We start from the raw sequence: 72,089 nt of genomic DNA, 5'->3' as shown, positions 1-72,089 counted from the left end.
TCCTTGCAAAATGATGCGATTGGTCACCTCAACTTCTTCATTAGATTGTGGATGTCTTACTAAAGTGAGTCTATGATTGATGTGGTGCTTCTTGCAGAAGTCTTTAAACTTTTGATTATCAAAGTGGCACCCATTGTTGGTGATGATGGTCCAAGAAAGTCTGAACCGACAGATGATCGACTGACACACGAAGTCCCAAGCTTTTGTCTTGATAATCTGTGCCAAGGGCTCGACTTTGACCTATTCAGTGAAGTAGTCGATCGCTACGATTAGAAACTTACTTTGTCCAGTCATTTATGGGAACAGTCCGAGGATGTCAATTCCCCACATGATGAACGGATAAGGGGTGACGATCGATGTAAGTTCAATTGCTGGCTTTCTTTGGATATTGGCATATTTTTGGCACTTGTTCACATCGCTTAATGAGCTCGATTGCCTCCTTTTATAAGATCGACCAGTAATATCTTTGTTGGATAAGCTTACAAGCGAGTGATTTGCCTCCAAATGATTGCCACAGATGCCTTCGTGCACTTTCTAAAGAGTATAGCCGGCTTTGGAGGCTCATAGACATCAAACTAGAGGCAGGGAGAAAGACTTCTTATAAAATCTTCTATCGAGAATTATATATCATGGTGCTTGTCATTTGATCGCACAAGCCTGAATGAGATCAAATGGTAGTTCTCTCTTATCCAAATAGTTGATTATCGGATCCATCCAGTTTAGCTCATGTTCAACTGAAAGTACTGTGGATTACTCAATACTCCAGGTCTGTAGGTGCTCAACGAAGACTTGCTTATTGTGGTCAATCAATCCCGAGGTGGCAAGATGGGAGAGGGCATTGGCTCGAGTATTTTTCAATCTAGATATCTGTTGAACCTCCAGAGTTTGGAAGGCTGATGTCATCTTTTTAACCTTTTGCAAATATCTCACCATTGTTGAGCCTTGGGCTTCATATTCATCTCGATCTTGTCCGACGATGAGCTATGAGTTGGTGAAGACTTTGATGTCCTTCACCTCAAGCTACTTTATGAGACGAAGTCCGATGATCAGGGCTTCATACTCAACCTCGTTGTTGGAGGCTTTGAAGTTGAATCGGAGAGCATACTCTATCATGACCCCATATGAGTTGGAGAATGAGCCTTGCTCCACATCCTTGCACGTTTGAGGCACTATTGGCATGCAGGATCCACTATAGAAATTTTTTGATGTCCTTAGATCTTGTCAATGATAGTTCTCCAGCATCCTTGGATCTCGTTGAGGATAGTTTCTTGTCTAGGATGGTGCACTACACGAAGAAGTCAGCTAACACTTGGGACTTTATTATCGATTGGGGATGAAAGCTAATGTCGAATTCTCCAAGCTTTATTGCCCACTTCACGATGCGCCTAGAGGTGTCGGTCTTTTAGAGAATCATCTTTAAAGGCTAATCAGTTAGGACAATCATTGATGGGCTTGGAAGTAGGGTCGGAGACATCGTGCGGAGGTGATGAGCACGTAGATCATCTTCTCAGTCTTAGAGTATTTTGTCTCCACATCTCAAAGAATTTTACTTGTATAGTAGACCGGCTTTTGAGTTCCTGCATCCTCTCGGACTAGAATTGAAGTAATAGCATTAGGTGAAAAAGCTAAGTATAATGATAACTGCTCACCTTCCTCTGGTTTGGAGAGAAGTGGAGGGGATCCGAGGTATGACTTAAGATCCTCAAATATGGTTCAGCACTCATCTACTTCCTTGGACTTCTGACTTGATTGCTTGCCTTCTCGCTATCTTCTGTTGAAAAATGTGTCCCAAAGTCAATCGTTAGACGATTATGCTCATCTTGTAAACTGTATATAAATTTATATTAATAAAAATTATTTGACTTTTTCATTATAAGTTGACTATCTTTGAACTCCTGTGTTGTAATGAAGTCCTTAGGACTATATATATTAATCGATAAAGGAGGATTTGTCGTTAAGTCTTTAAAATTATTCGCGACCAAATGATATGCTATTACTAAGACGATAGCGATATCAAGTGTAGGTCATTGTGTGCCATATAAGTTGGTTGTCCTCTTACTCAAAGAGTGTGGAGACATTGTTATGGTATGCAGATGGAATGTAGAAGTATATTCGTATTGAACGTGACCATGTACCGAGTACTCTGCTGTTAAGAGTAGCTTGTGAAGGATATGGATATAAGTGTCCCTCCGATTTGAGACCACCACGGTGACTTGTAAACAACTCACTGTACTTTAGTATCGGATTATCTGAGTTTCGAACTTAATGACAGAAGGATACTAAATACAGTCAAGTACTTATCAAATCGGTGTGTGAGTCAAGATAGAATTGACCCCTCTGAATTGATAGGAGATATGCATCAGTATATTTCAATTTAGCAAAATTTTGATCAGGATAATCCATGAGATGGATTTGAAAGATTGAAATACAATGTGGTCGACTTAATTAGGGTTGACAGTTAAATCTTAAGTCACCTTGAGCATTTGAGTCAAAGGGATAAATTATACGGTAACCATACGTCAGTAGGTTCTAGAAGGTTGCTTTGCAACACTTCGATCCATCCGATCGTTGGGTCATCATTGCTAGATGGTTACATCGATTGGTATAGGAAGTTATTTCTATACTACCGGCTTAGGTTCGAACCTATGGGGTCACATGTATTAGAAGATTTGATCAGATCTGATGGTTGAAGAGTCTAATTGGATTGTGACTCTGGTGAAGAGTCCTACTTGGACTAGGACTCTGTGGGAGAGTCCCACTGGGACTAGGACTCTACCATTTATAGAGAATTAATTAGTAATTAGACTACTAATTGACTCAATTTGATTGAGTAAAGAGCTTTGGAACAAGTCTAAATGAATTAGATTTAGTTCGACTCAGATTGAGATTGATATGATCAAATCCGATTACAAGAAAAATTTGATCCTGATTCGATCAGGATTTGAACTCGGCTAATTCCTAATTGGGTTAGAAATTTGATGAGATATTTAGATTTCTAATTTGATTAGGTTCATTTCTATCAGTATTTTCAATTCAAATTTGATTTGGATTAGAATTGAATTAGAAATGAAGAGTCTAAGTCAGACTAGGACTCTATTCTTATCTTTTGCACCACATCTACATCCATTCCAATTTCTCCATGCCTAATTGGATTTGGATTGTGATTTTTGGTGTCATGAGAGAGGATCCAATAAGGGTGGTTGGCTATAGCTGATGAGTCATAATATTATCTCTTGCCTAATTCGAATGCAATCTGAATTAGAGATAAGATGTAGATTCGATAAGAGATTTTTCGTATATAGTATATTGTTAGAATCATATTATTTTTTTTCTTTTTTTTTTGAGAAATCCTTTAGCATGTGAGACTTTAGATTTCTTCTCCATGTCCTAATAATTTTTTTAAAATTTTTAGAGATGCCAAAAAGAGGTTTTGGCGTTGATTCATGGCATCCTTTCTTGGAAAGTCCTAATTCCTAGTCTATAAAAAGGGAACCCCTCTCTTGGACGTCCCATGATCAATTTTTTATGGATTTTTTGTTTCCAGAGCCTCTTCTCCTCCTCATCTCTTTCTCTTTCAGATCTTCTATCATTTTGGAGTGTCCAAAGTACTTGTAGAAGAAAAAAGAGATCAGCTGTCGAAGTTGTTCGCAGACTAGCATCTTCGAGTCCCTGATCTGCGCCAGTCTTCGCATGGATTTTTCTATAGAGGCTAGACGACTTCGTGTAGCTGCGAGCAACCTGAGGAACACCCTCTCCAACTATTGGATTAGAGAAGATCAAGATCAAAATTTGTTTGATAACGATTTCTAACTTATTTTGATTCATATGGTAGATCTAATAGTTAGAAATAGAATTTCAGCATCGATGAGATCGATGTGATTTTTATTTTCAGATTTAAAGTATATACTTTTTATATCAAAGATCCTAATATGGTAGTTTAAGATTAGATCTTATACATGTGATTAGAATTAAATTATTTAATCTATTATTTTCACTGCATAAAATTTTTTAATTGCATGTACTGCACTACCGCAAATTTTTTTCAACTAGTATCAGAGCCAGATTATTTTAATATGATTTAATATGACTTTAGATCTGATTTTTTATTATTAGATCTGATTATTTATGATTTAGATTAGATCTGAATTAGTTTATTTTCAGATCTGATTATTATTTATTTAGATTAGATATTCTGAGTAGTAAAGTACTCGGATTGGATAATCACCAAATCGTCCGGTCATAGGAGCATGTAGGGTTTTATGATCCTCTTCTCCCATTCAATAGGTGCTCTTCATAACGTGTAGGGGTGCCACTATGAGGTCCCATGAAGAAGAAAGTAAAAAGAGAAAACTTACTTTCTTGCAAAGTCCTAGATCTTGAAACTCTAGGTGTTGTTGTATGTGATGCAAGTTGTAAAGATAGTTAGTTACATCTAATCTTGTTTAGTCAAAATTATTTTAATCTAAAATCATAAAAATTTAGATTTGATCTAAAAGATTTTATGATTTGATGTAAAAAGTTTACATGAAAAATTATTTTCGAAACCTTAACCATGTTGATGCAAAACTTAATTGAGAATTAAATATCAAGCTGATTGGATCTAGAATTGTGATTTAGATCTAATGACATTACATAAAATATGAGGCATAGGTTAGCTCAAATCAGGTCCTTCTCTTTAATTGGATTAGACCTAAGGTTAGATCAAAGAATTGATTCACCATGTAGAGAAATTGATTAAGTCTAACTAAATGTTGAATTAGATTAATCAGGATTTCTCTAGTACAATAGTTATAGATGGTTAAGTCATGTCTTTGATTAGACCAAATGGATCTTGATTGTGGCTCAGTGGTTGAATCTGAATCATTAGGTTGGTCAAATCAAAACTAATTAACCAATTGGTGTCTAAGGTAAGTTTGGCATTTCGACCGATGGTTTTTAATTGAGAGTAGCTTACCTGGCCATTGCGATGGTGTCTAAGGCAAGCTTAGCTAACCCTCCCACCGGCTTGACCTTCCCACCGATCTCACTTATCTGGCCAATTTGGTGAACTAGATTTTGATTAGATCATTAAGTAATTCGAGTTAGCCTATACCATTAAGGTTGATCAGTGTGACTGATCTAGGTGCCAATTCAATCAGCATGACCTAACCTGATTCAGTGACTTGGTGAAGTCAGTAGGAGGATTATGATCTACTGATTGATCTTTTCTTCTCTTCTCTCTTCTCTAAATTGATTAAATCTTCTAAATTATTAGGTCCTTAAAATGAGCTGGTTATGGTGATAACTAAATCATAGCCTCCTATTCAGGTGAGTGATAATGGATTCATTATTTTTGATTGACATTGCAGGCCCCATCCATCTGATGTTCTCTCTGAATGATGGAATTATCATTCATCATATGATGACTCTGATGAACTATCTGATGATGGTTGGATTGATCGAGCCATCTTTAGGCCTGATCACTCATTAGGTAGAATCACTGAGTAGGTTCATGCTAATGGTTTGACCTAACTAAAACTTTCAGTGGAGGCCCATCGCCTATTGAAATAAAATCTGAGGCTAAATTAAATACTAGAAGTTGTTTGGAGAAATAATTGATTGAGAACCTATCCATAGGTGCATATGGGTTGACCGAGCCATCCTCGAGCCTATACATAGTCTGTGTAGATTCTAGTACCTGCTAAAGAATTAAGATAATTCTTCAAATTGAAGGTAGAGACTATCAATTCGTATAAAATAATGGGAGGACCTTTAGACTAAAATCTAAATCTTTAGGATTAATAAATTCATATACTAATTAGGCTTTGTTCTTTCTTTGTATGTGCAGATATGGCCTTAAACTTGTCATTTTGATCATTGTTGGACAGTGAGAAGCTTATCGAATCGAATTTTGATAATTGATATCGAAAATTAAAGATTGTCTTGGAGCACGAACGGATTCTTTATGTGATAATGGATTCGACACCTGAGGAGCCTGCTCCTAACGTCCGAGGAGCGATCCGAGATACTTATTTGAAGTGGCTCAACGATCGCACCATGATTCGTTGCATCATGCGGCCTCCATGAATGACGAGTTCAGTCAAAAGTTTGAAGAAGCTCAGTCAAAAGAAATGCTTCAAGTGTTGAGGGATTCCTTTGGTACTCCTGACGACGTTGAGTGGCACAAGACTAGTTGCACTATTTTCAATATCCGGATGATGGAGGGTGTATCTGTTACCAATCATGTATTATACATGATCGAGCAGATTGAAAAATTAAGCAAACTCGACTTTTCTTGCATGAACAGTTGGAGAAGGATGCGATCCTAAACTCTCTACCCAAGTCCTACCTGCCGTTCCTTAGTTATTTCAGAATGATGAAGCCTGTAGTCAACTACTACGGTCTGTTGGGATTGCTACAGACTTTTGAGAAAGATCACCAGCTCCACAAGGAGACAGTGAATCTAGTGGGAGGATCTTCTTCGGATAGTCGTCGTCCCTTTAAGAAAGAAAAAAAGAAGAAGAATAAGAAGGTGCCTGGTGCTGGGAGTCAGTCTCAGAAATCCAAGTTCAAGGCTGATCAAAGTCAGGCAGAGTGCTTCTTTTACAAGAAGCAGGATCACTGGAAGAGAAATTGCCCTTAGTATATCGCTTCTCTTGATCCGAACAGGCCAAAGAAGAAGAAGCAATCAGTTGCTGGACAAGATACTTATGTGATAATACCTTGTAACTTCTCTCTTATAGATATAATGATCTGGGTATTAGATACTGAAAGCTCTATTCATATTTATAATTCGTTGTAGGGTCTTCAGGTCACTAGGAAATTTGGAGAAAATGAGAGATTTCTAAATATTGGAGATGAAAAATCAGTTTCAGTTCTAACTTTAGGAATCATCAAGCTTGTATTCGAGTCTCAGTATATTATTCTTAATGAGTGTCATTATTGTCCTAGTTTTTTTTAAAATATTATTTCTGTAGGTCTTTTGGCCAATTCAAATTATGAAATATCAATAAAAAAAAAATTTGTGATATCATTTTGAATGGTGTTACAATTTTATGTGGACAGTTGAACAATGGTATCTATATTATATCTAGGCCTAATGTAATATACATTTCAAATAAATGCCCTAGAATAGATAATGTCACAGATGCCTACCTTTAGCATTATAGGCTAGATCATATCAACAAGAATAGGATGAACAGGTTGGCTTAAGAAGAAATTCTTGATAAACACGATTATGAATCATTACCTACCTGTGAGTCTTGTTTGCTTGAAAAGATGATCAAGTCATCTTTTACTGGAAAAGGTGAATGAGCCAGTAATGTGCTGGATCTGATACATACCGATGTATATGGACCCATGAGCATATATGCCAAAGGAGGGTATAGCTACTTCATCACGTTCACAGATGACCTATCTAGGTATGGGTACGTCTACTTGATGAAACATAAGTCTGAATTGTTTGAAATATTCAAACGGTTTCATAATGAAGTAGAGAAACAAACTAAAAAAAGTATTAAAATTTTTCGGTCTGATCGAAGAGGTGAATACCTTTCCAGTGAATTTCTGATATATCTACGAGAGAATGGGATTCTCTCCCAATAGACCCCTCCAGAGACACCATAGTATAATGGCATCTCAGAAAAGAGGAATCGAACCTTGTTGGACATGGTTTGGTCCATGATGGGGTTTGCAACTTTGTCGATCTCCTTTTGGAGATATGCACTTGAAACAGCCTATCTTGTGCTCAATAATATTTCAAGCAAGTCAGTTAGTAAGACATCATATGAGATATAGTCAGGACGTAGGCCGAACCTCTCTTACTTTAGAGTTTGGGAATGTCCAGCTTATGTTAAACAATTACAAACTGACAAGCTCAGTCCTAAGTCCGATAAGTGTAATCTCGTAGGGTATCTCAAGAAAATGAGGGGATATTACTTTTATCTGTCTGTTGAATAAAAGGTGTTTGCCAGTAGTAAGGCATATTTTTTGAAAAAAAAAAATTTTAGTGAAGAAAAAAATACCTCTAAAATCGAGCTTGATGAAGTTCGATAGGTAGAAGAACCGACACCAATGATTGAATCTGAACTGGATTTGATGAGATCAAACCTAGAGCCCAATGAACAAACATTCTTAAGGTAATCCAATAGAGTACCACGTCAGCCGGACAGATACTTAGATTTCTTGGTTTGGGATGGGGATCCTGTCGAACTCAATGAGAACGATGAAGATCCGATCACCTACATAGATGCAAGGCAGAGATCCGACTTTGATAAATGGCTTGAAGCCATGAGATCTGAAATGGAGTCCATGAAAGTCAATGATGTATGGACATTACTTAACCCACTTGAAGGGGTAAAGTCCATAGGGTGTAAGTGGGTCTTCAAGAGAAAGAGGGACAGACAGAAAAGTGGAGACCTATAAAGTCTATTTGGTTGCCAAGGGTTATCATCAGCATTATGGTATTGACTATGATGAGACATTTTCTCCTGTGGCAATGCTCAAATCCATTCGAATCATGCTTGCGATAGCAGCATATCTGGACTATGAAGTCTGGCAAATGGATGTGAAGATAGCTTTCTTAAATAGAGAGCTAAACAAAGAGGTGTATATGATACAACCTGAAGGGTTCATATCCATAAATGAGTCAAAAGTATGTAAGTTTCAGAGATCCATTTATGGATTGAAGCAAGCATCTCGGAGTTGAAACATATATTTTGATTAGGTGATCAGAACGTATGGCTTCATTAGGAATGGAGAGGAACCTTGCATATATAAGTGGGCAAATGGTTCGATAATTATATTTTTTATGTTGTATGTGGATGATATTCTCTTAATCGAGAATGATATCTCTGCATTATTAATCGAGAATAAAAGTGTGGCTGTCGTCACAATTCTCCATGAAGGATCTGGGAGAAGCAGCCTACATCCTAAGGATGAAGATCTATAAGGATAGATTTAAGAGGCTGCTCGGGCTCTCCCAATCCACGTATATAGATACTATGCTGAAACGGTTCAGCATAGAGAATTTCAAGAAAGACTATCTTCCGATAGACCAAAAAATTTTTCTTTTGGAAGAAGATTGTCCGACAACTCCTCAAAAGAGAGAGCGTATGAGTAGAGTTCCATATGCTTCGATAGTGGGTTCTATTATGTACGTCATGACATGTACGAGACCAGATGTGACATCCTCATTAGGGATAGTGAATAGATACCAGTCTGATCCAGAAAAAAACTACTGAAAAGTTATAAAGATCATTCTTAAGTATTTAAGAAATACTAAGGACTAGTGGTTTGTGTATGGTAAAACTGATTTGAAACTTGTGGGGTTCACCGACTCCAACTTTCAGTCAGACCATAACGATAGTAAGAGTGTATCGGATTATATTTTTATCCTAAATGGTGGAGCAATCTGCTAAAAAAGTTTCAAGCAGAATACTGTGGCAGACTCTGTTTGCGAAGTAGAGTATATCACGGCATCCGATACTACGAAGGAAGCTGTTTGGTTGTGGAAGTTCATCGGCGAGCTCGAAGTGGCACCCTCTGTTGATGGCTCTGTCTTGTTATACTGCGACAATACTGGAGCCATTGCTCAAGCCAAGGAGCTGAGATCCCATTAGCGCACCAAACATATTCTGTACCGTTATCACCTTATCCAGGAGATCATGGATCGAGGTGACATCGATCTTCAGAAGATTGATGGAAGGGAGAACTTGGCCGACCTATTTACTAAAGCTCTCGAAATCAAGAACTTTGATGACCACAAATCGAAGATGGGTATACGATACTGTACCGATTAGCTTTAGTCTAAATGAGAGTTGTTGAAAAATATGTCTCAAAGTCAATCGTTAGACGATTGTGCTCATCTTGTAAACTATATATGAATTTTTATTAATAAAAATTATTTGATATTTTTATTATAAATTGATCATCTTTGAACTCCTGTGTTGTAATGAAGTCCTTAGGACTATATATATTAATCGACAAAGGAGGATTTGTCGTTAAGTCCTTAAAATTGTTCACGATCAAATGATACGCTATTACTAGGACGATAGCGATATCAAGTATAGGTCATTGTGTGCCATGTGAGTTGGTTGTCCTCTTAAGCAAGAAGTGTGGAGATACTATTATGGCATGCGGATGGAATGTAGGAGTATATTTACATCGAACGTGACCATGTACCGAGTATTCTGCTGTCAAGAATAGCTTGTGAAGGATATGGATATAAGTGTCCCTTTGATCTGAGACCACCACGGTGACTTGTAAGCAACTCACTGTACATTAGTATCAGACTATCTGAGTTTCTAACTTAATGATGGAAAGATACTAGATGCAGTCAAGTACTTATCAAGTCGGTGTGTGAGTCAAGATGAAATTGACCCCTCTAAATTGGTAGGAGATATGCATCAGTGTATTTCAATTTAGCAAAACCTTGACCAGGGTAATCCATGAGATGGATTTGAAAGGTTAAAATACAATGTGGTCGACTTAATTAGGGTTGACAGTTAAACCCTAAGTCACCTTGAGCGTTTGGGTCAAAGGGATGAATTATATGGTAACCATACATCAGTAGGTTCTAGAAGGTTGCTTTGCAACACTTCGACCCATCCGATCGTCGGGTCATCATTGCTAGATGGTTACATCGATTGGTATAGAAAGTTATTCCTATGCTACCGGTTTAGGTTCGAACCTATGAGATCACACGCATTAGAAGATTTGGTCAGATCTGATGGCTGAAGAGTCCAATTGGATTGTGACTCTGGTGAAGAGTCCTACTTGGACCAGGACTCTGTGGGAGAGTCCCACTAGGACTAGGACTCTACCATTTATAAAAAATTAATTAGTAATTAGATTATTAATTAACTCAATTTGATTGAGTAAAGAGCTTTGGAACAAGTCTAATTGAATTAGATTCAGTTCAACTCAGATTGGGATTGATATGATCAAATCCGATTACAAGAAAAATTTAATCCTGATTCGATCAGGGTTTGGACTCGGCTAATTCTTAATTGAGTTAAGAATTTGATGAGATATTTAGATTCTTAATTAGATTAGGTTCATTTCTATCGGTGGTTTTAATCTAAATTTGATTTGGATTAGAATTGAATTAGAAATGAAGAGTCCAAGTCAGATTAGGACTCTATCCTTATTTTTTGCGCCACATCTGGATCCATGCTAATTTCTTCATGCCTAATTGGATTTGAGTTGTAATTTTTGGCATCATGAGAGAGGATCTAATAACAGTGGTTGGCTATAGCTGATGAGTCATAATATTATCTCTTACCTAATTCGAATGCGATCCAAATTAGAGATAAGATGCAGACTAGGAAAAATTTTTTTTGTATATGGTATATTATTGGAGCCATATTATTTTTTTTCTTATTTTTCTTGAGGAATCCTTTGGCATGTGAGACTCTAGATTTTTTTCTCCACATCTTAATGATTTTTTTGGAATTTTTAGGAATACCAAAAAGGGGTTTTGGTGTTGATTTATGGCATCCTTTCTTAGAAAGTCCTAATTCCCAGTCTATTAAAAGGGGACCCTTCTCTTGGACATCTCATGATCAATTTTTTAATAGATTTTTTATTTTCAGAGCCTCTTCTCCTCCTCTTCTGTTCCTCCTCCAGATCTCCTATCACTTTGGAGTGTCCAAGATGCTTGTAGAAGAAGGAAGAGGTCAGCTGTCGAAGTTATTTGCAGACTAGTATCTCCGAGCCTCTGATCTGTGCCAGTCTTCACGTGGATTTTTCTATAGAGGCCAGATGACTTCGTGTGGCTGTGAGTGACCTAAGGAACATCCTCTCTAACCGTTGGATCAGAGGAGATCAAGATCAAAATTTATTTGGTAACGATCTCTAACTTATTTTGATTCCTATGGTAGATCTAATAGTTAGATCTAGAGTTTCAGCATTGATGAGATCGATGTGATTTTTATTTTTAGATCTAAAGCACATATTTTTTATATCAAAGATCCTAATGTGGTAGTCTAAGATTAGATCTTATACATGTGATTAGGATTAAATTGTTAATCTATTATTTTTGCTGCACAATTTTTTAATTGTATGTACTGCACTACCGTAAATTTTCTTCATCTTCGAGATCTGGGATCATATTGATGATACCCGTCATTGGTCGATTGTTATTATTGTCTTCATCAGGCTAGTGCCGAGGCATTTCTCAAGTACTCAATTGCACTATTTTCAGATATATTTATCGAGGTAGTCTTTTTGAATGAGAACCTTGATTTTGTCCTTCAATTGGAGGCACTTCTCGATGTCGTGATTATGCTCAGATGGAAGCAGCAGTACTTTTGCTTATTTCATTGAGTTGATAGGGTCTTCATTGGTGAGGTCGACGAAGGTACTCTTCACCCTCGATCTGTTTGAGGATCTGAACTTGAGGGCCAGTTAATAGGGCATAGCTATTGTAGTATTAAGGTTGACTCCTTGATCGCAGAGCTTTTACCAATCAAGAAGATTTTGCTTCAGCTTGGTTCAAGCTTGTATCCTCTCGTGCACGTTTCTTTTCATTAAAGGCCCAACCTTCCTCCTATCGATGCACGATCCGATCCTTTTCGGCTTGTATGTACTTATAGGCCCAAGCTAGAAGATCAGCATAGTCCTTTGAATATGTCTTGTCGAGGGAGTAGTAAGGCGCTCATTGTGGAGGCCTCACTTCAAAGTCGACATGGCGACGGCTTCGTCCAGGTTGCGCACTTCCAATGTGGCTGCGTTAAATTGCGCCACGTAGTCATGCAAAGACTCTCTCTCTTTCTACTGGAGGAAGAAGAGGCTATCCAAAGTCCTCGATTGGACTTGTCTATTCCCAAAGTGAGCAACGAACTTGTATCCAAATTGCTCGAAGAAAGTATGGACCCCGGTTGAAGCTCAGAGTACCAGATTCATGCCACCTTCTTCAAAATTATAAGGAAGGTGAAGTAGAGGATGGCATCCGAAGCATCCTGAAGCATCATGAAGGCTTTGTAGCCCTCCAAGTGATCTAGCAAGTTGGTGGAGCTATTGTAGGACCCCATTATTGGTATCTTGAACCAACTCAGGATCAGTTCTTGAAGGATAGAGCGCACGAAGGATAGTCGAGAACTGAAGCTGAAGACCTCATCGTTCTCTCTACCACCCACCTGGACCTCCGCCAGTCGGTGCTCGATCTCTTAGATCTTCTGCAAGAGGTTCTCCTCTCGATGAGATCATTTGGGCTAGGATGAATAGCCCAACGTCGAGTCTCCACTAGAAAAAGTGGGGGATCATCGATATCGTCTATCGTGAGCGGACTCACAGTAGGATGGTGATCACTGATCGACTGAGGTCGATCGACACATTTCTCAAGGAGAAATTTTGAAGATCGGAGATTGGTCCTGGTAGCTGTGCCAAGATGGCACTGCTTGAGGAGTGAAGTGAGGTGACTGCCACTGCTCACAGCTTGCTGCAGGTGCTGGACAGCGTTCGTCAGTGCCTGGACCTAGCGGACTAGGTCACCAAATTGTTGGGGGTTCACCATCATGGGTGGCTGCATTGGCTCTGTAGGCCCATGAAAGGCAGACACTTGGGTGGCTCCCCTCAGCTTCTCTGAGTAGGCCATCAGTAGGAAGCGATGGAGTGGTTGCAGCAAGGCATTCTCTCTCTCTAATTGGGTTGCTGGATCCTTTCTTTAGCACCAAATTATTACGTCAAGGCTTCGATAAGAGATAATGTGGTGGAAGAGGAAGCATCCGTCTGTGGTAAGACATACAAGAGAAGTCCACTCATGCCAGAGAGGGGGTGCTTCGATAGGGGACTCTTCGATGCTTAAGTCAGCTGGAGTTTGAGCATAATAAGAGAGAGTCTTAGCCTAGTATGACATAACGTAGCGTTATGTGTGCTATCTTTTAGTATCCCCTTATTGCCTTTATATAAAGAGGTGCTGGAGTTTGTTATGCTTGAACCTGTAGGTTGTTAGAATAGAGAGTCCATCTATTAACTAGGTTGTTAGTCATGGGTGCTTGTTATGTGAATATTCTGGGAGTTTGTTGGGAGATTTCAATTAATTTCTCATGTGATCTAATTGATTGGTGGACTGAGGTCGGCTGTGGCCGAAGTGCCATCCTGATCAGATCCACATCAAGATGGATTGTGAGACCTTGTCCTTTGTGGTCGGTGGGATCCCAATCTAGAGTCGACGGGAGTCTGTTTCGGCATTGGTTGCAGAACTTCATTCCTGTCATCGATGAGGGTTCAATTCGAAGGTCGGTGGTACCCCGAGCTAAGTATTGAATGGAAGATGATGAGATTGCTTCATTTCGATACTTCATGATGGATTTGATAGTGCTCATCATCATGATTCATATCAATACTAGGATGTCACCTACGCTTTGCAGCGGATGAGGTGCAGCTGGTGGAGCCACGGGGGTGTGGCGGGTGGAGCCGTATGGTGCAACGGCTGGCAGAGCCATGAGGTGGGGGGGAGGCATGGCCGGCGGAGCCGTGAGGGGGAGGGAGGAGGTGGGGGGCGGGGGGAGCCATGGCTAGTGGAGCCGCAAGAGGAGGGGGTGGGGTTTTGTTCCCCTGTGGACCGCACGATCTCCGCCGGCCGTGCTTGCCCCCGCCTCCCATGCAGTCCACGAAAACAAAAAAAAAAAACCCTGTAGCTCACGCCCCGCCCCTGCTCCGACGTCTCTGCAGGCCGTGCCTCACCCGTTGCACAAAATCTCATCCGCTGCGCGAGGGATCTGGAAGAGTTCCAAAAAAAATGAAAATCTGTGGGAAAGAGAGCACCTACGGGAGATAGGAGGAGGAAGCCCAATATCGGTGAGGATTGGGAGGAGAGCGGCAGCAGAGACCAGTGGGAGAGCAAGGAGGTCATCGGTCTTTCTTTTTCGGAGATATGTGGGAAGAAAAACATCACCTAAAAGAGATCGTGAGAGAGATCGAAAGGAATGGCCGACGTTGATGACGATGGAGAGAAAGATAATGGTGGAGACCGGTGGTAGGCTATGGTGAGGGTTCTGTAGGAAGGAAAGCACCTACGGGAGAGATCTAAAGTGCATCGAAGAAAAAAAAAAAAAGTATTTAGCCCTTCATGTTTAATGTACGTACACAATCAGTTTTGATGTGTTACACGCTACATGATATATAAAGAGAGTGGAAGAATATGTTTTAATATATAGGATAGATTTTTACCGATTCAAAATTTTTGAGGATGAATCCCGAAGATATCCGCTGTGATGGCATGGTCGATGACGGATCCGTTGGTGCATTTCTTAGACGTCAGGGGACACCGGACAGCACGAAACATACGAGGAAACAAGCATCCACAGCAACGCATTTTTCCTTCCCATAAGGTATGGATTCCAGGGCTCGCATACAACCGCACCACCAATTGTACCCATGCCGCGTGGAAACAAGCGAGGAGAACCCATTGTACTCCGGAGCCCACTCCAGTCTCGAGCCCGTACCAAACCCCGACCCTACCACCGAGGAGAGACTTGGGGCGGAAGAAAGCGTTCTCTCCTCTCTTTTTAGTTCCTCCTGTTCTCTCCTTCCATTTTCCTCTCTTGCTCCTTCAAGGCTTCTTCAAGAAGAGAGGTCTCTCCTCCTCCTATGGCTCCTTCGTCCACCGCTTTCTCCCCTCTCTAAAGAAAGACCCCGTTCGTTCCCTTTCCATCCTTATTAGAGCTATTATTATGCCTGAATATCTCCTGTACCTTCTCCTTGTCTTCCTCCTCCTCACTTCTCCATCCCCCTCCTTTGTTCGAGAAGATCCAAATCACTTGAAGAAGCCGCTGATCTTGTTCCAATTCCTCCTGGATCTGCTCCTTCTGGAGCTGCGCGTCCGCGCCCGGCGCCTCCACTGCTCCCTCCACACCCTCCACTGCTCGCTCCACACCCTCCACTGCTTCTTCGACCAGCGCCTCCGACGCATCCGCGTCCTCTCCGTCCGTTTGAAACCCCTCCTCGCATGATCTCCTGCCCCCTCCATTCCTCCGTGTCTTCTAGCCGTCACCCTCCTCTCCTCTTTCTCTTCAATTTCTCCTCTCGTGTTATGTGGTTCTTGAAATCTTGGTGGCTGTGCCAGTTTCTCTCTTGCCCTTCCCTCCGATGGATGCCGTGCCATGAATTCCTGATGTCTCTGAGTCCTTCCCGTTCTCAGTCTCTTGTCGAGAGTGAGACCCTGACGTATGGAAATGAGGCTAATGGGGAGGGGAGCTGGATGTCTCTTCGAAGGCGGTGGTGGCCTGGGGTTGATGGGTTCAAGCTTTTTCTTGTGCTGCTCTTGATATCGACCATGTTTGCTGAAGTCCGTTACATTGCCTCTTCCTCCATGCTCCCTACTTTCCGTGCTGGTGATCGGATCATCGCTGAAAAGGTAAGGAAGCTAATCATTGTTGGATTTCTTTGTCCACTTGAATTTTTCTGGCTTCTGGATATCATGACTTTGTTTGTTTGTTTTTTTTTTTTTTTTGAAGTGTCTTAATTAATGTTTGCTTTCCTTTTTCTAGGTTTCGTACTATTTCAGGAGCCCTTCCGTGGATGACATTGTGCTTTTCAGGGCGTCTAATGGTTTACAGGTTTTGGTTTTTCCATGAGAAGTATTTTCACTTAACTTTCTTATCTTATTCATAGTTTGGGTCTCTCATATTGGTTCTGCTTGTAGGATCTTGGATTCAAGGAGGATGATGTTTTCATAAAGAGGATTGTTGCAAAGGCTGGAGACTATGTTGAGGTATGTACCTCATGCACTATTTTTTACTTGTTGAAATTGGAAACCTGATTTGCATATGCTGGATTGGCTGCCTTGGGTGATGTCAGCTGTGTAGTGAATAGGGGTGAAAGTGGTATGGATATTATCCGTCCGAATCTATTTTCGTATCCGAATCAATCTAGATATGGACAAAAATTTAAGAATCCGACTAATATCTGTATTCGTATCCATATCCGTCAAAGAAAAATGGATATAAATATGGATAGAGAACTATCCGATCCGTATCCTAATATATGAATCTACATGTAACCCTATATAATTTTATATAGCACTTATTAAATTTTAAAAAAAATATACAACCATATAAACATGTTATTAACTTGATTTATCATCTATTTAGTAATATCTTTGATTTTGTAGTCATAAAGTTTAATTATCTAAGTTATATTTGTAATTATATCTATACTCTCAGTATCCAAATTGTATCATTATCTATTTAAAATAAATATGGTATGAATATTTGCATCTGAATGATATCCGTATCCGTATTTGTATTCATAAGACAAAACAAAAATAGATATGGATATGCTGGTATCCGATCCAGTTTCAGCCCTAATAGTGAATGCTGTGAAAATTTATAAATGGAAACATGGTCTGTTGGGAAAAACTGAAATCTTTATGTTTGGATGGATAAGGAATTCTAGAAAAATCAAGTTTTGTTTTGGAAGTATGGTGTTATAGTCAGGTGTATGCTGAAAAATTTTTTGGAAAGTCTTGATAAGTATGGAGCATTTGTTTCTTGAAATGGTGACTGAAAACAGAGTGCATTAAAACAATAGAGAGGGAAAATAGTCATCATAAGTTAGTTTTGCGCCATTTTATATGAAGTCCTCCCTCTTGTGCATTTTTTCTTATAGCTGATCCTTTTCTACCTTTATTACTGAAGAGGTATATAGCATCCTGGTGATGGCTAAAGATGCTGCAGTATTAAGTTCCTTGACTCCCCAACAAAAAATAAAACCAGAAAAATAAGTGCATCCATCTATATGTGTTGATAATCGCTTAGAATACTTGTGAGATTGTTCAAATGGCAATATAGAGATTTTCTTTCCAACATTTAACGGATTGTTGTGGCTTCAATTGGTCACAGTGTTATCCATCTCTGAGCAACCACATTGGATTTTCTTTCCAACATTTAATGGATTGTTGTGGCTTCAATTGGTCATAGTGTTATCCATCTCTAAGCAACCACATGGGATTTTATGAACATCTCTACCGAGAATTAAGGGTTTATGTACAGACCTATCAGGTGGGTCTGAAGTTAATTTTCCAGAGCATTAGTTATTGCAGGTTAATTGCATAAAAAAACTGTGAACATACGGATGTCCCACATGGTACAGAAAATCTTGTAGGTGGTGTTAAATTTGGATGATTATATTGCTATGGTCATGAAACAATCCAGAGAAATATAGAATGACATATACTTATTAGGAAGCAGGATTTCATGGATCAAGTTTATAAACAAACTCCTTTCGAAGGTAAAGCAAGAATGATGAAAGGTGATAGGTGCCAAATTTAATTGTAATGTTGACTTTATTATTTGATGATGAGGAATTGGAAGCAAGAGCTTAGTTCTGTTCTTTTAATGCAGAAAAGAAAAGACAAGTGCTTAACACCATTGAAAGGACATCAACAAGTTTCGAGTGGGATTCGGTGGTGTTAGAAGATAGTGCTTCCCTTGATATGGTCAAGAAAATGTTTGAACAAAGGAAAAAGCTAAAAGATGGTTTGGGACCATTCTGATGGTTAACTATTAATTTTGAACTCAAGAAGAAGCTTATGAAGTAAAATACTACAAAAAGTTTTAGCTAAAAAAAAATCCAAATTTTGTGAAGTAGTTGAAAGCATCACTTATAACCATATATCATCTCAAAAGAGGGCCAAACATGAATACAAAAGTTCTAAGCAGGTTTTTATGGATTTATTTTGTGTAGAGGTTCATACAAAGGTTTTAAATCTCGTGGGATGGGGTTGTCTCGGTTTCTCTATGAAACAGGATGCCTCGCTATCCCATCCCATCCAAACGGCAATCCTGATCATGTGTCCCTGTAGATATCCTCTATCTCTTTTTCTCCTTCTTTTCTTTTTTTTGTTTTTTGTTTCTTTCCTTCGTTTTCTTCTTTCTTTCCTTTCCTTTTTCTAAATGATATCCCTTTTATTTATTTATTTTTTTCTTCTTTCTCTTTCTTTTCTTTCTTCTTTCCTTCCTTTCTTTACTTTTCTTCTCCCTTCTTTTCTTTCTTGTCTTTTTCTTCTTCTTTCCTTTCACTTTGTTTATTTCTTCATCTTTCCTTCCTTCCTTTCTTTCCTCTTTCTTTCTCTCTCTGCTTGGATGGGTTTTAGTGTCTCGACATTGTCCCAATTCTATTTTCCCACAGGAGCAGGACGTGATGGCCTGGACTCCCTCCGTCCCACTGGGACTTAAAACCTTAGTTTATACTTTGATGACCTAAACTATGGAAAGGTTGTTAGTGATACTGAGGAATTCAATAAAGAACGAATAGCGGATCAGGATACTCAAGAAGATTAGAGTTATTTAAGGCCAGACTTTGAAAGAAGCTGATCTAGTGCATAGAGAGCCCAAATGCCTACATCTGACTCAATACCAATTTCACTCACACATGACCAGTGTTACTTGGAAATGTAAAGAATTGGGTTTTCTGAAATATCTAGACAGACACTTGGACACTTTGTGACACTCCCTGACACTTCAAATCAGTCCTTTGAATGAATGCCTTAGCCGAAGGTGAGCTCCTTCATGCCTTTGCTCGCGCAAAGCGGGAACAACATTTAGTAAATGTTTATGAATTCTATCTAATTAGAAAGCAACAGGTGTGACAAATTTTTAATATACACATGATATCTGGTATGTAGAGAGCCCAAATGCCTACTGCTGGCTCAGTAGCAATTTCACTCACCCATGACCAGTGTTAACACAACATGAAAAAAACTGGTTTATCTGCCATATCCAGACACCTAGACGCATTGGACACTTTGTGACTCTCCCTGATACTTCAAATCACCTACCATGATATTGGCATGGTTACATGCTCGATTTTGGTGCTTATTCTTAGAAGTTTTCTGGTCTAATATAACATTCAGCAAGGGTTTATGAATTCTATCTAATTAGAAAGCAATAGGTAACACAAATTCAATATACATACATATATATGCATGCATGCATACATATGCGTATACAATATGCATAGTACATATACACATAGATATGCATAGACATATATGAGGACATGTTACACACAAGTACACATATATAAGTTCCTACATACATGCATAAATGAATGAATGAATATAGCATGGACATGTCTCTACATCTACTTGTTTTTAACGAGCCTCTGTCCAGCTCTTCTGGATACTCCAACACTTGATATCTATATCAAGTGTCCAGGTAACACTGCCCATGATAGTTATCTGTGAATGAATGAATAAATGAATATAACATGGACATGTCTTTGTATTTGCTTGTTTTTATAGAGCCGCTGTCCAACTCTTCAAGACACTTCAACACTTGATATTTGTATCAAGTGTCCACATAAGATTTCCCATGATAGTTATCTACACCAAAGAAATGCTTGATATTTAAAGTACTTATAAATCATAATAAAGTGATCTGTTTTCCTTATTTGTGGTTTTGAAAATGCCATATGAGTTTAACTGGAAATAAGCCATGAATTTGGAAATCCAAGTAAGAATGACCCAATTAAATAATGTAATTGACAAGCTAGAATAAACCGATCTCATTGCTTGATTAGAAAGAATAAGCTTCTACTTTTTGTCTGAATGCAAATTTTGCTATAAGTGCATATTTATGGGGAAAGTAATTTTCCATTGAAAAGTTTGCATAAAATAATGTAGAATTTGCTAAAAAAATATGAATGTTTCACTGGAGGTCTTAAATCTTGTGGAATGGGATTGTCCTAGTTTTCCTATGGAATAGAACGCACTGTTGTTCTGACACCTAGGTTAGAGTGTGACACTTGAGATAGAGGATGTTTCAAAATGTGCCAATTGGGATGCTGGGGCAATGGTAGGATGGTCCTACAACACTCAGAATGGTACCCCATCTTGGTGTCCCGTGGGATATCCTGTTGGGATTGAGTCCTTGTACTAATATGTCAGTTAAAGCACTTATGGTCCTACCTAGATAGTGTTTTTCGTATGATGCCAGAACCAACACTAGTTCAAGATAGAGGGCTGGCTGCTTGATTTGGTATCCCCGAGGCACTCTCCATATTGATAGAGTGCTGTGATCTCAAGATTAGATGTTATAAGATCTAGGATTCATGATCTATAAGAAGGAATCATGTGTCTTCTAACCCTTTATCCTGATCAAGAGGTTATGTTTGGACCAAGGCTGTTATATCCCCATTACTCCGCTAGGGCTGTTACAAGCTGTCTTTTTCAGATCCTTCAATTTAGCCTAGCGTACCCATGCCCACTATTCAAACATGGACATTGGTAAGACAGGTGGACATGGCTTTGTAAGAAGAAATTTTTAGATATTCAAAGGTCAGATGCTTAGACACACCCATATCCGACATATGTATCCAATTCCATTTAAGAAAGGTTGCAAGCATCCCATGTTTGGTGAGGAGCTACCTATCTATATCCTGCAATTGGAGGGGAAAGGCATTATTCTGCATCGAACCCTAACTTCTCAGCCACTCTTTACAATATCATATAATGTGATGGCTTAGCACTTTTTCCATTTATATATGTTAAGTTGTACAGGTCAAGTGATTAACTGTCTATGAATTTACAACAAATTGGCAATGATAATTAAAACCTTCTATTTCATTTTGTTTCAGAAAACTGTAATACATACAACACATAAATACATGCATATATTTGACATACGTAAACCACATGTTTAAGGTCTTCATATGGTTATTAAATTTGCACGTCTGCTTTCCTGTAGGTTCACGGTGGTCTGCTTTTCATCAATGGAATTGCCCAAAACGAGGAATTTGTTGCAGAAAAACCAGTTGACAGCATGGGAGCGACAGTGTGTCCCTATTACCTTATATAAGCCTTGTTATAATTCTTTTAATCATGATGCACCAGCAGAGCATGTTCTTGAACAACATTAAGGAGTTGCTACTGCCAGGTCTTATGAGTACACAAGTTTTTAACCCTGAATGTCCAGGAAGTAGACACAATAGAAGCGGGAGGATATCCGAGTTGGCCTGGTCTGCTCCATGTTGTTGACATCTTGAGTGCTTCGTGGTAATGAAATATCTCATTACAAGCCTCAGATGGATCATTGTCTGCTTGGTCTGTATCCTACCAATTTGCTTGCTTCATACTGTGTAAGTGATAAAAACTGTTAAAATTCATGCTATCATTTTGTCTCTTCTGGAATTTGCAGCGCGTGCCGGCAGGCCATGTCTATGTAATGGGTGACAACCGCAGCAACAGCTGTGATTCGCGTGAATGGTGAGTTCGTCAACCACACTATTTTTATTCTGGGGTAAACCATGTCTTTGTATTATTGGCTACACCCACTGTAAATGTTATCTAAGACAGTTTCTTTTTTGGGAGAGCAGGGGACCTCTTCCTGTTGCCAATATTGTAGGAAGATACATGATGTGCTGTTCCAGGCTTTCTGGTCTGTAGCGTGGACGAAGAGGCCAGTGGATTCAGGTGTCACCAACTGCCTGTTTTTGATGGGATGTTTCATGTTGTTTTAAGGCAGCCGCAGTGGTGTCTTCAGGAAATTCTAGGGACCTCGCCAGCAGCAAGCATGCTTGGTGTGGCACTGGTTGAATTTGCTTGCCTACGTTTGGGTCTCGAGCCTCAAGGAGTTGCTTCGTCTGACGGTTGCCAGTTTTCAAGGACAAACTAGTAATGCTGTTAGTTTGACAGTCTTGTTCTTTAAGAATGTCATCTATGCTTCAAGTGTACTGGAACCAATTAATTATGTACTGCTATGTGTTGTTGTTACCTGTTGTTGCAACGCTTTTTAGAAAACGATACAACTTTATTATTAACTAGAAAAAAGCTACTAGAAATTGCGTGTTTGTTTCGTAAATTTAAGGAAACTTGGAAGTGATGTGTTTTTATTTTTTAAGCATTTGACACATATTTAAATAATTTTTTTGGGATGGATTAATTTTTAATCTGGGCCTCTGGTCTCTAGAAATCAAAGTTAGATATTTATTAGCTGTGGGGTGTCGATTCTTTCCCGTCATGTCAATATAAAAATATCCAAGATAATTCAGACATCTCTCTCTTGAGACAGATTTGATGCTGCTTTTGGAGTCTCGATTCTTCCTTGTCATGTCAGTACATGAGAAAAAATAATTATCGATTAACACCCTCAATTTGTCTGTATTTCAAATACACCTCTCGTTTTTGCAAATACACCTCTCTTTTAAAAATTTCAATTATATACTAAAATCCGAAGCATCGGCAGGATCAAATGTATACTATGTTCTTTCGCTTCCGTACTCTGTAAGTCCCTATCATCAATCATGACTTGGCTTTGTTTTTCCAGCTGATTCTTATGCTTGGGATTAGCATCAGAGTTTGCTGATTGAATGGTTACCATGCTTCTAATCCTCTTCAAAGGTATTTATCTGTTTATTTGCATAACCTTTGTGACTTTGTTTCCGTGAAGATGGAGTTTCATATTTGATGTCCAGGCTTTTGAGAAAGAACAAGATGTTAATGCTGACATTGATAACAACTGCAGATTTTAATTCTTCGAAATGTCTGTTGCAAGGAGTTCCACCTTCTCTTGCTTGCATGGATGGCCTGTTACCAAGGCCTAAATGTATAGCATCACCTGCCCTGCCTACCATCCCCAGCCATGAAGCTCCACCACAAGAGTTGCCAGGGATACTGCTGCACTTGCTTTCCATGGTCATCCTCATCTTCATCACCGCCGTCCTCTTCTCGTCAATATCATAGCATGTTCTATGTTCTCTATTGCTCCTACCGCCCTGACTTCACCATTTCCTCTCTTTACCTCGCCTTTAACATCACCATGTCCAACCAGCTCACCTCCATCAACCTCCCTATCAATAGCCACAACTCCAAAAAGACGCTTGTCTACCTCTGTGACCCCCATCTCCATGGACAACAAGTCCTTCCTAGCCTTTGTCCATGATACTAAGAAAGCTACCATTCATTCATGCCTTCACCCTCACTATTACCAGCCCCTTGTGCATTTTCCTCTCTACTGCTGTGTCCTCCTCTATCTTGTTCTCCACCATTAAAACCTAACAAACCCGATCTTTTCCTTCCTTGATAAATGATGCAAAGCATATATTTCAGCCCTAAAAGTAATTTGTTAAGGTCTTACTGGTGGGCATAGATAGGAGGATTATATTGCATTAATCAAGAATGTGAAGAGCTTAATTGAAACTTTTGAAGTACTGGGATGTATATGCAATATGAAAGAACTGAAAGGATCAAAAGATGATTTTTTTAAAAAAATCTAAAATGGTGAAGGTGTCTCTTGCGAAATACTAAGTACACCTAAAATGGTAACCTACTCATCCCAAAAATACAAATATAAACTTTTGTCACAAGCATATAAATATAAATATTGATATTAATTAGATATAAAAATTTTTATTCATATTTATTTTTAATGAATACAGATATAAATTATGGTAAACTAGATAAAAATTTCTATTTTATGTTTCAAATTAAAAGCAGCTCTCCACTTGAGTTTAAATTAAAAGTAGCTCCCTATTTCAAACATAAATTAAAAGCAACTCTCCATTTCTAGCTGAAATGACTATTATACCCTTATACCCTCATATGGTTATACAATAAGATAGTATTGTTTTACAGTAATACAGTACTGATTTATAATAAGGCAGTATTATTTCTAATATCGCAGTATTGTTTTATAATACGTAATGCAGTACTGATTTATAATAAGACAGTATTGTTTTCTAATATCGTAGTATTGTTTTATAATACGGCAGTACCATTTTATAACAACACACTACTATTTTATAATAATATTATATTATAATAAGACAGTACTATTAATAATAAGAAAGTACTGTTTTGTAATATCCTTACATCATAATAAGATAGTACTATTTTATAATAAGACAGTATTACATTACAATAAGACAGTACTATTTTCTAATATCACAGTATTATTTTAGTGTTAGTTTATAACTGTAGGGACAATTTGGCTATTTTTGCTAATTGAAGAGCTGCTTTTAAGTGAAACTCAATGGAGGAGCTATTTTAAATTTAAACTCAAACGAAAAATTTTTACTAGTTTATTTTATAAATTAGATACTAAATATATAAATATAAATTGAATAATAAAAATTACGATCATAAGATTAAAAATATTATCATGCATATAATAAATCAAATTAATGATATATTATTATAATTATATGTATATTTAAAAATTTATGAATGCTATATAAATTAGATAAGATGGTGTTGATCCAATAATTATTTATTTATTTTTATATTTTTTAAATTTTAATATAATTATGGGTGTTAATTGGATGCCCAAAAATATATTCATATCGGAAAATCAATGGCACAGATATTACTCTGTCCATTTTCACTCCTAACGTCATAGCCCCCGTAGGATTTGCTCCATTAAACGACTAGATTTTTATTATTTTATTCTCGACTTGAAATATCTCACAAGCGGACGAAATCCTCCACATCCTCAGGAAACAGACGGTGTTTGGCTATCGTCCACAAATGAAGACCCACCCGCTGTATTAAATTCTTAATTCCTCCCACGACAAAAGGGCATAACAAGCACCAACCAAAGTGAGAGACACCATCCGAGAGCAGAGAGAATCAAAGAGATGAAGAACCCACAACTGCGTCTTCCCTTCTTCTTCCTCCTCCTCTTCTTCCCCCTTTCCACCAGCAGCAACCCAACCACCATCCTCTTCACCACCCTCGGCCGCAGCCGCTACGGCTTCGATATCTTCTCCGTCCCCTTCACCTTCTCCTCCTCCTCCTCTTGCCTCCACTCGATCTCAATAGAACACCACAACGAGCTTCAGCTCACCGATGGCGTCTCCGTCAACTACAACGGCTTCTTCCCCTCCAACTCCTCCTCCCTCCTCTACATCAGCGAGCGCAACGGCTACTGCAACGTCTACCTCGACCACCTCTCCCTCCCCCAATCCTCTCCTCTGCGGCGCGAGGCCCTCCAGCTCCCATCTCGCCTCCAATCCCCCTTGCTCCCCACGCCCTCCTCCTCCTCCGCCTTCCGCTCTCCTCCTCCCATCTCCATGAAAGACCGCCCTTCCCTCATCTCCGGCGATCGCCTCATCTACGTCTCCACCCACGAGCCCTCCGGCTCCCCGCGCCAGAGCTGGGTTGCCGTCTACTCCACCCACCTCCCCACTGGCCGCACCCGCCGCCTCACCCCCTCCGGCGTCGCCGACTTCAGCCCCGCCGTATCCCCCTCCGGCCGCTGGACCGCCGTCGCCTCCTCCGGCGCCCGCGGCTGGTCGGGCGAGGTCGAGGAGCTCTCCACCGACATCTACGTCTTCCACACCCGGGACGGATCGGCGAGGACTAAGCTCATCGAGCACGCCGGCTGGCCTTGCTGGGCCGAGGACTCCACCCTCTACTTCCACCGCCGGGGCTCCGACGGCTGGTATAGTGTCTACCGAGCCACTATTACTGTTGGAAGCACTCTATCGGTGGCCTCCGTGGATCGAATCACCCCTCCTGGCTTCCATGCCTTCACTCCGGCTGCGTCGGTTGGTGCGCCGGGGATTGTAGCGGTGGCGACGAGGAGATCGGCGTCCAAATTCCGGCATATTGAGCTCATTGATCTCAGAGGTGGAAGCAATGTTTATGTGGAGGTGACTCGGCCTATTGCTCCTTATTCTCACCATTTGAATCCGTTCATCTCTCCCGATGCCTCCCGGATCGGCTACCACCGGTGCAGGGGAGGCGGCAATGGCAACCCTGCATTGCTGCTGGAGAATATCAAGAGCCCATCGCCGGAAATATTCTCTCTCTTTAGAATTGATGGCTCGTTCCCTTCCTTCTCCCATGATGGTGCTCGGATTGCTTATGTTGGGTTGCCTGGGGTTTATGTTGTGAATTCTGATGGCTCCGGTGGGCCGAGGGAGATTTTCTCGGGGAATGCCTTCCCAACAGCTTGGGATTGGAAGAGGAAAGGGGTCATCTACACCAGCCATGGTCCCGAGTTTGCTTCAGAGAGCACACGAGTCGATATCATTTCCATTACTCTACCTGAAGAAGATGATGATGATGAGAATTCTCAGCCTATAGTCAAGAAGCTGACGACAGGAGGGGAGAACAATGCATTCCCTTCCCCTTCGCCGGATGGCAAATGGGTGGTATTCCGGTCGGGGCGGTCGGGCCACAAGAACCTCTACATTATGGATGCAGTGGAAGGGGATAGTGCAGCGCTCCGCCGGCTGACCGAGGGGCCATGGAGTGACACCATGTGCAATTGGTCGCCAGATGGTGAGTGGATCGCCTTTGCTTCGGATAGGGATAACCCAGGCAGCGGGAGCTTTGCCATCTACATGATTCACCCGAATGGGACTGGGTTGAGGAAGGTGGTGCACAGTGGGGATGGGGGGAGAACCAACCACCCCTGGTTCAGTCCCGATTCGAAGAGCTTGGCGTTCACGTCGGACTATGCAGGGGTGTCGGCGGAGCCGATCTCCAACCCCCACCATTACCAGCCATATGGGGAAATTTTCACGGTGAAGATCGATGGTTCTGATATCCGACGGCTTACACACAATTCGTTTGAGGATGGGACCCCGACATGGGCCCCCTTCTTCTTGGAGCCATCTGATGTTGCTGAGTCTCTGCAAGGGATGGAACGATGCTTGTTTGATGACTGTCACTGGCTCACGATACAGGCCCAGCTCAAGCAACTCACGCCCGCTAAAGGTTGTTAATTCTGACTTCTGCTTGCGAGAGCATTTGGAATGACAATAGTAAATATGTAATTTATATATCTGCAGTGTGTAGTGTGTATATCTTGAGCTCTAGCTGCATATGTTTTATATATGTGGACCCTGTTGCCACTGGTGTGCTATATATCTGAGCTAAACAGCATGATCAGTAAATAAGATGAGCTAGAAGTTTTAAGAAGATGTTTAATATTGATATCACACATCATTTATGCCGCTATTTTTCCTTTTCTTTCTTATCCGGTTTTGTTTATCACAATAAAAAGCTTTTTTCATTGGGTGGGCAACCAGCTCTTTCATACATTTAGTATGCTGCGATGTGATGGGCATTATATATAGAAAACATCTGAATCATTTCTAATTGTTGTTCCTGAATTTTTGCAGTACCATTCATTATAAGTGCTCTGCAACATAGTTCTAGTCAATGAAAATTATTGATTAATTCGAGTTGTCTTATGTGCATGCAATTGCTGTTCTTAAAATATTGAATAGTACAATGCTTAACATGTGACACAAAATTCTCCCACAGCCATTCCCTAAATTTGAAATATTAATCGAAATTTTTTTTTAAAGATTATTTTTTGCTGAAACAAAATTGATAGGTCTTTATCTGAGTTAGGAGCATTACAAAGGGTCATCCTTAGCTGTCTATCTCATGCAATTTTTGACCGACTTTAAAGACTATCTTCTTCCATTTTTGACTTAAAAGTGACTATATTCTTCCTATTCCTCCTTGCACAAGAAAGATTTGGACATTTAACACACTCTGTTGTGAATGGGGATTGTGTTTTGAATGGTATATTTGAATTTGTCATTGTGATTTGAGAGCTTCCTGTGCATATAATTGGTGGACAAATTCATAAAATTCATTGAAGCAAGTTGGGGTCATTCAGGCTTGAGAACATTGAAAAGAAACGGTTCATGATCTTCGATAAAAATCTGCCTTTAATCAGGGCTCAAATAAGCAAACCACAGAATCTTGGGATTCTTGTGAATATGGCAGGTTAATGTTTAAGGGTCCATACATATGGACTCTAAAACCATTCTTACCAGGATGTTGTAGAAAGAGTTTAGGGGGAGGAAAGTCATTGATATGGAATGCTCTTATATATGTGTGAGCATGAGGTATAGAGAGCACTTGCAAGGCAGAGCAAAAACCAAGTTACTGATTATTTTCTTACATATTTGAATTTATTGCTCGCTCCTTCAATTTATTTAGGTGTTCTTGATTGTTCATTTCTTTAATCTTGGTAGTTTGCTTCTATTTTAGGTTTCTGCATCTCATGTTAGTTTTATTTTATTGTATGTCATGCTGCATTCACATCTAGTATCTATGTTGAGTTTAACCAAGATATTAAAGACCTTAATTTTGAAGTGCAAGGTGAAGTTTGAGAGCAAAAGGAACTTTAAGGAACAATTCAGGCTCTTCTAGTTCCAAGGAGGAAAAAAATTAGTAACACTTAAGATTGAGAGGATATGATTTAAGGGTGGTTGGATGATCTTGTTGCACTTGGATAATGAATGCAAAATATCCTCAAACAACCGATGGAATACCAGATATGGTCGTGTATCTCACGATATAAGATGTATATAATGAAGAGTATGTTATTAGGTTCATATATGAGGGAAGCTACTGATGCTTTTAGATCTCCATATAGGCCAGGTTTGGGTTAGATCCTGGCAGGATCTAACAACAATATAACAAATCAAATTAGTATACTTGGTTTTGAGCTAGGCTTTCCCTTTACATCTTAAACATTGAGGCTGTTTTGGATCATAATCAGGTTTAAATGGTAATCCATAAGATAAACTAATCATATTTGTGAAGTATCTTAAGCAAGGTTCGCAGAATTGGAACCGAACCCTATGCCAGTCAGTCGGTGGTATGGTTCAGTACGCCCCCATACCCAACCATATAAGGCCTGAACTGACACGGCAAAGAAAATGGGGGAGAGGAGGAACCGGAGAGAGGGAGAGAGAGAGAGATGTCGGCGGTGGCCTGCTGTGGCCGTGGGAGAGCGGCCGAGGCCACTGGAGCTCTCTCCGAGCCCAAATAGACTAAAATATAGAGAGAGAGGGAGGGAGAGAAACGGACGAAGGGGGAGACGGCGTGGAAATCTTGCTAAAACGATCAGAAGAATTAAATGCTTTTGAATTGAAGACTGTGGCTAGAGCCAGTTGAAGTTAATTTCAAGGAGTTCCGATGAGGAAATTTCTGAGAGTATTTCCACAGACTCATCTAAGGAAAAACTTGAGATCAAGGTGTAAGACAAATCTTGGTGGGAAGGAGAAAAATTGCAATTTTTCATAGTCATAAGGTTTCAGTACTACAGGGTAAAAGGAAACCTGAAAAGATAATGAGTCTTGTATAATGTTCTTTTGCTTTTCACATTCATGAATTAGAAAAGGTGGTAGTTCATAAAGCCTGAAAAAATGGGTTCTAAAGCTCGACTTTTCCTGCTGTTTCCAATGAAACCTGAAACCGGACCCTGTTTATCTCTCTTTGAAGGTCACAGGCAAACTAGTAACTGCAGTTTTCACTTTGCACCATGGAACCTTTATTGATCTTATCAAGGATATCAGCTCCTTTGCTGAAGCACATAAATCACTAGCCCATTCTGTGGTAGTCAACTAGTCATCATGGGATTTCAGGTAAAATTTAACTGGTCTATATTGTATCTTTAGCATCTTTTCTTGTTGTTTTATATCCCCTGTCCCTAAAAATATTACAGCACCTTTCTAGAAAACATCTTCTTAGACTTCTGATTTTTCGATAGTATTCCTGGTACGCCCTTAAACAGGATCTCACTGATGAGATGAATGAATGCATTTCAGTTTGAATCTTGTATTAAACAATAATTTTTTTTTCATGTTCTGCTAATATTTTGTGCCCATCATACTTAAAGTCCTGTTTCATTGATTTAACAAAATGCAAAATAGTTATCATCCAAAAAAAAAAAACAACGAAACAAAAGCAAGATAGGCTTGAATGCCTATAGGGCAGTATATTTTCAACTACATAATTATATCATATCAATTTAAAGGAAAAATTTGTACTTAAAGCTAGATCAAAGTTAGTTGTGTTGGAATGCAACTATCTTACTCAATGGACCTCGATTAATTTTTTTCTTATTTTATACGTCCCCAATATGTTGCCAAATTATGATCTCTTTATTTTTCCCTAGGAGTACATCAAGTGCATAACAAAAGTATGGAAAGATGAATAGTCTATCTTTCAGCGCTGTTGTTGGGCTTTTAGCATCTCTTGAAGTGCTTAAGACTGGCAATCACGGGTTGTCAGAAGGTGATTGCTTATTTTGCCGTACATAGATTTTTATCATTGGATGGATGAAAGTTCAAAGCTGTGACGGTGGAATCGTAAATATTTTGGATCAACGTGTTATCATGAAATACCTCATATCAGCGAGCTATTGTCGTAATTACCGATCCAAATATCAAGCTGAGGCATGTAGAGCTGAGTTATTTGTACCTAGTCTGATGTACGGTCTATCTATTACGTATGCTTCATCCGTTGTCTTGGCCTATCAATTTTCTAACACGTGCAGTAGCTATCCATTCCGAGTGGATAAGTTCGAATATAACCAACTCTCCATATTTTGTGGGAGCAGATAAGGACTAGAATATCTTATCCACTAACAATACATCCAATAATCCGATAACTTTAGAACTACATGTTCTCATGGTTGTTGGACCGTATTCTCTACAAATAGCTAAAGCTTCGAGGATCCAGATAAGTAATCGCTCTTAGAGAATCAGTTGCTGTTTTCATTGTTCTTTGATTCCTGACTTGAACGTTGGAGGGTCCTCGTCGGAGTAAAAGTCTCAGGTTCGAATTTTATTTTGCAGGTCACTCCAGCACTATTGTGCAAGGCTCAGTCGTCCATTTTCTGACCTCAGCTGAAACAAGCAGCAACAAATAGAAGAAGGAAGTAATCTTCACATTATGCCACCAAAGCAAGTCTCATCTCCTCTTTCCAACGTCGCTGCCTCCCATCAGGCAGGGAGCCAGGAAGATAGTCAGGTGCAGCTATCGATGATAGAGACTCCTCCATTGATCCAGTTAGTGCTGGTCATGGCGGATCAGTTCAACCTGCTCTTCCAATAGATCCAGACTCTGCCAGCCACTGTCCAAACTATTCTTGCGCCTCTACCAATGGCATCGCAGCTTGATCAAGCTGCTCTCACATTCGCTTCAGCGGTGTCACCAGTACTTCCCTCAGCGGCACCACCAACACCTCCTATAGCAATGCTCCTGCTGAATTCGGCTCCACAGTCGCCACCATAATCAGAGCAATCGTGGATGCTTCCTTAAAGTCCAAAGAGGAAACAGATCCACCAGAGCTGCCTTAGGGCCCAGCAACCGATAAGGCGGCGATCTCTCAGTCCACGATCAGGACATGACTCAATCTCTGATTGTCATTCTCCTTAGAATTTTGAAGCCTACACCGTCTGAAACCTTGCCATAGAAAGAAGGTTCCAAGCACTCGATAAGAAGATCAAGAATGCTCTCAATAATATCTCCTTGATGCAGCCCTATGAAGGGTTCAACAATGAGCCACCTTTTATGTTGAGGATAATGCAGGAGCCACTCCCTCGACACTTTAAGGTGTCCCACTTTGAGACCTACGACGGGACCGCCGACCCTGTTGATCATCTGGAGACTTTCAAAGTGACAATGCTCCTTCAAAGAGCGATAGATGGCATCCTCTGTTGAGCGTTTCTTACTATCGTCAAAGGGGTAGCTCGACAGTGGTACTCAAGTTTGAAGCTGGTATCAATCCATTCTTTTGAAGAACTATACCAGTCTTTCATCGATCATTTTGTCAGTAGCTTACGATAGCAGAAGTGGTCCGACTATCTTCACACCATCAAGCAAAAGGAGGGAGAGTCGATCCGCACCTTTGTTAGCTGCTTTAATGTGGCGACCTTGGAGGTTCGCGATCTGGACCAGTCGGTCGCGATGTCTGCTATGATGGGTGGACTACTGAAGAACGACCTTAAAAAGTCGTTAATAAAATTTTTTTCTCAAGATTATCCCAATATGCTAGCCCGTACCGAGAAGTATATCCGCACAGAGGAGATTTTTGCAGAAAAAATCCCTGCCAGTTCTGTTGTAGTAGGGTAGAATAATGAACACTCTTCAAGGTAGGAGAGAAGAACCTGCCAGTGCTCCTAGTCTCCATTCCAAAGGTAAAAAAATGATGGCCCTTGGAATCGTAAATCTCCGAGTCCTCAGAGAAGGGATCGACAACTCTCACCTCCGAGACGTTATACTAATTATACGCCTTTGAATGTTTTCAGGGAGGAGGTATTGATGGAGGTGCGAGCTGAGCTGCCTCAGCCTCTGAGGATGCGGACAAAATCTGAGCACCATCGTGATCTAAATAAGTACTACTTCTACCATTATGACCACGGTCACGATACCGAAGACTGCCTCCAGCTCCATGATGAGATTGAGAGGCTCATCAGGCAGGGAAGGTTGAACCACTTCATCCGGAGGAGAGCACCTCCACGATGGCCTCCTCTAAGGGCTCAGCAGCCACCTCCTCTGTCTCAGTAGCCATTTTTTTTGCCTCAGTCGTACCCAGCACCGGCATAGTCAGAGAGACAAGAAGTAGGAGGACAGGCGGTAGTAGAAGATCGACCAATACGAGGAGAAATCCACATGATAACTGAGAGATTGTCTGGGTCAGCGGAGCTTCCAGAGGCGAAGAGGCCGAGGCTCAAGGATGCCATCACCTTCATCGAACAGGATACAAAGGGTGTGCAAGTCCCGCATAATGATGCGGTGGTTGTAACTATAAATATCATAGATTATGATATACACCATGTATTTATTGATAATAGAAGCTTGGTTGATGTTTTGTATTTCTCTACCTTCTCTCAAATGGGATTTACTCCAGATCAATTGAGTAGGTTTGATACTCTAATTTAGCATTTCTTTAGAGGCTCTGTGATTCTAGAAGAGATGATTAGGCTGCCTGTCACAGTAGGCACCCCGCCTCAGTGAACGATAATCCAGGTCAATTTCCTAGTGGTTAACTTTCTATGGCCTATAATGCAATCCTTGGCCATCTGAGTTTGTGGACTTTAAAGACCATAGCGTCGAGCTATCACTTGATGGTGAAGTTTCCAATAAAGAATAGAGTAGGACAAATCCGAGGCAATCAGATTATGGTTCGACAATATTTTGCTACCAAACTTCGAGCAGAAGGCCAGCCATCCCAAGAAGAGGCCTGACCCAAACTTCCAATAAGACTGGATGCCCGAGATGATCTGGTCGAAGAACACGCCCAGCCATCTGAGGACCTACGGAGGTCCCGCTGAGAAAAAAAATCCTAATCAGATAGTAAAGATCGGCTCACACCTTGACGAGATAACAAAAGATCGGCTAATCATTTTTTTGTAGAAAAATACGGATTTCTTTGCCTCGTTGGCGGCAGACATGCTTGGTATAGATCCGGAGGTGATGTCCCATTACTTGAAAGTGGACCCAACTTATCGTCCATTGAAACAAAAGAAGCGAAGTTTCACCCCGAAGTGCTAGAAGGCTATAGCCGAGGAGGTGGACAAGCTGGTCAAGGCTGGCTTTATTAGAGAAGTAGTGTATCCAAACTGGTTGGTGAACATTGTCTTGGTCAAGAAGATAAATGAAAAGTGGAGTATGCGCATCAACTTCACCGACTTGAATAAAGTCTGTCCCAAGGACAGCTATCCGTTGCCTCAGATCGATTAGCTAGTGGATGCAACTTCAAGACATGAGCTCCTCATCTTTATAGATGCCTTCTTCGATTATAATTAGATTCGGATAATACCTGAGGATGAGGAGAAAATAGCATTTATTATTGATCGTGAATTTTTTTGTTACAGAATGATGCCCTTCGGCTTAAAGAATGCAGGGGCTATCTATCAACGGTTGGTGAACAAGATCTTTAAAGATCAAATCGGCCGTAATATGGAGGTATATATAGATAATATACTGGTCAAGAGTCGAGCTACTCCAGATCATATTGCGGACCTCCAAGAAATTTTCAACACTCTTTGCCAATTTCGGATGAGGCCGAACCTAGCAAAGTACATCTTCGGAGTTATCTCGGGCAAGTTTCTCAGATTTATGGTCTCGCGAAGATGCATCAAGGTAAATCCCTAGAAGATTAAGATAGTCCTTGAGATGACACCATTAAGAACTGTTAAAGAGATGCGGCGTTTGACCGGCAAGGTCGCTTCGCTCAAACACTTCGTCTCTTGACCGGTCAAGAGATGTCTCTCGATCGGTCAAGAGATGTCTCTCTTTTTTTCAGACCCTCAAGAAGTCAAAAGACTTCCGATGAACTACTGAGTGTCAGAAGGCGTTTGAGGAGTTGAAATAATATCTCAGCTCAGCACCATTACTTACAAAGCCTCAGCTTGGTGAGGAGCTACTATTATATCTCGTCGTTTCTCCAGTGGCGATTAACTCAGTCTTTGTCCGAGAAGAATGGATTCAAAAGCCCATATATTATACTAGCAAAGTTCTTCACGATATAGAGACCAGATATTTCAAGCTCGAGAAGCTGATTTTTATATTAGTCATCACGATGAAGAAACTTCGGCCTTATTTTCAGGCTCTCACTATTATGCTGCTTACTGATCAGTTGATCAAGGTCATTCTCCATTGCCCAGATACTTCGGGATGGATTACAAAATGGGATCTAAAACTCTCGGAGTTGGATTTGTAGTACCACCTGAGCTCTTCCATTAAAGCCCATGTATTGGCGGACTTCATCCTTGAGTGCACCATTTCAAGCGAACAGAGCTCAAAGAGTGGAGAAGGCTCAAAAAATGGAGAGAGCTCAAAAACTGGGGAAAGCTCGAGAAGTGAAGAAGTAGATGCAGGATCCGATCTTGAGGAGCTACAGACCTTGCATGTCGATGGCTCATCGAATACATCAGGATCAGGAGTCAGGTTTATTTTAACCGATCCTAAAGGTGATGTGGTGGAGTACGCTCTGCGCTTCAAATTTTTGGCCACCAATAATGAAGTAGAGTATGAAGCTCTGATTGTTGGTATCAGTTGCGAGAGAAGTAGGGGCTCAACACTTGAAGGTCTTTAGTGACTCTCAATTGGTAGTTGGACAAATCAAGGATAGATATAAAGTTCGAGAGAAAAATATGAAGAGATACCTTCAAAAGGTAAAGGATTTAACCTTATCCTTTTTAAATTTTAATATTCAACAGATCTCTAGAGCAAAAAACACCAGGGCAGATGCACTGTCAAAATTAGCAGCCTTATTACCCATTGACTTAGAAAAAGGGACCTATTTCGAGGTGTTAAAAATCTTGAGCCTTGAAGAGCTTCTTGTTGTCCAGCAAGTTGATGAGGAATCCAGTTTGATTGATCCTTTGCTCAAGTATTTAAGATTAGATGAGCTACCGTCTGATCGCAAGGAAGCCTAGAAGATAAGAAAACAAGCCGTCTGCTATATTCTGTATGATGATAAGTTGTACAAGCGATCATTTTCTCTACTTCTTTTGAAGTGCTTGCGTCCATTCGAGGCCGATTATATACTACGACAAGTTCATGAAAGAATCTGTGGCAGTCACTTGTAGATCCCTATCTTATAATATTCTTCGATAAGGCTACTACTGACCCACTATACAATAAGATGCCGACAATTTTGTCAAGAAGTACGATCGGTGTCAGAAAAATTTTAATATTCCGTATCAACCAGTAGCACTTTTGACTTCCATCAGCACCCTTTGGCCATTTGTTCAGTGAAAAATAGACATTCTTAGTTCTTTTCTCCGTGCATCGGGTCAGCACAAATTTCTTCTGATGGCTATCGATTACTTCATAAAATGGGTTGAAGCCGAGTCTCTGGTCCGTATAACTGAAGTAAGAGTGAAGAACTTTATTTGAAAATTTATTATCTGTCAATATGATCTTCTCAAAATACTGATTACAGATAATGACAGACAATTTAGTGATGCTCGACTCCACAAATTCTGTGAAAGTCATGGAATAGAACATCGCTTCATATCAGTAGATCACCCACAGATAAATGGAGAGGTAGAAGTAACCAATAGAACTCTCCTACAGGGTTTAAATGCCAGATTGGATCGGATAGGGGGGTCATGGATAGATGATCTCCATCATGTGTTATGGGCTTACCGAACCACTCAAAGGCTCCCAACCAGCGAAACTTCTTTCAATCTTGCATCTAGGATTGAAGCAGTTATACTCATGGAGTTTGGACTTCCATCCCTTAGAGTCGAGGAATATAATGAAGACACCAACTCAGTATGGCTCCGGACTAATCTCAACTTGATCGAAGAAAGCAGAGAATCTGTGACTGTTAGAATGATTGCCTATCACTAGAGGGTGGCTAAGTATTATAATGCCTAGGTCAAGGCCAAAAAATTTTGAGCTGGCATCCTGGTGTTGCGGTGAGCTAAAGTTTCACAGCCCATTGGGCAAGAAAAGCTATCATCCAACTAGGAAGACCCCTATCAGATAGATGAAGTGGTACATCCGGAGATCTATCGACTAAAACAACTCGACGGAACTCCACTCCGCAGGCCATGGAATTTGACCAATCACATATGTATTATCAGTGATGCTGTAATATTATTTTGTTGTTGTTGTTGTTGTGTGTGTGTGTGTGTGTGTGTGTGTGTGTGTGTGTGTGTATATATATATATATATATATATATATATATATGAATTTTTAGATTCATCAACTCGTGTTTGAGTATAAAAGGCCAAAGCTCCTATTCAACGAGCTCCACCAAAGTTTCTTTGCTCAAAACTGTTGCTGCTGAGATTCTTTTATTTGGAACCAAAGTTTCTTTGTTTGGAACTGTTGATGCAAAAATCCACCGGCGTCGGAGAAGCTGGAGTCAAGGGAGTCACGGTCGCCGTTGGGACCTGCAAAGGAAGTCTAAACCGGAGTTGGGGGTGCTCCGGTAAGACCCTCCGACGCTCAAGTCAGTTCTCTGCCTCAACAAGAATGGAGTGCTCGAACGAAAATTTTAGCAGAATTTTTAGATAGAGATTAGAGCTTAGAGAATAACATATCTAGGGGTCCTCTTTTTATAGGCGGAGGGCGTAACAGATTGACAGCGACGTCTGTAACCATCCGATAGTGGACCGTTCGGGGCCATGAAGAGTTTGTTACGGAGAGTAGTGGAGTGGAGTCGTGGCCATCATCGTGGGCTGCCACGTGGAGCCTGTTGTGGAGAGTGGAGTGATGTCCGTTGTCGTGACTTACCAGAGCATGATGGAGCCACGTGAGATCCGTTATAGGAAGTGGAGCAGAGTCGCAGCCATTACTGTGGCCTGCCAGGGAGTCCAGGCCTGTCGGTCGAAGCTCGGTTGGGGTGTCTGGTGGAGAGGGGTAGCTCTCCGTCTGAGAGGAGCTCAGTTGTTGCTGGCGAACTTTCTGTCGTTGGGTGCCTTGGGCGCTAGTACTGCAGGCGAAGGTCATCTGCTGTAGAAGCTCGGTCAGGGACTTTCTGTGGACGAAGTTCAGTTTCACACAGAATCCGACAGAAGGTCGACCGACGGTGGATGTCGGATGATGCTAGAGAGGTTCACCCACTGGAGGGGTTCGGCTGCTGGAGCCCGCGCGTCGTAGGAGGTCGTCCGAAATCTGTCCGCTACAGAAGTTCGATCGGAGTCTGGCTCCCGTAGAAGTCCGAATGGGGATCATTTGTTGAGGAAGCTCGATCGAAGTCTGCCTGCAATAGAAGTCTGGAAGAAATTCGTTCACAAAGGAAGCTCGGGTGGAGGCTTACAGTAGAAATCCGACGTGGACCGCTCATAGTAGAAATTTGAAGTAGACTGCTTGTAGTAGTAGCTCGGAGTAGATCGCTTGTAGCAGAAGCTCGGAGTAGATCGCTTGTAGCAGAAGCTCGGTGTAGATCACTTGTGGTGGGGGCTCGGAGTCCGGCCCTTGTAAGAATTCGGACGAGGTCTACCTGCAATAGGAGCTCAAGGCTAAAGTCCGGCTCCCGTAAGAGCTCGGACGAAGTCTACCTGCAGTAGGAGTTCGGGGAAGAAGTCCGGCTCCCGTAGGAGCCCGGATGAAACCCAGAAGGTGGTCGACCGCCGTAGAAACTTGGATGGAGCCCGTCCGTCGTGGAGATCTGCTGTTGGAAAAGTTCGGCCACTGACGAAATGACGTAGTTCTGGAAGAAATTCGGATTGGAGTCGATCGAATCCTGTCGGAAAAGATCCGAAAGGAGTCCGGAGAGCGGTTGACCCTTGTAGGAGATCGGCCGATGGTAGAATCCAGAGAGCGCCTGGAGCAGCCTGATGGACAACCGAAGAAGCTTATCGTCGGAGAAGTCCGAGAGATGTGGCAGGAGTTCGTCCGTCGGGGGAACCCGATCGACACTTGTGGAAGAAGCTGTGGGAGTTTATCCATCGGCAGAACTTGAGAATATTGCGGAAGCTCGACTGCCGAAGAGGTTCGAAAATATGTCGCCCAAGGTTGGACGTCGGCAGAGTCCCGGGAGGGTCACTCCTGGTACGAACTTCGGCTGGGGGGGTATTTTATACCCAATAGGAACTATTACCGCTAAGGTTTTTTTTGTTCAAAACTAAAGTTCTTTTGCTCCGAACTATTGCTACTGAGGTTCCTTTATTCGGAATCAAAGTTTTTTTGATCGAAACTATTATCGTTGAGATTTCTTTATTCAAAATCAAAGTTTCTTTGTTCGGAACTATTACTGCTGAGGTTCCTTTGTTCAGAACTATTGCCATTGAGGTTTTTTTGTTCAAAATTATTGTTACTGAGGTTCTTTTGTTCGGAACTAAAGTTTTTTTATTCAAAACTATTGCGGTTGAGGTTCTTTTGTTCGGAACCAAAGTTCTTTTATTCGAAACTGTTACCGCTGAGGTTCCTTTATTCAGAATCAAAATTTCTTTGTTCGGAACTGTTGCTGCTAAGGTTTCCTTGTTCGAAATCAAAATTCCTTTGTTCGGAACCAAAGTTCCTTTGGTCAGAATTATTTTTATCGAAGTTCCTTCGCTTGGAATAGTTGTATCTCTCCTAAGTTGGAACGGATTCATCTAAATTCCTAAGGTCGAAATTGAATCGAGTTGCAATAATTCTAAGTTTCTTAAATCGAAGCTATCTCTACGTGTTGAATAAAAATATGCAAGCATAAATGAAATATGGAGAGTATAAAGAAAAAATAAATTTTATTTATGTCTTCAAAGTTTTGCAATAACCTTGAAAGGCCCAAGTACATAAGAAAAGAAATAAAAAATCAAAGGGACAGCATTTGGTGCGGGGGTGTCCGTTGAGGGTGCGTTGACTGCAGTGGGCTCCTAGACTTCATCCAAAAAATTTAGATCTAATTCTAGATACTTGACAGCAATTCTATCTCGGACCAGTTGCTTTCCACCGATATAAGCATCAGCAGCAAATTTGATCTTCTTATCATTGTACTTCTCTAATGCTCGAAAATCTTCAATGGCCTTTGAGGTAGCTTCTGCTATCTTCCTTTCTACTGCCTCAATCATGGCTTTATTCTTCTCTAGGAGGGCCTTAAGCTCCTTTATTCTCGTTGCCTGTGCTTTTTAGACATTTAGCAGTCGAGAATTTTCTTCTGCAGCTCCTCTCAGGGCCACTTCGGTATCTTCAGCCCTTCTCGTAGCAGCATTGGCTCTTATGGAGGCCTCTCTAGCCTCCTTTTCAGTTTTGTCCTTCATGGCTTTGAGTGTTTCGGCATCGGCTTTGTACTTCCTCACCTTCGTCAAAACCTCACGGGAGTGCTCCATATACCCATCAGATAATGGGTGAGCTATTAAAGAAAGAGCCTCTTATCAATAATATCACAAGCATATGCTTAGAATAAATAAAACACTGCAGGAGCTTCAACTTACCTGGATGAAGCATTCCACAATTTTTTTCCTTATGACCCCATGTGATGAGGCCAGCAGCTTGTTTGCATCGATCGGGAGGAGCATCCCAGTGAACAATTCATGCGCCAGCTTGTAATCCTCCAAAGCCGAAGCCTCGAGCTTCAGGCCAGCTGGCATGGTCCTAGCAGCCTCGACAACCTCAACTGATGCCTCTTACAAGGACAGGTCGACAACTTGAGCGGTCGGTAGGCTCAGAATTACTTCTTCCGACAGACTTAAAGTTACTGCCTCGGGGGCTTGATCTGTTTGGCTTCTTCGATCACCATCAGAGGTCGGAGAAGCTGAACCCAAGTGAATCCTTACAACTTTGAAGTCGTCAGTGAAAAGAGGTTTGGGTCTCTCTGACCCGAAAGCCGGTGGTATGGAGGAACTTTTAATGTTGATGTGGGTGCTCCAGCCACCTGCAGGCGCTGCTGTCCTTTTTCGATGGGTCTTCTGCTCCAGTTTCTTCAGCAAGCTTGGATCCATTTCTGTAACCAAAGCGGTCAAGTGGTCAGCATTCGAAAAAAAAAAAGAGCGAACGGCTCTAAGGCAGGCAACCCGTGCGCACCTTAGGGACCAACCTGACTGATGCCGACATTAAACAATGTCTACACCGACAGAAGCTCCTTCAGTACTGGGACCTTAAAGTTGCGCAGGGTCTCCACCTTCTGTCTCAAGTGCTAATCTAATGAGGGCTCTTTCAATACGTCCTCTTAAGGTTCACTCTAGGTGACAAGCCCCCAATCCTCCTCTAACGTCTGAGAGACGAAGATAAAATACTCTTTCCAATCATGGACAGTGGAAGGAGCATCCTGAATCTGCAGGCAAACATTCTTCTTCTTTTGTAGTGACACATACCACCACCCGTGTGATCCAGGATGCCTCTTAAGGCTGAAGAAAAAGCAAAAAAGTGCGATGCTGGGATCAATCCTAACCAATATGCACACTGCGATAAAACTGCAGATATGCCGCTATGAGTTCGAAACTACTGAGCATGGCGACATTTCAAAAAATTGAAGAAGAGTTATAAAGAGGGGATGGAGAGAAAGCCTTAGTCCAGTCTGGAAGCACTCTTCATAGAAGCTTATTTAGCCTGGGAGGGATGGCAAATTCAATCGTTCGGCCTTGGGATTTTCAGTTGGAATGTCTGAGGGATCTGAAACTATTTATGGAGTAATACCACATCCCTCTCTGTTAGTTCGGACTAAAATTCAGTGGAGCGAAGTCGGAGTGTTCAGAAGTGATTTTCTCTCACAGAAAAAGAAACTTTGAGGTGAAAGATGAAGGAGAAGAACCTACAGCAAAAGAAAAGGATAATCGAAAACCCTAGAAGCCTGAATCCAATCTCACTTGGGGTTTAAATAAATCCAAACTCAGAAGATCTTCAAACGACACTTTCTCTCAGGGCATTAATAGTACGAGGCATGACCGACGAGGTTTGAACGGATGCTTGAGGCGTGGCAATCACCAATTGGGTATAGTTTTTACCATCGATATAGTAGTTAATGCCAGTGATAGACAAATGCCCTACGTTATTTTTGAAGAGACGTGAAGAGATATGTGATGGTACCTGCCATGTGAAGGTGATTTGAATTCTGATCCTTTCAAAACTTTCACAACAGGTATGAGTTGTTGGATGTATGCCCTAGAAGTCAATCTTGACTGACACATTATATTTTTAGGACATATTTTTATACTTATTTGGTATTTATATTATCATTCATATTTTATGTATCCATAAAACATCCAAGGGATTAACAAGATGATGATCCATATTCTCAAAGAATTGAGAATTTGAGACATGTGTCATTGATGGTTAATTTTTAAATTATTCCTGATCATAGGATCATCATGGGGATGGTGATTGATCCAGATAGATCAGTATATGGATCACTTTCTTCGGACAGATGGATCTCAAGTCTATAGTATAGGGACACTGGAGCGAGAGTGCAGGTGGTTGTTAGAGAACAACTAGCACTGAGCGTGACCAACACGAAAAGTCACATGGATGTCTGCTCACTTGTTAGTGACTTTCTTGATGCTACAGTTGTATGACTGATCTTTTGACCTGCAGTGCTACAGTTACTTGCAGTGAGGCTGCTGGAGTTTAACTACACATAAACATGGGTTTCAATGAGTCCTTGTAGTGGATGTTGGCGATAGTTAATCCACTATAGAAGTAGGGTGTACACCTAGATGGAATCTATCAACCCTAATAGAAGAGAGTAGTCCTATGGGGTTTATGAAGCTGAATCTTAAGTCTATGGCCATAGTAGTGTGATTAATGGAAAAAAAATTTCATGAGGATCATACATAAACTCGAGCTGATTGAATCTATCATATAATCGATGATGAAGTTTGACGATTCATTCATGATCTGCCATCCGAACGAAACTCACGATAGAGGGACTGTATCATATGTTAACTGCACCTAGAGGTTCATCACCTTTTATTCTGCTAAATTGCCACTATATACTGTTAGGTGTCACTGATGGATTGTGACACCTACGAGCATTATCTTGATGATCGATGATCCTTGGTGGACAGAATTGAAACAGTTCTAACTCATTGAAAAGAGTTTCAATGATATTGTGATAGGGATCACAATATATCTCACTACCAAACAGAACAGAGCCTAGGGGATCACATACTAAGAGGCTTTTGACTGATCAGATGGTTGAATTATGATTATGAATCATAACAGAATTTGATTATCAATTTGATTGATGATTGATCTATTACAAAAGTTGCAATATGTAACTCGCTAAAGAGTTAGTGAGTTAAAAGAGGATTAATTAATAATTAGATTACTAAGTGGCTCAATTTGATTGAGCTATGGGGCTTGTAACGAGTCTAATTAAATAAAATTTAATTTGACTTGACATGGATTTGATTTGATCAAACCTGATTGGATTATAAGATAATCTAAATTGCATGAGAGAATCATTCCTATTTGAATTAGGATTTGAGTTTGACTTAATTTCTAATTAGATTAGGATGTATGAGTTTCTATTTGGATTAAAAATTCTCATTTCTATGGGTGCACCAAATTTTAATTGGATTAGGATTAAATTGAGTTTGACTCAAGCATCAAGAGAGAGTCCAAAAGAACTAAGACTCCTCCAATTAGGTGACATCTAATCTTAATAGTTTGAGCTCCAAATCAGATTTGATTTTTCATCTATTTAGGTCTAATCTGGTCCTAATATGATTAGGATTGATTGGAGTTTTATTGGGTTTAAAATAGCCACCTGAAGGAGAGTCCCATGTGCGTTAAACTTCTTCCTTTCCATGCGCCAATAAGGTCCCACGCCAAACCAATTTTTGATGCCATCTTTGCTCCTTTTTTAGCATGTAAGAAGGACTCCTAATTTCCTTTCTTCTGTGGAAAACCTGGGTGCAAATCAGATGAGTGTTGGGCGGCACAAAAGGAGAGAGTCCAAGGCTACAAGGACTCTTATCTCCTAATCAAATTCCAACTCCCTTTTTCCTATTTAAACAAGGGACTTATGGGATGGTTTAAGGACCGGATAATGATCAGATTTTGACGCCTAAAAGGAGGGAGTTTGTGCGTGAAAAATCATGGAGGGAGAGGACACGACATGGAGGTGCATGGCATGAGGTATAGTTGCTTCATATCCCTTCTTTCTTACACAACCAAAGATTGGTTGTTAGGACATCTCCTCTCCTCTTTTTTGTCCTTGTTTGGATATGGGTGTCTCCTCTCTTTTTTGTCCAAAAGTTGGACAAAATTTCTACATCTCTATTGTAGAGATTTGGTGCATGGGTTTTAGAAAGAAAAGAGAAGAAATGGTTCTTCTCATGATCTCTAGCATAGAAATTAACATCCTCTTATGTTCTCCTTCTTTTTTAAGAGTGTCTTGAGAGAAAAGAAGATTTTCAACCATCAAGATGCGATCTCTATAAGGGAGCTAGCATCCCGGTGAGATCAAAAGACTTCTGATCAGATCAATGTCTCGTGTGGATATCCATAGAGATCGGATGCTTGTGCGGCTATAAGAGATCTTCGGAAGACATCCATGTTCATCAGTTCATGATGAAAATTGATCCATACTAAGATATGTTCTTTATTTAGCTATAATGGATCTTCAGAAGACATCCATGATCATCAGTTCGTGGTGAAAATTGATCCATGCTATGGTATGTTCTTTATTTATTTTTTTCTATTTGATTTTTGGATCTGAATCTTATCTCACATATGATGATCCTATTTATAGTTTGAAGATTTGATCTTATGCATGCTTAGATTAAATTAGATTTAATCTGAAAATTTTTAAATTTCACTGCATATTTATTTTGAAAAATTTTACATGCATGAAATCGTAAAACTCCAACAGTGATATCTGAGCCACGTCATATGCATGAGATTAGGATTTAGATTTAAAATATGTAGAGAAAAATTTTAGATCTGAAAGTTTTGATGTCGTTCTGACATAAAGTTGCCCTAGCATAACTTGTTATGCTGAATGATTATCCTAAAATGATGTTAAAATTTTTAATTAAAAAAAAATTTAGATTTAATTTTTTTAGCATATATGTGATATATATTTTATTATTTAGATCTGAAAAGAGTTTCGAGATCTATTTTGATTCGTATATATGATATATGATGACATGTTTAGGACTAAAATTTATTTCTATGATTTGAACTTATTCATGTATATGATACATATTTATATGTATAATCTGAAATTATTTCGATATTAAAATTTCCTTCTCATGCAAAGAATTTAGATCTGAAAATTTAAATTTAAGATCTGAAATTAGTGTTTGTGCGTGAGGGATTGGTCATGGATAGATCAAATTAGGTCATGTAATTGGATTACATCAAAGAATTTCTGATTTGATCATGTTGGGTCTAAATCGATTTAGTTGTTGATCAAACCGAGTCAAGTATTAATTAGGATGAGGTCAATAGAGCTTAAGATCATACAATTATTGTTGATCGAATCGATTGACACCCATGTGTAAAATCAATTAACCTAAAGATCTAATTTGGCTCTATGGATCGAATCTGATTCACCTAAGCTAACCTATTTGGATCAATTATCTAATTGGTATCTAAAGCAAGTAATTAAAAAGTGATTATTTAATTGGTTCTGTTCACTGATCTGGTCAATTTATTGATGTCTAAAAAAAATAACGGGGGGATCCCTACCAATCTCTACTTACCTGATTAATTTGAAAGATTGAGTCTTAAATATGGTTGCTTGGTAGTTTGATTTAGTTCTTATCAATTAGATCGATCATGTGATGACTGATTAGATGAGACCTAAATCTAAATCTCTTAATAAATATTAAGTTCAAGATCTTCCATCATTGTAGATGTGCGGGTATGCTACCGGCGTTGATTGTTCTCGGCCGGTCACAATGGTTCAGTTGCATCGAGAATACGTAACCACTCTATTAGCAAAGAGTTGCTCCAGGGTAAAGATGGGGTTGGGCTCAATAACTATTAGGTGAGGGACTCAATGACGGCTTTGCACCTGTTTGTGAACGATGGGTTTGACTTAATTAAGGAGTACGGACAATAACTATTAGGTGAGCCCATATGACTTAGAGACAAGTAGCTGCAATATGCTTAGAGAAGCATCTGGGCAAAGAGTTATCCATGCATTGATGTTTATTCGTGTTATCAATAACTGTTAGGTGAGGTGGAGGGCATCGATGGGACCGCAACACCCATTAGAAATTCAATTGTCGCGTTAAGATTTTTATTTCTCCATTCGGAGAGTGTGGAAGATCTGATAAAATAGTGAGAGTCTTTTTTTGCATCTAAAAGTCTCTAGAGCAAATTATAAAATAAGTACAAACATCTAATTAGAATCTTTATTTTCTGTTATTGATTGTGTTAGCTTCCAACCCTCTAGCTTGAATCTTAGATATCAACCGATTAATCGAAATCAACTACATAGACTGGCTCACAAATTTAAGAATTATTTTTAGTTTTAAAAAATTAAGCAATGTTCTCAGATTATTCTGATGTTAATAATCCTTCCAACCCATAGTCAACGAGCTATACTTGATGAGTGGATGGACAATATCAATAAAAATAGGTGCTATATGTTGAAGTCCATGTTAGATGAACTTCAATGTATGCATGAGCACATATTTACTGCCAATGATACATTGATTTATCTACAAGTATTGTGAGATGATCAAAGTTGCACAGCGCATCTGATGCGTGATGGACAGTCAGTCTATGATCGTTATTTGATAATGATCGAGGACATTAAGGAGCTTGAAAGGCTTGACATAACCATGCACAAGAAATTACTTATGAATTTGATCCTGCGATCTCTGATTAGTTTATATGGATAGTTTATAGTAAACTACCATATGAATAACCATCATGGCACTTTATCTGAATTGGTCAAAGTGTTGCTAACAAAGAAATCTTGAAAGAGTTTAAAGGTAAATACTTGGAGAGCCTAAAGAAACAAAGACACGCTTATAGTAAGCATGTCAAAATTGCTTAATACCATCCTTTTGATTTTTTCTTTTTCTAGTTGAGTTATAGACTCTAGTGATTTTATATAGAGTCGATGGAAAGGCAGAGGGCTGAGAAATAACCTTTGAAATTAGCAATAGGGCAGGAGTTGCTGCTGTGGCTATGGGTATCTATCCTTTGTGATTATCGTTTGAATTTAGTTCTGAAAGACAGTCTCTATTATTTACATGGTGATGCATCTGTGAACTTAATTAAGCAAATAGTGAATGCCATTGGATCTGAGTGATCCAGAGTTGAGATAAATCTTAAGTATATGTAGGGCCTTAGGTTAAGTCATATTGGAGAAGAAATGATTAACAAACTGAAGAAATATGGGCCCTTGGGCTCATTGACTCTCGAGTCATATCTAGTTTGTGCATCATCTTTTTGAGAAAATATGACAAAGCTACTCTTGTGAGACAAGAGAAAAAGACCACTGAGATACTTATCCTTGTACACATTTGATGTATTAACCCATGTGACGTGCTAACAAAGAAAATTGTCTCTACTTCATTATCTTTATCGATGATCAGTCATGGTATGGATATGTATATGAGATACAAATCTGAAATTTTGAAAGATTCAAATAATTCAGATGTAAAGTAGAGAAGTAAATCAAAAAATTTCTAAAAGTACTTCGATCAGATTGAGGATGTAATACCAATGAAAAAAATTTCTCGCTTGTCTCATAAAATGGTATAGTTTCATATTAGACCGCTCTTAGTACATCTTAGCTCAACGAGATAAGAAGAGTCATGAGACTATATATGAGATATGGTCCGGTCCGTGATGAACTTCACTGATTTATTTTGTTTCTTTAGAGACATGCTTTAATTTTATGGAATTAGGTTCTTTTTAAATCTGTTCCTATCACATCATATGAGATATGACATGGTGAGAACTAAATCTTGACTATTTTGAGATCCAAGTATGTCCAGCCTATGTCAAGAATAACAGGTGGATATGTTAGATGATAGGTCTATAAAGCTCATCCTAAAAGAGTTTGGGATACTACTTTTTGAATGGATCACAATGTGATTGTGACCCGATATGCTATCTTCTTGAAAAATTATTTAACCAAGATGAAGTAGTGAAAGGAAAGTTAAGCTCGAAGAGAGTCTCTAAAGAGCAACGAGCTATAGGACCTAAAGAATCCATTCATGATAAGCCAGTAGACATATATTCCTCCTCCATCTCATACACATAGTAGGATCTCCAATCCTCTTGAAAGGTACTTGGGTATGCTTAATAGAGAATGTAGAGAAAGTCATTTTCCATAGAAAATGGGGAGCATAGAGATGATTCCAGAACCTACAACGAGATGATATAAGACATCGACTCCAAGAAAGAGATGTGAATTAGCTTTTTTGACTAGATATCTTTTGAAGATTTCTATATGGAGTAGCTCATAGATTTCACTTCTTGTGATAGAGATCACAAAGTCTACAATACTTTTGAAGTTGGAACAGTTATTTTGATGATATGATCAAATTATTTGATCAAAAAAGAAGAATTATATGTTTCCAAAAGGGTCAATGGGAGTGTTTGACATCGATTAAAATATGGTTGAATATAGATTTCTCCATAAAAGACATAAAGCAAGTATTCTAAAAATCTATAGAGATAGATGCAATTGGATGCTTGTATTTTCACAGATAAAGTACAGAGAGTAGATGCTGAAAGAGTTTAGCATAGAAATCTCGAAGAGGAGTCTGTTATCCTCTTGGGCATATATGTATGCTATATAATGTACTTGACTTGATATAGTTAATACTGTGAATGTCATGAGTAGATATCAGTTGTATCCAGACTTAAAGCGTTGGATTGCTGTGAAAACATCCTTATGCTCTTAAGAAGAATTAAGGATATACTCTTAATTTGGAGAAGGATCAAAACTAGGAGTGAGATGATATACTAATTCAGATTTTATGTCTAATATTGATGGTAGAATATCTACATCAAAAGTGTGTCCCTATGTCGATATCTTGAAAGGATTCCAAATAATCGATCGGTGGAAGTTGAGTACACTGTAGATGTGTAGGATGTATTTTGTTTCTAATGTTAGTTGTAGAATTGGTTGTCATGCCATCGGATATCATGACACTATACTGCAAAGATAATGGCACCATAGTCCTTGCTAAGGAGCCTAAGTCTCACCAGATATCCAAGCACATATAGCAGCAGAACACGCGACTACCTCAAGTAGAAATACACAGAGGTGTAGAGAGTAAATTTCACATGTGATATGGTTGACCCACTGGTAAGTCACTTAACTAGCCAAAAATTAAAACCTGTTTTGTGAAGATGGGGTTTGGTACTTGACAGATTGGCTTTAGTGCAAGTGAGAGATTGTTGGATGTATGTCCTAAAAATCAATCTTGACTGACACATATTATATTTTTAAGATATATTTTTGTACTTATTGAGCATTTATATTATCATTCATATTTTATGTGTCCATGAATCATCTAAGAGATTAACAAGATGATGATCCATATTCTCAAAGAGTTGAGAATTTGAGACATGTGTCATTGATGGTTAATTTTTAAATTCTCCTAATCATAGGATCATTATGAGGGTGGTGATTGATCCGGATAGATCAGTGCACGGATCGCTTTCTTCGGACAGATGGATCTCGAGTCTGCAATGTAGGGACATTGGAGAGAGAATGCAGGTGGTTGTTACAGAACAACTAGCACTGAGCGTGATCAATACGAGAAGTTACATAGATGTCTGCTTACTCGTTAGTGACTTTCTCGATGCTGCAGTTGTATGACTAGTTCTTTGACCTGCAGTACTACAGTTGCTCGTAGTGAGGCTGTTAGAGTTTGACTACACATAAACATGGGTCTCAATGAGTCCTTGTAGTAGATATCGGTGATAGTTGATCGACTGTAAGAGTAGGGTATACACCTAAATGGGATCTATCAATCCTGACAGAAGGGAGTAGTCCTATAGGATTTATGAAGCTGAGTTTTTAAGTCTATGGCCATAGCAGTGTGATTAATGAAAAAAAGTTTCCATGAGGATCATACATAGACTCTTATCTCCTAATCAAGTTCCAACTCCGTTTTGCCTATTTAAACAAGAGACTTATGGGATGGTTTAAGGACCAGATAATGATCAGGTTTTGATGCCTAAAAGGAGGGAGTTTGTGCGTGAAAAATCATGGAGGGAGAGGACACGACATGGAGGTGGATGGCGTGAGGTCTGGTTGCTTCATATCCCTTCTTTTTTATATAACCAAAGGTTGGTTGTTAGGACATCTCCTCTCCTCTCTTTTGTCCTTGTTTGGATATGGGTGTCTCCTCTCTTCTTTATCCAAAAGTTGGACAAAATTTTTACATCTCTATTGTAGAGATTTGGTGCATGGGTTTTAGGAAGAAAAGAGAAAAAATTTTTTTTCTCATGATCTCTAGCGTAGAGATCAACATCCTCCTATGTTCTTCTTCTTCTCTAAGAGTGTTTTGAAAGAAAAAAAGATTTTCAACTATCAAGATACGATCTCTATAAGAGAGCTAGCACCCCGATGAGATCAAAAGGCTTTTTATCAGATTAGAGTCTCGTATGGATATCCATAGAGATCGGATGCTTGTGCGGCTATAAGGAACCTTCGGAAGACATCCATGATCATCAGTTCGTGGTTAAAATTGATTCATGCCAAGGTATGTTATTTATTTATTTATTTCTATTTGATTTCTGTATCTGAATCTTATCTTACATATGATGATCCTATTTATGGTTTGAAGATTTGATCTTATGCATGCTTAGATTAAATTAGATTTAATCTAAAAATTTTTAAATTCCGCTGCGTACTTGTTTTGAAAAATTTTGCATGCATGAAACCGTAAAACTCCAACATGAGTCATATAGCTCAGATTATAGCTCAGATTATAACTCGGGTTATAACTTATATTATAGCTTGTGTTATAGCTCGAATTGTGGCTTAGATTATGCCTTATGATTTGAATCATAACTAAATTCCTAGTATGGATCTCCTAGTATGGATCAAAATTCGACCAATATGGCTTGGTATATGGTTTGCATTCATCCATTCAAACATTGTGAACATTAATAACAAAAGTGAGTTTTATTCATTTGCATCAAAATAATTATAAAATTTAGATTATAAAAGAAAAAATACATCATTGCCTCGGAGCGTCATCAAAGTGATTTACTTCAGCACAATCCTCAGCACCGACAGTCTCCTCTGTTTGGGTGGCTGTACGACTTTATTTGTCTCAACAATGCATCGAGATATTTTTGCAAATCTCCTTGTGCTATCGTCTATCACGGCCTTCAGACTTTTATCTAGAAAACTAGCTTGTAGAAGCTTGTTACTGTCGGTAGGAGGGTGCACCCGAGCCATTATTTTGCACCTCTTAAACCTTTGGAGAATGCTGTCTTGCAGGCCTGGTTTATGATTTCACCTCCTCTTCTCGCTAGCCGATCTATCCTCTTGAGAGCATTCATAGTGAGAAGCTCCTGATCTAAGAGTCGGTAGTAGAAGAAAGCCTGGCCTTCTCTCTCTACCTTCAGCTTCTCCTTCAGCTACTTTACATTTGTTAGGGCCTTCTGAAGTTCACTCTGAGGTGCAAACGGCTCCTGGGTCATCCGAATCCTTTTGGAGGCGGAACCCTTATCCCTTTGAGCTGTTTTCTCTTTATGACCCGATTTGTCTGAGGTTCTGGCCTTTTTGACCGAGCTTTTACTGGGGCTCCTTTGAGGACAAACCTCAGGAGGGGTAGAGTTTCGACCCCTTCTTCCTTTGAGCATCCTCCTTAAGCGCTTTATGTCATTGTGGACTTGAAGGCAGTCTCTCTCGGCCCCAGATCTTTACCTCTCAAGATCCTCAATTTTTTTCTCAGCCTTCCTTAACTCATCATCTCGACGATCGATCATTTCTTAGACTTTTCAAAGGGCATCCTCAAAAGAGTTGACTTTCTTGATCAACTTGATGGTGGCCGATCGTTCCTGCTCCAAAAGATACTTCAGCCAGTCTGTTTTTTTCTTTGCTACCATAAGCTCTAATGCCAAAGCTTCAGAGGTGGAGTCGACGAAGCTGGCTAGATAATGCCCAACCTGTACAAAATTTATATGAAAGTTATTAAATGTAACAAGCTGTAGGAGGTCAAAAGCAAAGATCCAAAGACTCCTTACCTGAGCGAGAGCCCTAAGGGCACCCGTCATCTACTATTGAGCCCCTTATTTGTCCAAGTACTGTCTTTCAGTAGGAGAAATAAAGTTTCTTAAAAATTCCACCACAGACTTGAGATTCTCCGCCACGGATGGAACAAAGTGTGCTGGTTGTGAAAGACTTGCTTGGGAATCAACCAGGGGAAGGCATTTGATAGGAGCTACATGCTTTGAAGACTCCTCAATCTTCGTCACCAGCACCAGGCTTCTTCAGGACGACTGATTGCATCCGTCACCTGTGTCTTCTCCATCGGAGTTTTCTTTGTCAAAACCCTCTCTGGTGGAGCTTTCACCACAGCCTCCAATGGGGAAACATTGGACTCGACAATCAGAAGGAGATTTTCATCTCCCACAATCGCAGTAGCTAGTTCAGTGGCTGAAATCTTGACATCGCTATCCACTGGAGCCGGAAGACCAGCGGATGGAACTTTAACCTTCCTCCTCTGAATCGATGCCAGTTCAAGCTTCCTCAAGAGCTCTGGATTCATCTTGCTTTTGAGAGTTGCAGTGAAAATCTGGAACGAAGGGGTATTGCAATTGCCTCCTTAATGCCCTCGAAAGACAGATTTAGAGGAGGAGAAGATAGAAAGCTGCCACTAGAGAAATTAAATTCTCGAGAAGACTGCCATATGAGTGGTTCCATCAATTACGATCATTCGCCATGAGCCCTGCTTGTTAGGCTGACGTCATCAATTTTAAATGTTGAAGGCATATGTAAAAACGTGAGGGTGCATATCTCCATATTCGAGGTACAACTTCAGAGGTACTCTTGTTATCTTCAGGAGTAGAGAGGTAGTGTTATGGTGGTACTATGAATATCTCGAATTGGCATGTTATCATGGAATACCTCAGGCCAGTGAGCTATCGTCATGATTGCTGACCCAATTACCGAGCTTAAGTATGTAGAGTTGAGCTATTTCCACCCAGTCTGTTGTGCGGCTTGTCTGTCACATGAGTTTTCTTCATTGCCTCGACCTACCAGTATTATAACACGTGCAGTAGCTATCCATCCTGAGTGGATAAGTTCGAGTACAACCAACTCTCCATATCTCGCGAGAGCAAATAAGGGCTAGAATACCTCGCCTACTAACATCACGTCCAACAACCTAACAACCTTGAAACCGCATGTTTCCATAGTTGTTGGGCCATATTCTTTACAAATAGCTAAAGCTCCGAGGATCCAGATAAGTAATCCCTTTCAGAGAATCAGTTGCTGTTCCTATTATTCTCTGATTTTTGATTTGAGTGTCGGAGGATCTTCGTCAGAACGAAAATCTCTGGTTCGAACTTTATTTTGCAAGTCACTCCAGTATTACTGCAAAAGGCTCAATCGTCCACTTCCGAGCTCAGCTGAAACAAGCAGCAATAAAAGCTATTAGCTAGTTGATATATCTCATATTGGTCAATATGTTTATAAATATAGGCCTTTTTGATGCATGAATAAGTGGTATGAATCTTTTGATTTGACCATATTTTCTGTTGCATAAGACTTAAGGATATCAAATTGAGTGTATGTGATAGACCAAATATTTAGATTTTTTTTAAAAAAAAATAGTAGCATGTACTACAAGAATTACTATCAGGGAAGCACTGCTTTGTGGGTTTTATTTGTTCATGTTTAAACAGGATAGTTTTTTAAAGAAAGTTGTTCAGCTATTATGGATAAAAGTGATTGCTGAGTAGAATTGGAGCAATCTATACAGTTTTGTTCTAAAGCAAAGATATCGACCGAGGCCGGTTCATCCGATTTAGATATTCATGACCAAGAGATATTGGATTTTCTTTCGGATAGATCCTAAAAGGAGAAGAAAGTTAGGATGCTAACAAATATTTGTCTATTCTCTAATTTATCCAATATGGTAGTACCCATTTTAGGAATGTCCAATGCCGAAGTCCTTGAATGGATAACTCATCATTTCCTAAAATGAATGTACTTTATCTGTTGAGTCATAGATATTAGTGAGTATTTTATCATAGATTTCTATCAATCTACCTGTGTGTGATTCCCATTGAATCATATACTTGGAGGTAGGTGTAGTCTCTTCTATTAAAACGTTCTTGTGAGCACAGCACATGGAACTAATCTTCTCGGAATTTGTCTTGTTATAAACATATAAGAAATCATTCCCTTGCACATACTTAAAATTTGTCACGAGACTGATGTCTCATCACACAATGGCATCATCCTGGAACTAATATTTTTCTAGTTGCATGCATCGATTGATTTAATATTTGTTGATGCTACTCTTGTTGATCATCGGTAGAGTTTACTGTACATCAGATAAATGTCAATAGTGCCAGTGGCTAGTGTTTTTTTTCTTTAAAAAAATATTGACAAAGACGGCTTAAATATGTATACCATAGGGGAGCTACAGAGTCTGGAAAACTAATTTAGAGAATGGGGACTGAAGATTGTGTATGTAATAAAGAGCAATTGTTCTTTAGGAATTGCTTAGATCAAACGGGAAATTCTTACACTAGCTCGGATCAAACATGAAATTCTTACACTTGGGAAGTTATATATCACCCATCGGATGCAGCAATTCAGATAGTAAGTCTTGAACCATATATTTCGATTGTGGTGGAAAAAATATACAGAGGACATTAACAGGTCATCAGATTTACAGTCTTCTTATGCCTCCATTGTCGATCTCTAACTTAAATTGATGGTCTAATACTGATGAAAACATCAATATCTTGACCTCCAAAATGCAGTATAACCACAAGTTTCTTACTTGCTAGGAGCCCTTGATAATCTCATTACCAAGATTTTGACAAAGCTAATGGCATTTCGCTCTCATGAGATGCAAGCGGCGAACCTTGCATGTTAGAATTCTGTGGGCTAGTCGACAATTCGCTGTCTGCATTGCCATCCACCATCCACCATTGCCCCACTTGTTCTTGCTCCAGTTGCCACCCCCCGTGGTCCTTGGGAGGAGGCTGCTTCAAGATGCACATTCCTCGCACCGCCAGGGGAATTGATCGGTGAGTCATTGTTTCGAGCACTGGTCTTGCTGGTGTTACTGCTTGGTGCCGGCGCGACTGTCGCAACTCTTTAGGCAGGTTGCCAATCTCTGGTCCTCTCTCTGTCAGATGCATGTAGAAGCCTGACATGATCCAAAATGCCCAAGGGATTCCGACTAAGATCATCGCGATCGATGGGAACCAAACAGTCACCTCCGACTCCTGGAGGACATAGTAGAGAACTAGCCAGATTCCTGCTGTAACGAGGAGGGTGAGAAGGAAGCCTGAGACGACTCAGATGCTGATGCGCTTCCATCGTAAGGGGGTATCTGTGCTATTATGAGCAGATATCTTCAGGACCAATGAATCGGCGAGCTTGTTCTCAATCTATTCTTCCAAATTGTTTGGGAATCAGACCAAGGTTTCCTCTCAATCAAAAATCTTGTTTCAGAACCAAGGTGGTAGAAGGAGCTGTTGGGTTGCTTATGTGGGGAGGTTGGACTGGTTTTGGATGTTGGAATCATTCCAGCGGGTCTTCACGTAAAACATGGGTGGCAACTTGACATGCCCAGCTCTGGAGGTTTGAATGATGGAAGCAGAGAGAAGGGCGGGGTAGCGTTTTAACCAAGAATAAGCTCGCTATATAAGCTCGCTATCTATCTTTAACTTAGGTGGCCTGTTCATGTGCCCAACCTGAACGCCCTTGTGCATATCTTCCAAGCATGCTACCATATCAAATCCACGTTATCAGATTAGAAGAGACGCAGGCAGAGTCACCAATCATTTCAAAGAAATGATGTGAGAAACATTAGGAAGCATCTCTCAAGATCTGAACATGGATGAACCAACATTGACTCAAGAATCCTGAGGGAAAGAAGGTGTAGCAACAAGATGCAGTCTTTGTTTCTTTCTAATTGTTAGTCCTGGAGCCTCTGCCATGCCCAATTCCTCTCTTGTCAAGCCATGAGGCAGCTCCCAATCAAACTGATGCACAAGATTTGCTGAGGCAAGCTCCACAGTAGAGGTTGCAAAGTGCAATCCTGGACAAATTCTTCGACCTGCTCCGAATGGAATAAATTGGAAATCGTTCCCTTTGAAGTCTATAGGACTGTCCAAAAACCTCTCAGGATGGAATTCCTCTGGTGCTTCCCAGTATTTTGGGTCTCTACTAATTGCCCAACAGTTGATGATGACTCTTGTTTTCTTAGGAATATCATAGCCTTGGATCTGGCAATCCTCCATTGATTCTCGTGGTATTAGCAATGGAGCCGGAGGGTGCAACCGCAAGACTTCCTTCACCACAGCTTTTAAGTAGACCATTCTGTTCAATTCCTTCTCTCTCACCATGCCTTTTCCACTAGCTATCCCTCTTACCTCATCTTGTAGTTTCTTCATAACTTCTGAGTTCCGAACAAGCTCTGCCATGGCCCATTCTAGGGTTGAATAGGATGTATCGGTCCCTGCAGCGAACATATCCTATGCAAAACATTCAAGCAAAGTGGACAAGGACTAAAGATAATAAGAGTCACCAATACTAATGTTGGTTGTACCTACAAGTAAAGAAACTAATTGCAGGATTTGGATAACAGGAACATCAGTGGCAGCACATGTAATAATCTCTCCTTGTTCGATCATAATCATTAGTATAGTTGATGAGGTCCACCAATTTGTACATGGTGCAAATTCCTTATGTTTTGTCTGCTCAACCAATTGTGTATGCATCTAATAAAAATAATTCTCATTTTTCACAGCTCGTCAAGTTGATGCACATGCCTCATTCATCAAGTGTTTACTTGCATCACAACACGATATGATTAAATTTGTTTGGTGGCTGGTTACAGCCTCCATTACCATCAAAAAAATAAAAGACATATGATTAAACAAGTATTAAACTAATTAATCATGCCTATAGAGCTTTTCGTAACAAACCAAAAGTAAGTCATTAGGCTAATGGATGGCCATTTTTCTAGGTGGCCTTCACTTATAGATTTCTTAAGCTGAGTGCCATCATTGCAGTGCTCAGTTTCATTTTTCTCTGAAAAGAAGGATTTTTTTTTTGGGGGGGGTAGAAAAAAAGGATTTTTAAATGTCCATTTGTAAACGCGGTGTCCTACCAACTACTCTCAAAGTCTAAGAAACAAAACAAGAATATAGAAGAAACTTTGGACCCGGCAGCTTACCACCAAGAGTGCCTTCATGTGCTCTTTTCTAATGGTGAACTCCATGTTGTGATCCTTCTGAAGAGAGAGCAGTACGTCTATGAAGTCATTCTCCTGCCCTTCTTCCTTCAAACGATCGCCATGGTCCTTGATTAGCTGGTCGAGAAGACCATCCCATCTTTCAAAGTTCCTTCGGGCTTTTTTGCTGAGCCCCAAGAATGCATCCATCCATGCAAGGAATGGAAAGTAGTCCTCCACATGGAATCTCCCAAGTAGAGAGGTATTGTTCTCAATTAACTCCCGGAACAATTCATTGCGTCCTTCTCCTCTGTAGAACTTCCCTGAAATAACTCTACACAGTACATCATTTGTGAAGAAATTTAACACCTCACTCATGTCCACCATGCCTGTCGATGTAACAGCTCTGGAAATCTTTAGTAGCATAGAGGCCACTTCCTCCTCTCTCACAAGCTCAAAGGAGTGCACCCTTTTGGCACTCAAGAGGTGGAGGGTGCACAGCTTCCTCAGCTGCCTCCAATACTCACCATATGGTGCAAAAGCCAGGTCCATGCTATCATAAAGCAGGATCTTGGCAGCCTTCAGAGAAGGCCTGAAGGCAAAGATATGATCATGAGTTCTCATGATCTCTCGAGCCATCTCTGCGGATGAAACGACGAGGGTCGGCACCTGACCCAAATGGAGAAGCATAAGTGGTCCATGCTTTTTGGAGAGATCTCTAAGAGAGTGATGAGGGAGAGAGCCCAGCTGGTGGAGGTTCCCTATGAATGGAAACTTGAGTGGTGAAGGTGGGAGCCGAGTCCTTTTTGAGAAGGCTCGTTTTATGAGTAGAAAGAAGGGGAAGAACAAGAGGACAGTGAGAAGAGATGGCCCAACCAAGTGCTGAACTAGTGAGAACATGTTGTGATGATAACCTTGTTTGGCTTTGTACTCTCTTTATGGCTGAGGAGTGCCAATTCTTAACCGACCTTCGTTCAGAGGCGTCCTAGTCTTACAAGTTATATTCTCTATCCAGACTCGTACCCTTGTCAAATTGGATAAATTCTTAGAAAGAGCAACAATCCCACTTTCTGGACTAAACTTCCCTATTCGGCACCTGCAAGCCTCCACCAAACGGATCTAAACTTCCTATTCGGCCGCTCCGAGCCTCCCACCCTATTGAGACTCGGGAGAATGGAAAAAGCAGAGGAAAAACAGGTGAAAACACAGGAAAAATCAACGAAAACGAAAGAAAGGTGGAACACTGAAAAAGCAAGACCTTTTCCCACATAGATTGATCAATTTTTTTCCTTTTTCCTTCCTTTTCTTTTCATTTCTTTCTCTTTTGGGAGATATGTGGGAAGCAAAACACCTGAGGGAGATCGAAGGGGAAGGCCGACGCCGGTGACGATGGGGAAGAAGGCGACGGCGGAGATCGGTGGGAGGTGGCAGCGAGGAGAGCAGGGAGGAGGTCGGCGTCTCACTTTTTGGGAGATCTGTGGGAAGGAAAGCACCTGAGGGAGATTGGAGGGGGGAGGCCGACGTCGGGGATGATGGGGAGGAAGGCGACGGCGGAGACCGGCGGGAGGTGGTGGGGAGGAGAGCGGGGAAAAGGTGGGCGTCCGCGAGGGCTCCGAAGGGTTCGAAGCCAAAATAAATAAATAAATAAATAAATATATTAAATAAATAAAAGGCGCTGCCGCTGCTTGGGAAAAAAAAAAAACCCACCGTGGGGAGCTCGACACGCCAGAGCTCTCCTACGTTCAGCGGTTCGGCATAGGGTCTGCTACAGTAAAAAATGATGAAGTACAAGAACATAGCTATCACTAAATAACCTTGAGCGCACGCAATATTTGCTGCCTTCCTAATAAAACAAGCAAAAAAAAAAAAAAAAAAAATCTATATCAAGTCGGGTTGGTCCTTGTACAACGTGTTCCCCCCTTGCACCCTAAAAGAGATTAGCGGTGGGCTTTCACCTGCCATCACAGATCTTACAAAAAAAAATTTCTTATCATTTTCTTTCCTCTTAAAATTTGTCGAACTAAATTACAAAATGGGACAGATAAAAAAATTCCAAACATACTTAGAGTCTACTGGGATATTTTTATATGGTTGAGCTGAATATTCTGTAGAATTTTGGATTAGACCATTCATTTAGAACATATTTGAATAATTGGACTGAATATCTTATTGAATTTATAGAGTGAATCAGTACAATCAATAAAATCGTAGATTTATAGGCTATGCTAAGTTTGTATTTATAAGTACCTAGTAGTAGCTTTGTAGTATTTTGATCTAAATTTTATAATATTTTTTTTTCATAAAATTCGAGTCAGCCCACTCAAAATCAACTCTTAGATAATTATGAATATAGGCCGAGCCCCGGTTTGCAAACTCATGATTTTGCTAATTGTGTTGGCCTAATTCACAAACCTGATTAAATTTTTAGTCCAACCATTCAAATAAGCCCTTGAGCTCATATTATTTACGTATATAATAACCCGTTCTCAAGAAAAAAGAACAAGACTTATTACTATGTAAAAGAACTGATCATAATTTGCAAGTCCTCCTCGTAGACACGCATGGTCCTGCGACCAGATGAAGCCATTGTTTGCTAGTCCACAGGAACCGGTCATCTCTAGGTCCTCCAGTCCTAGTCAAAATGTTGTACAATATTTGCAAGACCAAGCTTGATGGTAGAAATTGCAAAATTCATTGCAGGACAAATACTCCAGCTAGTCCAAGCACTAACGACTACTCTTATTCTCTTAATAATTTCATAGGTTTGAATGTGAAGATCATACATATATAGACTTTTGTGGAAGCAAGAATGCAGGAGGGTGCACCGGCAAAACACCCCTCATCATAGCTTCCAAGTAGGTCGTGGTACTCAATACTCCACCTTCACCATGCCTTTTTCTATGGCCAATCTTCTCACCTCATCTTTCTACTTCGCCATCACTTGTGAGTTTTGAGCAAGCTCTGCCATGGCTCATTCTAGGGCTATGTATGTCGCATTCATTCCTATGGTGAACATATGGTATAATATATCAAAGCTTATAAACGTCATCGGCGATCATTATTTGAAGGCTTATCAAAACAGCTTTTCCTTCATTTTGGTAAAAACCACTATCTAGTAAAGTATTGGTCCAGTTGGATGATCACCCGCATATCAATTGAAAATCCCATGCTTTTAAGATTTTATGGATAAGTTCTTTGGAAGGATATATAACTATTATAAGGGTTAGTGTAGGGAACATTCCTTTGATGAATATCCACAATTACTATAACCATATTAGAAATTTAATTATAAAAAATCAACCTACCTTTGGAATCTTGATGGGTTTGCACACATTCTCGATGGTGGCAATAGACGATAATCTCTTATTAATAGATATTCATCAAAATTACCTTAATAGATAATAAGGAATCTTTAAGAGCTACTTAGATCTTCAACTGTATATTGATGGAGTATATATGACATCCTAAATAATATATATGACTTTCTATATTTTTATATGATACTTTATTGGTTATTATGACTTTCTGATATATATGACTTTCTAATATCTTATATAATTTTCTATCAATATATATGATATCTTGAATAATATATATGACTTTCATTAAATATATATAACATCCTAAACAATATATATTATTTTCTATGAATAATATGATATCCAAAATAATATATATGGCTTCCTGATATCTTATATAATTTTTTATAAATATATATGATATCCTTAATAATATATATAATTTTTAATATTTTTATATGATATCTTAATTATTATGACTTTCTGATGCCTTATATGACTTTCTGTTGGTTAAAAGAACCAATAAAATAAGATATAAAGATACAAAAAATTATATATATTATTTAGGATATCATATATATTTATAAAAAATTATATATATTATTTAAAATATAATTTATACTGATAGAAAGTCATATAAGATATTATGAAGTCATATATGTTGTTCAAGGTGTCATATATATTCATAGAAAGTCATATACATTGTTCAAAATGTCATATATATTTATAAAAAAATATATAAGGTATAAGAAGCCATATATATTATTCAAGATGTCACAATATATTATTCAGGATATCATATATATTCATAAAAAGTCATACATGATATCAGAAAATAATAATACTATTCTTTCTTTATTCTATAGAAGAAAAGGGTATTTTTGTCAAAAAAAATTAATGAAAAAAATTAAGCAGTATTAAATATCTATCTCATTATTAATTGTGCTATGTGGTTCAATGTGATTAAACGGTATACTCCACATCAATTTTGCTACACGCATGCAATGCACAAAGAATTACTCTTGGACTAAATATCCTATTGGATTTGTAGCTTGGGCCATTACAACCAACAAAAGTTATAGATTTATAGGCTATACTAAGCCTATATTCATAAGTACCTAGAAGTAGCTTTGGAGTGCGCTGGCCTGAATCCTATAGTATTTTCTTCCCGTGGGATTTGGATTGGCCTATGGAAAATCAACTCCTAGATAGTTATAAATACAGGCCTAGCCTAAGCTTTTAAACTCATGATTTTGCTGATTGTGTTGGCCTAATATAGAAATCCGATTGAATTTTCACTCGAATCATCCAAACAAACTTTTAAGCATGGTCCTGTATAAATCAAATACCACTCAGCCCAAATCCTCTGGGAAGAAAAAAAGAATCTCCATAAATCCTTTTTTTTTTTGTTCTTTCTATAGTTAAAAGGCTAGGACTAGGTTGGATTTGGACTGGCTCTTAGAAAATATAATATAAATGGATCAATAGGCTTGATTCCTATAGATTTTGTAGTCCAATCTTATAAGAATATCCAAATGGACCCTTAATATTTATAAATTCCTAAATCAAGGAGGTATTGTGTAAAACTTTTTGTGCGGTTAACTTTCATTGACAGGTTGAACGCAAAGGAAGTGATGGCAAAGAAAGATAGGAACATGGTAGAGGGTTGCATCCGTTGTGACTATGACATTTAACCATATTTTTGTTCGTTGTTTTGCGAAGCAGATTTAGAATGTGGTCAAAAAGGAGGATTGGGGCAAAAGTCAGATTTTCTTCTTTGAGATTTTTTTTAAATAATATTTTTTTAATATTTTATTTTAAAAATATCTCTGTTCCAAACTTATTTTCGAAATTATTATTTCGGTGCCATCTAAACTTAAATTATATATTGAACCCATAAGTTTGAGTCTAGATGGCCGAACTTGTGGGTTAAACCCACAAGTTTGTATTGTTGAAGACATAATTTCATTATAAAATTATGGCTTCAACCCATAATTTCGATTTGAATCCTACCATCTAAAATTATGAGTTGAATCCACAATTTCAATTTGAAATCATGCCGTTATAATTTGGCCTACCGTTGCGAAATTATGGATTCAACCTACAATTTCAGATCAAATCATAAAATTATGGGTTCAACCCATAATTTCATATGCCTTTAAATCTAACCCAAAGCCACTTTGCTCCCCATTGATTTTCCTAAAATTTCTCTTCAATTTCAACCCCACCCTAAAATCAATTTAATGGCTTCAAAAAAAGGTTGAATCATGTATTCTGATTGATCTTATGTTAAACTTGAGATTTCATATAAACTATTATGGTTTAATTCTTAAGATTTTATGCTTTGGTATTGTGTTTAATTCTTTCGATGTTAAGGTTTAACGGACTTAGACCATCCGGATCGATCGACCTAGACTGCTGGACTTAGCAGACTGGACCATTCTTAGCATTTTATAGTTAAAAAAATACTCAAAAAAAAAGCACACGGGTGGCCGATTAGCTTAGAAGGAAACCTAACTTAGAAAGAAACCTAGATTCTAAAGTTGGATCTATGGCCAAGATATCTACAAGTGCACTGCAAGGAGGGCTGTGCAACATAAGTGAGTGGAGGACCTCGCCTCCTCTCTACCCCTTGCAACGTTCAAGCCATCGCTGCCCATGCTACCATCCATGACTTCTCTGCTCCCGCAGCTTCATTTTTTTCAAAATTATTTTTTAAAAATAATATTTTATTATTATTTTTAAAATAATTTTTTTTTATTTCTTCTCCTCCTCCCATGGTGAGCCGGAGCGGGAGCCCATGCCACCACCCATGGCTCCTCTGCCCTGTGATCTTTTTTTTTCAAAATTATTTTTTTAAAAAATATTTTATTATTATTTTAAAAATAATATTTTTTATTTCTTCTTCTCCTCCCATGATGGGTTGGAGCAGGAGCCCACGCCGCCACCCATGGCTCCTCTACTCGTGCGATTTTTTTTTAAAAATTATTTTTTAAAAATAATATTTTATTATTATTTTAAAAATAATATTTTATTATTATTTTAAAAAATAATTTTTTTGTTTCTTCCTCTCCTCCTGCAGTGGGAGTTGGGGTGGGTGTGGCACGGGTGTTGGGGTGGATGGTGCACAGAGCCACAGTTGGAGGGGGGGGGGGAGGATGCGGCCAACATGCGGGGAGGGGGGCTATCGGGGAAGGGAAGTGCAGAGTCGACGGGTGGAGGGCGGGATGGCAGGGTGGGCGCCTGGGGGAGGCAGGACCGTGGTCGGGCATGGGGTCGGAGGAAGGGCGTGGAGGAGCGGCAATCAGGCAGAGGAGCTGTGGGTTGCGCCAGAGGGGGTGGATGCGGTGTGGCCACGGGAAGAGGAAGGCGAAGGATGCATGAGGCGGGGGGGTGGGGGCGTCGAATGGGGTGCATGCAGGGTGGCCATGGGAAGAAGAAGACAGAGGACTCGGATGGGGGGTCTAAAGAGGGTGCGTGTGGGGTGGCCGCAGGAAGAGGAAGGCGGAGGATTGGAGGGTGATGTTGGGGGGGTGTGCGGACCACTTCTAAATTATGTTCTAAATTATTTGCATGGATTTGATTTTGTATTATAAAATATGAGGTCAAGCTCAGCTAATGTCAACCGGACCACTTCGAGACCATTCTAGAGACAAAGAGTTGATAAGTTTTTTTTCTGTTTATTTTTATGGGATTCGAGCTGATCCACTGAAAAAATTTGTTTGAGTACCGAGAATATAGGCCTGATCTGTTTTGTGTTCTTGGGAATCCTATTGGATGGCACAGGATTAATGGATTATTTAAATAGGCCCAAACAAGTTAGGTGGCGCTCCATCGCGGGATTCTTTTGGAGAGATAATATGTCCGAAAGATCATTGTCATCCTCCATATGATAATCATGACCTTCCATTATGTCATCCAAAAAATTATATATATATATATATATATATATATATATATATATATATATATATATATATATATATATATATATAATCTCATGACGTCCCTCACATTGCTGGTGCTTGATTTGAAAAATCTTTCTAGTTATAAAAAAAAATCTTTATATATATATATATATATATATATATATATATATTATCTCATGACGTCCCCCACATTGCTAGTGCTTGATTTGAAAAATCTTTCTGATTATAAAAAGAAATCTTCCACAAAAAACCCTCCAAGCAAAGAGATGCTCTCCTCCAGTAGCCTGCAAAACAAATTATTTCTTTTATCTTCTTTAAAGAATTTCACCAAAACCATCCAACAAATTGCTCTATGGAGGGATTCTTTTGGAGAGATAATATGTCCAAAAAATCATTGTCATCCTTTGTATGATAAGCATGGCCCTTCATTATGTCATCCAATAAAATGATATATATATATATATATATATATATATCATCTCTCGGCATCCCTCTTGTCTCTAGTGCTTGACTCGAGCCATGGGAAGAAATTTTCTACATGAAACCCTTCAAGCAATGAGATACTTACCTTTAATAGTCTGTGAAACAAATTATTTCTTCTATCTTCTCCAAAGAATTTCACCAAAACCACTCTACATATTGCATGTCCTTTGTGAAGGTATACAAGATCTTAAATGTTTTATGATAGCCGAAGACCTTATCTAGAAAAAACTAGATAGAATATACTATTTAGATCTCTTATCCCCGTATATGCATTCAAGACCTATCTAATATATACTCTATGTGAGACTAAACATGCCTATATCTATATGAAAGCATGTGCTAGTGTGTGTTTAATTCATTGGATATATGTTGGAAAAAACTTGATTATTTATACGAGGCCAAAAGAATCTAAATAATACTTTTTGATTAGCTTATTTTTTTTTTTTTTATGATGCCCCAAAGTTGTTATAAAATATATCAAAGAAAACCTAGTTCATGGCTCTTATAGACTAAGAGCATTATGACACAAGCCCATATGAGGCCATCAAATCATGCTTGGTGAGTTCATATACCCTTCCATAAGTCCTAGCTCCGTATAGTAGCCTTGCTCATGGTTCATGGCTTGTTGAGTATACTTGAGTGGTTTGAAGGCACCTTCACCACTTGTATTCTTTTTGTTGGGACATCATAGCCTCATTGTTATAAAAGTATAAAGGAGTTCAAACTAGCTTGGTCATCGATGGGCAAACCTTCTCCATATTCATTGGATAGAATGTGGGGTTTCATTGGGGTGAGACACACCAAAGCAGCATTCCTTATATGTTTCTAGTCTCATGTCATTTGAATACTAGGAGATCATAGATCTTATTAAGGATAAATAAATAAAAATAATATCTTTCAATTAGTGTTTTAGGTAATGTGATATAAAAGCTGAATAATGAGATTAGAGATAAGAAAGCCCAATCATATTTTTGATAAGGCAATTTATTTTATCTTTTTATTGAAAATTTTTGATAAATTAAATTAATCTTTAATTAAGAAAGTTAGTCAACAAACTACCAATGTAGCCTTTAGTTGACAGGCACACTTTTTTTTTTTTTTTTCTCCTACCTTTACCGCATTGAAGATTGGATATAACTTTGGACCAAAACACAAAATCTATTTCCATAAGCTTGCATTATGAAAACAAAGTAGTCATTATTAGTTATTATTACAAGAACTAATACTTATTCTTAGTGGAACTGGTCATCACTCATGGGTCCACGTAGTAGCCACGTGGTTTTGCAACCAGGTGAAGCCTTTTTTTCATTGGGTTTGTGATGCCAGGAGCTTCAATCATATCTAGATCCTCCTTTACCATGCCATGAGGCAACTCCCAGTCAAAACATTGTATTAAATTTGCTAGTGCAAGCTCCACCGTGGAAATCGCAAAGTTCATACCAGGGCAAATTCGCCGACCAGATCCAAATGGAATGAATTGGAAGTCATTCCCCTTGAAATCAATTTGATTACCCATGAATCTCTCAGGTCGGAATTCTTCTGGTGCCTCCCAAACTTTTGGATCTCTACCAATGGCCCAACCATTCACAATTACTCTTGTCCTTCTAGGAATTTCGTAGCCGTTTAGGCGACAATCATCCATGGATTCTCTTGGAAGCAATAATGGAGCAGGAGGATGCAATCGTAGAACTTCCTTTATCACAGCTTTTAAATAGCTCAGCTCACTTAAATCCTCCTCTCTGACCAAGCCTTTTCCTGTAGCGATGCCTCGAACCTCATCTTGCAACTTCTCCATCGCCTGCGAGTTTCGAATAAGCTCTGCCATGGCCCATTCCAAGACTATGTAAGACGTATCGGTTCCAGCACCAAACATATCCTGATAAGAAAGAAATTAATGAGTAAAAGAATGAATTGAAGCTTATACAAATTATCGATGATCATCCATAATCAGACTATAAACATAACAATCAATTGATTTGATAAATAACATATACTATCTAGTACATATTGGTGCGATAGTGATTTGCATATTGGTTTTTCAAAAAAATAGTTAGTTAAATATCAGTTGGAAGAGCAGTGCTTGTTACTGGGAAAATGTATAGAATGGTGATGATACTCATCATATCGTTTATGAAGATATTCATCGACACTGATTTTTTTTTTTTAAATGATGGATATACTATTATAATATTATGAATATCTTTTTTATTAAAAATTTCTATCCGTTAGTTCTTAGAATCTAAAATGGACACGTCAACCTCGTTCTTCTAATATCTAATGAATTAGTTAATTTTAATATTATTTGAGTAAAATGATGAAAACATATTATTATATTTTATTAATAAATGAAAGGAAGAGGATAAAATCAATAGTAGAGAAAGCAAGAAAGAAAAAAAAAAAGCCGGGTGGGGGGGTGGGGGGTGGGGGGGCGGGCGGCGGAAGGAAAGTAGACAAAGGAGCAAAGACGAGAGACGGGATGCTGTCAACTAATCCAAAAATAAATCTAATTACAAGATGCTGTCCCATCGATCAAACAAATTATCCCCACCGTAGTACATGTTTTCAAGCAAAGGTGTCGACTTTTGTTCTTCTGAACCTGACGTCAGAGGGCGTCGTACCAACTACAGAATTTTAATAATGATAGATTCTCTGACTAGGCCTTCAAGTTCGAGACCTTGCGGTGGCTCAACTTACTCAAATTCAAGCTCGTGCATTCAAAACCTTCAAGGCTCGTACGCCTTTTCTCCAACGCAAAGAAAACCTTAGACAAAGCAATATGAACTTAAATTTGTCTTATATGCTGCTCCAAGCCATGGGCAGGTGCTAGAATACGGCAAGTCTGTCTACTATGTATGATTGGATTTATGTAAAACAAAGGGACAGGTATCACTTTTTTCTTGGGAAAAAACCTTGAAGTACCTTTAGGTTTCATTAATTCAAAAAGATACTGATGGAGAAACATTTGTAACATTTAACCAATCCCATTTGGAGTTCAAGGACTACACGGTTGAGTTGTGGGCATCTCATAAGCAATATCAAGTATTTTATACTGACATGAAGCAGAACCTATTTGTGATGGTGATCATCTATCAATCAAGTAAACATCACATGACATAGACCAACTCATGCATGGTCCGCTTTCGTTCATCTTAATGAGTGATCCAATGACCAGTGTCGCGTTGGACCATCAAATAGTTTGATGAACATTCCATTCATTCCGTTTACCAAAGTCCACACCCTTCTTATTCTCTGAGATCAAAGAAACCTAAAATAAAAAGACTTATTATTTACTTTAGGACCATCTTCGCTCTGAACGTTTAGTCAGATTTATCAATCATTGAAAAACACGATGATGAAAAAAAAGAAACTAATTGTTTGATACATGGAGAATATTGAATGGAAGTCCCAACTTGTTAAGAAAAACTTCAGGGGCAAATACTACTGTCAGTTTCTTCAGAAGCGCTTAAAGCTGAGAACAAGTAACAAATTTACAAGGTAAATCTGATCAATGATAAGTGATACAGAGAACTTACCACTAAGAGCGCCTTGATATCTTCTTTTGTGAGGGCCAAGTCCACACCGGGATCCTTCTGAAGGGACAACAACACATCCACAAAGTCCTTCTCATGCGTCTCATCCTTCACTTGATCCGCGTGTTCCTTGATCACGTCGTCAAGAACACCACTCCATCTCTCTGCATTTCTCCTGGCCCTCGCGCACATCCCAAAGAACACGTCCATCCATTCCAACGAAGGGAAGTAGTCCCCCAAATGGAACCCTCCAGTCAGAACGGAATTCTCCCTTATCAATTCGCGAAACAGTTTGTTCCTCCCACCTTCTCTAAAGAATTTCCCTGACACAACTCTGCAGAGCATATCATTTGCGAAGGCATACAAGATCTCACTTACGTTCACAGGATCGGGTGTAATAGAAGCTCGAGAGATGTTCTTGATCATAAAGGCTACTTCTTCCTCCCTCGAGAGCCGAAAAGATTGCACCTTTTTATTGCTAAGGAGGTGGACGATGCAAAGCTTCCTTGCATACCTCCAGTGCTCACCGTATGGTGCCAAGCCGATGTCCATGGCATCAAACATAAGGATCTTAGCAACCTTCATAGGAGGGCGGCTAGCAAAGATGTGATCATGAGTTCTCATGATCTCCCGGGCCATCTCGGCGGATGAAACGATGAGGGTGGGCACCTGGCCGAGATGGAGAAGCATGAGTGGTCCATGCTTCTCTGCCAGAGCTTGGAGTGACCGATGAGGGAGAGGACCCAACTGGTGCAGGTTTCCTATGAAAGGAAACTTTGGGGGTGATGGTGGTAGTCTGGCCTTCTTGGAAAAGGATTGTTTGAAGCAAAGAAGCAGCAGAAAGGGGAGGAAGAGCAAGAGAACCAGCTCGAAGGGAAGTTGCAAGGAGGGAGACATGGTTTGGTGATTTTCTTTGTATCCCTTCTTGGTCCCCTCTTCCCTGTCCTTTTATAGCAGAGTACCGCACAGGCCAGGGCTCCCGTTAATTTCCACCGCTAAGTTTAGTTTTTTTTTTTTTTTTGTTACAAACCGCTAAATTTTTCCAGAAAGCTTTATGCACAAGTCGAGGGCCAAATTAAGCTAAGATTTTTTTTCTTCTTCTTCCTTGTTTTTTTTTTTTGAAAGTAAGTGGAGGCTGATAAGGCAATTACCATTTGTGAATTATTCTCCTCTCATGTATATAGTCTTCTAATTTGATTTGTATTCCTTATTTGAACTTGCTTGCTCACCAAGTTGTATTAGATTTGTATTCCTTGTTTGAGCTTGCTTGCTCACCAAGCTTACTTGCACACTAAATTATATTTGTATAAATATTATAGGATAGCAATAAAGTTGAAGCTTCCAATTCTAAGAAGTCTAACTACCTAGATCTCTTTTTTTTTCTCTTCTTCCTTTCATGCAAAACTCTGCATTTTCATTGTTACGATCCGATCAACCTAGCTCATAAGGTCGGACCGGCTCCCGAAATTCGTCCGTAGCCATGTGGACATAAAACGACCCCATCCACATATGAGATATTATTCACTTTGAGGAGTGGACCTAGCACGACTTTGTCCCTCGAAGCCGCATTGTGCGGGCTAAAAAGTGCCTCACAGAAGACTGGAGAATAGCGATGCCTTATAAGACAAGATGGTCTGACTGAACAACTGACGTGGAATTAAAATCCCACTCCCTCCGCAATAGTTGCTCCCCAAGTTAGAGGACCTTGCCTACTGGGGAGAGACCTGCATGGGCCACCAGTGTTATGGTCCGATCAGCTAGGCTCATAAGATCGAACCAACTCTCGGGATGCGCTCGTAGCCATGTGGGCGTAAGACGGCCTCACGTGGGAGTGGACCCCATATGGCTTTGTCTATCGGGGCTGCGTTGCGTGGGCCAAAAGGCACTTCACAAAGGGCTTTGTCTATTGGGGCTGCGTTGCGTGGGTCAAAAGGCACTTCACAAAGGGCTAAAGAGTAGTGAAGCCTTATAAGCTAAGATGGCCTGACTGAACAACCGATGTGGGATAAAAATTTCGCTCTCTCCGCAACAGTGATCCCCCTGTCAGGAAATCTTATCTGTTGGGGGAGACCTGCATGGACCATCGTGTTACGGTCCGATCAGTCAGGCTTATAAGGTCGGATCAGCTTCCAGGACGTGTCCATAGCCACGTGGGACCTTGCCTGTTGGGGATTGGACCGGGTCCCAGGATACGTCCGTAGCTACATGGGCGTAAGATGGCCCCATCTACCTATGAGGTATTGTCTGGTTTGAGGAGTGGACCCCGTACGGCTTTATCCCTTGGGGCCGCATTGCGCGCACCAAAAAGTGCCTCACAAAGGGCTAAAGGGTAGCAAAGCCTTATAAGACAAGATGATCTAACTGAACAACCGATGTGGGACTAGAGTCCCACTTATTCTACAACATTCACTATGAGTATTGTTCCAGTTTCTCTGTACAACCTCCTCGACATGTGCATCACCCCATATCTAAATCATCGAGGCCTGAGAGAAGGATGTCAAAGACCAGTGAACTACTGAAAGATTGAAGCTATATCCGAACCCTATGATCCGACTCCTACTCACCCCTCCGGTGGTCCTGAGCTATCTTTCGAGGTCAAGAAGGGGCTGAGAGGATGGGTCCTCATCGTACCGCACTACGACACACTCTGCATAATTCATCTACATAGTTTAGAAATTCATTAATGCTATTATATATATTAGTATATATAAAAATTTAATAAATAATATTTTAAATTATCATGATCTATTTGGATCTAGAATCTAAGTAATCACCGCTCCTCCTAAACTGGTATGTGGCCTCTGATAACTGTAGCTGCCCTAGTACATAACCCAACTACTATATCTACAATAAGTAAATAATATAATTAAGTTAATAAAAATATATATATGATCAACTAAATATGAGATTAATATAAGTTTAAAATTTTTATCAATCTATCTGCTATAACATATTTGCCAATGGAGCCATCGATGTATTTGATTGGATCCCATTGGCCTGTCCGATTCTATCGAGCCCTCTATCATTGGTCAGAGTAGTCCTTACTGCTCCATTGATCATAGAGGGCCTCCTATATGTCCTCCTAAAACTGTCCCACTGCTTTCGAAAAAGATGATGCTTGGAGAGAAATTGATGATGACAATCGAACCAGCAAGGCTTACGACCATGCTCAAGTTGAAATGATTTTACATTCTTTATGCAATAAAAACATGCTAGCTTCCCATGAGTGCTTCATCTTAATAGCATCCCATAAGAAAATCACTAATGATCTATATCAATGCAGCTTTCATTACAAAATTTTGCTTCTTCGATGTATCAAAAGTACATGTGCCATCAGACCATAAGAATTTCAGCTTATCAACAAGAGGCCTTAGATATACATTAATGATTCTATCAGGATGACATGGTCCAGAAA

The 72,089-nt window shown here is 39.7% G+C and overlaps 4 protein-coding genes and 1 pseudogene across 5 annotated transcripts; 2 read left to right on the top strand and 3 right to left on the bottom strand.

The window, feature by feature from the left end:
- The first annotated feature begins 15,447 nt into the window (after positions 1–15,447).
- On the top strand, positions 15,448–22,696 carry LOC105037322 (uncharacterized). 2 transcript variants are annotated; one of them, XR_830565.4, is made up of 7 exons: positions 15,448–16,339; positions 16,473–16,541; positions 16,628–16,696; positions 21,672–21,758; positions 21,900–22,027; positions 22,122–22,189; positions 22,300–22,696. XR_830565.4 is itself a non-coding variant. In XM_010913004.4 (6 exons), exons 1-6 carry the CDS (start codon positions 15,932–15,934, stop codon positions 22,367–22,369), a joined length of 771 nt encoding a protein of 256 aa, XP_010911306.1. In that variant the 5' UTR covers positions 15,452–15,931; the 3' UTR covers positions 22,370–22,696. The 2 variants fall into 2 exon arrangements, 1 of the variants encoding a protein (XP_010911306.1); XM_010913004.4 differs by lacking the exon at positions 21,900–22,027 and having other exon boundaries at positions 15,452–16,339.
- A 2,790-nt stretch (positions 22,697–25,486) lies between these two features.
- LOC105037336 (uncharacterized) lies at positions 25,487–27,850 on the top strand. Its single transcript, XM_010913015.4, has one exon. The coding sequence runs from the start codon at positions 25,558–25,560 to the stop codon at positions 27,652–27,654; it is 2,097 nt and encodes a 698-aa protein (XP_010911317.1). The 5' UTR covers positions 25,487–25,557; the 3' UTR covers positions 27,655–27,850.
- A 26,985-nt stretch (positions 27,851–54,835) lies between these two features.
- LOC109505453 (uncharacterized) lies at positions 54,836–55,780 on the bottom strand (annotated as a pseudogene).
- A 207-nt stretch (positions 55,781–55,987) lies between these two features.
- Positions 55,988–59,175, bottom strand: LOC105037347 (cytochrome P450 71A9). Its single transcript, XM_010913021.4, has 2 exons — positions 57,437–59,175; positions 55,988–56,732 (listed from the first exon to the last, which is right to left on the bottom strand). Exons 1-2 carry the CDS (start codon positions 58,331–58,333, stop codon positions 56,112–56,114), a joined length of 1,518 nt encoding a protein of 505 aa, XP_010911323.1. The 5' UTR covers positions 58,334–59,175; the 3' UTR covers positions 55,988–56,111.
- A 7,107-nt stretch (positions 59,176–66,282) lies between these two features.
- LOC105037305 (cytochrome P450 71A1) lies at positions 66,283–69,609 on the bottom strand. The gene is made up of 2 exons (XM_073245712.1): positions 68,678–69,609; positions 66,283–67,020 (listed from the first exon to the last, which is right to left on the bottom strand). Exons 1-2 carry the CDS (start codon positions 69,569–69,571, stop codon positions 66,397–66,399), a joined length of 1,518 nt encoding a protein of 505 aa, XP_073101813.1. The 5' UTR covers positions 69,572–69,609; the 3' UTR covers positions 66,283–66,396.
- Between the last annotated feature and the right edge of the window lie 2,480 nt (positions 69,610–72,089).

Source organism: Elaeis guineensis, chromosome 1 (genome assembly GCF_000442705.2).
Source record: "Elaeis guineensis isolate ETL-2024a chromosome 1, EG11, whole genome shotgun sequence".
Lineage (NCBI taxonomy): Eukaryota > Viridiplantae > Streptophyta > Magnoliopsida > Arecales > Arecaceae > Elaeis > Elaeis guineensis.
The sequence above is the reverse complement of the archived record's forward strand: the minus strand, read 5'-3'. Positions and strand labels throughout refer to the sequence as shown.

Bases quoted from the DNA above. Each gene is read 5' to 3' on its own strand.
- LOC105037322 (XM_010913004.4), top strand. From the start codon at position 15,932: ATGATCTCCTGCCCCCTCCATTCCTCCGTGTCTTCTAGCCGTCACCCT. The intron at 16,542-16,627 runs GTTTTGGTTTTT...TTCTGCTTGTAG, and splicing joins GGGCGTCTAATGGTTTACAG to GATCTTGGATTCAAGGAGGA. The intron at 22,190-22,299 runs GTGAGTTCGTCA...TTGGGAGAGCAG, and splicing joins AGCTGTGATTCGCGTGAATG to GGGACCTCTTCCTGTTGCCA.
- LOC105037305 (XM_073245712.1), bottom strand. From the start codon at position 69,571: ATGTCTCCCTCCTTGCAACTTCCCTTCGAGCTGGTTCTCTTGCTCTTC. The intron at 67,021-68,677 runs GTAAGTTCTCTG...CTTTCTTATCAG, and splicing joins ATATCAAGGCGCTCTTAGTG to GATATGTTTGGTGCTGGAAC.
- LOC105037336 (XM_010913015.4), top strand. From the start codon at position 25,558: ATGAAGAACCCACAACTGCGTCTTCCCTTCTTCTTCCTCCTCCTCTTC.
- LOC105037347 (XM_010913021.4), bottom strand. From the start codon at position 58,333: ATGTTCTCACTAGTTCAGCACTTGGTTGGGCCATCTCTTCTCACTGTC. The intron at 56,733-57,436 runs GTAAGCTGCCGG...TGTTTTGCATAG, and splicing joins ACATGAAGGCACTCTTGGTG to GATATGTTCGCTGCAGGGAC.